Source organism: Malus sylvestris, chromosome 14, assembly GCF_916048215.2.
Source record: "Malus sylvestris chromosome 14, drMalSylv7.2, whole genome shotgun sequence".
Taxonomy (NCBI): Eukaryota; Viridiplantae; Streptophyta; class Magnoliopsida; order Rosales; family Rosaceae; genus Malus; species Malus sylvestris.
In genome coordinates, this window is record NC_062273.1 from 21,003,560 (window position 1) to 21,075,648 (window position 72,089).

At 38.9% G+C, this 72,089-nt stretch overlaps 3 protein-coding genes and 1 pseudogene across 3 annotated transcripts; 3 read left to right on the top strand and 1 right to left on the bottom strand.

The window, feature by feature from the left end:
- Positions 1–33,339: 33,339 nt before the first annotated feature.
- Positions 33,340–40,937, top strand: LOC126599303 (subtilisin-like protease SBT3.4; annotated as a pseudogene).
- A 1,744-nt stretch (positions 40,938–42,681) lies between these two features.
- Positions 42,682–46,267, top strand: LOC126599302 (subtilisin-like protease SBT3.10). Its single transcript, XM_050265654.1, has 10 exons — positions 42,682–43,078; positions 43,171–43,262; positions 43,370–43,467; positions 43,544–43,696; positions 43,771–44,432; positions 44,515–44,606; positions 44,695–44,934; positions 45,020–45,134; positions 45,230–45,422; positions 45,499–46,267. The coding sequence occupies exons 1-10, from the start codon at positions 42,932–42,934 to the stop codon at positions 46,062–46,064; spliced, it is 2,358 nt and encodes a 785-aa protein (XP_050121611.1). The 5' UTR covers positions 42,682–42,931; the 3' UTR covers positions 46,065–46,267.
- Positions 46,268–68,979: 22,712 nt separating this feature from the next.
- LOC126599313 (histone H4-like) lies at positions 68,980–69,511 on the top strand. Its single transcript, XM_050265667.1, has one exon. It carries the CDS (start codon positions 69,066–69,068, stop codon positions 69,375–69,377), a length of 312 nt encoding a protein of 103 aa, XP_050121624.1. The 5' UTR covers positions 68,980–69,065; the 3' UTR covers positions 69,378–69,511.
- Positions 69,512–69,739: 228 nt separating this feature from the next.
- Positions 69,740–71,151, bottom strand: LOC126599310 (brassinosteroid-responsive RING protein 1-like). The gene has a single exon (XM_050265663.1). It carries the CDS (start codon positions 71,050–71,052, stop codon positions 70,471–70,473), a length of 582 nt encoding a protein of 193 aa, XP_050121620.1. The 5' UTR covers positions 71,053–71,151; the 3' UTR covers positions 69,740–70,470.
- Between the last annotated feature and the right edge of the window lie 938 nt (positions 71,152–72,089).

A 72,089-nucleotide genomic window follows, 5' to 3' on the forward strand; every position in this document is an offset into this window, starting at 1 on the left:
GATGCCACTTCTACATATGAGACAAATAAGGTAAGTGAAAATGATACCACACTTCGGTACTTAGAAGTTTCGTGATTACTCAATGGCTTGGATCTTGCAAGTGCCCAACCGAGGAGCTTCCCTCACTCGGGAACTTAGGGGAGCACTGTTTGTACCGTACTTGACCAATCCCGAAACTACTGAGCACCGGTCAACGTTATACCGTCAAAGACCCAGAAGAGCTTCCCTTCAACCAGGAGGCCAATCACAATACGACACGTGTCGACATCAGAAGCTAATCACAGCGCGACACGTGTCAACATCAGAAGCCAATCACAATACGACACGTGTCAATGTTAGAACAAAACTAGAAACTCTCTTCTATAAATAGGGATCATTCTCCTAAAATAATCTCTAATGTCATTTTGTACTAAACTATTCACTAGAACTCACAAAATGAGAGCTTGAACCTATGTATTTGTGTAAACCCTTCACAATTAATGAGAACTCCTCTACTCCGTGGACGTAGCCGATCTGAGTGAACCACGTACATCTTGTGTTTGCTTCCCTGTCCCTATTCATTTACGTACTTATCTTCACTAGTGATCGAAGCAACCAAGCGAATGTCACAAACCTGACACTTTCTGTTGTACCAAAGTCCTCGCTGATTTTGTGCATCAACAATATTATATTATGATATTAAATATCGAACACTTGTTTTTCCAATAGGTAATGCTAGAGAGATCAAAATTTAAACTAAAAATCAAATGAAGTGATTGTTAATGATTGAATTTTTACTTAAGTATTGATTAACATACTAATTTCTTTTGGTGACACATCATTTAATTTACAATTTAGTTTAAAATTTTGGCCTTTCTAGCATTATTTTTTTCAAGTTATCCTGTTCAAATAATAGCTACCTATCTCACATGATGATGATGTTATGCTCGGAACATTTACTTTGTAGCGGAGGTCAATTAGGTCCATGGGCATCCTAGATTGGCATCCTCCCCTCTCCAAGTTATCAGTACTCCTCTTTTGTCCTTTTGTACTTTGACTTTTTTTTCTTTTCGTATACTTACTTTGAATTATTTTAGCACAATTTTAGAACACTACATGCTAGTAGGGCTGGGTTCGGTTTGAAACGGTTCGGTTTTTTGCCAAAACCGAAACCGAACCGAAATTTCGGTTCGGTTCAATTTTTTTTCGGTTTTTTTCGGTTCGGTTTTTTTTCGGTTCGGTTTTTTTCGGTTCGGTTTCGGTCCGGTTCGGTTATTTTTTATTTTTTATTTTTTTTATAAAATGTAAACTTTCATTAAACTTACATACATGTCAAAAGCCCACAACTAAACACAAACAAAAAAATGGGCCAGCACAACAACCCAACCCAAGGGTTAAGCCCGAAAAAGAAAGAAAAAAACTGAAAGCCTAGCTGCCTAGCTGCTTAGTTCCCTTGCTGCCTTCGAAGCAAGCTCCGGCGACCATGAACCAGCAATCCAACAAACACCAGAGGTGAAGACCATGAATCGCGATATCCAATCACGATTTCCTGCCTTTGACGACCCCTGAGCACAAACAAACATAATTTTCCTTCAGCTTATGAATTAACAATCACAAATTTTGCACCTTTATGACAATAAAAACATTATTTCCAGTGTTCAAACAGACTGAAACATATAATAGAACCAACCAACTTCACCCCCACCTACCCTTTTAGAACTTAAACAAAAGGCCAAGGACATTTGTATGTATAACTGTGTCATACAGAAATTCATCCACTGATCAACAAGACGAGGAGTCAAACTTACTGAAGTCCTCTGCTAATTTAGACCACCATTTGCCTCAATGTATATATAACCATTTGACTCAGCCAAACCTACAACGCCGGAACAAAACCAAAGTCATTCAAATCCTTGAACAAGCGAGTTTCGAAAAAATAAATTTAGATTGTATCTTTTTAATACAAAACCATGAAAGCAAATGAAATACCTCAGCCCTAGTGTCGGTATCTGCAAGCCGTTGCTTTATGTCTCTTGCTATCGAAAAGAAAACTTGCTCCACATTAAGATTCGTCTTTGCACTCTGCGTTACACAATATCTTCAGTAAACGGAAACACTTATTATTCAACTAGTTTCCGGTAGAGTTGGGGGCTGCGGTAGACGGAGTTGGGGGCGAGACGACGTGAGATGACGGGAACGACCTCGAAAGAGGCACGTAGCAGAGATCGAATCAGTAATCCAAATAACAATTGAAACAAATATCCAAATACACAAATCCAAAAACCAAATGCAAAAAAGGGATTATAATTGTCAGATCCAAACAAAAATCAATAAATCATCGAAATCAAAAGCTAAAAAATAAAAGGAAAAACAAGGTTCAGTGAAGGGAGAGAAGATGAAATTACCCTGCTTGTGACCGGTGCCTTTCTCGACGAGTCGACGGTATGGCACTGAGCGCACTTGGTCTTGAAGATTTTCTCACAGAGAGTGATTGAAGTTGAAGACTGAGAGAGAGGGTTACTGGGTTAAAGGGTGTTGCGGCGGTTGTGGCTGCCTAGGGTTAAAGAATTTAACACGAGAGAGAGAAGAGAAGAATGAAAAAAAATAAAAGGTGTGGCTGCTGTGGCTGGCTAGGGTTAAAAGGGTTTTGTAGATTTCTCAAAAAAAATTTAAAAAATTCTCTAAAATCCTAAAGGCATGAGGGTTCGAACCCATGCCTTGCAGTTTGAAAAGCTTCACAGAAACCAACTTGGCAACGAGTTATGTTTTGTTATGATTGTATGACTAAAATATTTATAATATTGAAAATAAATAAATAAATATTTATATCGGTTCGGTTCGGTTCGGTTCGGTTTCCGAACCTCAAAAACCGAAACCGAACTGACCAGATTCGGTTCGGTTTGGTTTGACAGTTTCGGTTCGGTTTTTTTTTCGGTTCGGTTTTTTTCGGCCTCGGTCCGGTTTGGTTTTCGGTTTTTTTCGGTTTTCGGTTTTTTGAACCCACCCCTACATGCTAGCTACTGCTCTCTTAAGTTTCTTCTGATATTTGCATTTATTCTTTTTAAGTTGCTTTTAATAAATCATTCTTACAAAATATTAGGCAAATAAGAAATATTTGATAATTCTAATTTATTCCAAAGAAATTGACGAACACTATGTTTTAAGAAACATTGAAATTTCATCACGACAATCAATCCTAAACCCAATTCCCTAAAGCCCTAAACCCAACCCACCTAAAAGTCTAAGTCCAAAACCCTTAACCCGGAACCTCTCCTAGGTTAATTTCGACGTCCTGAATTCGTTTTTTACGTCCGTTTTCTCAAATTCAATTGCTATTATATAGTTTTATTAATTGGACCTTTTATGTGCTTAGGGGTAATTATAGTGGCGTTTCTGTCTTCACTAGTTGCGTGGCTCTTCGGCGGCCAAGTACAGTGAGTGGATCCCTTCTAAAAATACATGTTTTAATAGTACAAATACATACATGAAAAGCATGATTTGTTGATTACGTTGTATGAAACGTTTTGTGAGATAACATGTTTACTAAGTCTAGTTTGAATTATTACTATTTTTCCTATAACCCATGTTCTTATAAAATATCTTATGGATGACGATATGATATTTAGAACATGTTTCAAACACCTCTTTATAGTATAGATGATGGATGACTTTATACTATGAAGTTGCTTTTCAATATATATATGTTCAATGATTTTGTACTTACCTAGTGGTCATTTCCGCTACGAGACGTAGGGATAGATTCCGGTCTGTCTTGGGCGATGGTTTGGTGTTGGCATAGGGCCTAGAGTGTGTTTCCTTTGGCTATTCCTTTGATTGTCTGCTTAGAGACAGGGAGCCGACATGAGACCTGGTTGTTATTGGACAATTCACTAGTGTGATTATTATATATACAAGTTATGATTTGAGACATTGCACGACATGCTAGGTTTCGGAAAACCTATGTTTATCATGATATATATGTGTTTTCATAAAACCTGAGAGTTAGTACGTTGATCACTGTTTTACTATTTATATATCAAATTGGTCAACTCATGTTTGTTTTGCGCTCCCTTCAGGACTTAGAAATTGAGGCATACAATCCCGGCATCCAGACACTTCCGTATCGGCATCTTCGAGTTTTCATGGTGTAGGACCTAGTCTTTTATTCATTAAATTTTGTATTATTTCTTTTAGTATTCTAGTTAGTTGTATGCTCTACATTCAGGCCAATGAAAAGGAGGAAGAGGTTTGATGAAACCAGAGTGAGGGCGTCAAAGCTTTCAAGACTCACTGTAAATTTGGACTAAATCATAATTTTATTCATGCTTTTGATGTTGAGAGAGATTTTGAGGAAATTTTTTTAATAGTGATGAGAACACAAATAGTACACCACGTGTTCTAATTGAAGTGGTGGAAATTTTTATTTTTTAAGTTATTAACTTTTTAGCTCACATATCCCACCATTTGTATAATGACATGTGGTGTACCACTTCGTGTACCGATCACATCGAAAAATCTCTCGATTTTAAGAGAGTGGTTTACTAGCTATGTTCTCTGCTTTACCACAAAATCAATTACTTTCCAACCATATTTACTTTTTAAAGAGAATAAATGCTAATTTTAGAACAAACGTAGACGAGAGTAGTACCTACCATATGGTATTCTGAAATTGTGCTAAAAGAATTGAAAGGATAAAAGACGAGTAGTGGTACCTGGAAGAGGAGAAGTTGCCAATATGGGATGCCCATGGACCCCTTTGACCTCAGCTACAAAGTAAATGCTTCGAGCATAACATCCAATGTGAGATAGCTAGTCTTTTTACTTTCTTTTAATTGACAAAAATAGTTCTTTTAATATGCAGTTTAGATATATTAAGTCTTTTTTTTTCAAATTAGATATATTACGTTTATTGGAAGAAAAAATTGCAAGGTTGCACAATTTTACTAATAAAATCTTTGCATTTTCTAATACAATATAATTAACATCCCAGGCCTACCATTGCATTTTCTAATACAATTTTACTAATCAACTCACTGAAGTAGTACAATATAATTAACATCTCGGCGAAAAGGAAACAAAAATTACTGCAAATAAATCCTATTACAGTTATGGTTCGAGTGGAGACATTCCTAGGCCTAGAGAAGTTATGGTCCAAACAACCTTATAATAGTACACATTAATAGTGGAGATTAGGATAGACATGAAGTTGTAAGGCCAGTCCTGAAATTTTTGGTGCCCAGGCAATGCCAACATTGATGCCCTTGATAACCCTGTATAGAAAATAAAGTTTTTTTTTTTAAGAAACACTAATAAAAATGTCTTCAAAACTGGAATTTCAACCAAAAGTCATCTAATAACTTTATTTAATGATAAGAACAAAAGAAAGAAAAGAAAAGAAAAAACCTCAGACAAAAGCGCGTGCAAGGCGCATGCCAACTTGCGCTCAGTTTCAGATTTAGTGTAGTATTCATGTTCAGAAGAAATAGTCAGTGTTCAGTTTAAGAAATGGTGATATTACCAATGTTAAGTTTATGAAATAGTGATAATACCCGAGTTTAGTTTTCAGAAAAAAGTTAGTGTTCAGTTTAAGTAATAGTGTATTATCGACGTTCAGTTTCAAAAATAATTAGTTTAAGAAATAGTACGTGTTCAGTTTAAAAAATAGTCAAAAATATTTTTTTTAAATTGTTATTTTCTTTTTTATGTATGGCTAAGACTTAAGAATTTAAAAGATTAAGGTTATTTTAGGAAGGGTAATGCTCGAAAGTTCAAATTTTTTTAACTAAATTATGTGTCACTAATAAGAAACAAACACGTTAATCAACAATTCATTAATAATCTAATTATCTACAACTACATTATTTGATTTGCAAATTTAGTTTTCCTAACATTGGGTTTGGAAATAGTATCCCATTTATTTTTAATAATCGGTGGCAAAATAAGTGTGTGGGGAGAAAAAAAATAGGAGTGGGCGTAATAGCACTCTTTTCGTTTAACGTTCTACAATATTTGAAGTTAGATAAGTTTTTTGTCTTTCTATATTTTCATTTTATTCTAATTTTTTTGGCGCCACCCGTGTTATGATCTTTTTGATGAGATCATGAGATGACCTGTGTATATGCAGGGCCGGTCCAAAGATTTTGAGGCCCGGGATGACGTAAAAAAAAGTGCACTAACTTTATATAAGAAAATTATTTATTTTCACAGATAAGACATTGAAAAAATTATACTTAGAAAAACACTTCAAACTCAATCATTTAGAAACACAGAAAGACTAATTTATTTTGTATTGAGAGAGGGAAACAAAAAAACTTCGGGCTTACAAGTAGATAGATGATGAGTTTTGTTTTCCATCTGAACTTTGTATGTGTTTTTGAATAAATCGTGAGATGTTTTTTTTCCTTATTTACTAACCTTGTCAATATGGGACTAAAAAATAATGATGTTTTCGAGTCTTTAATTGTTATATATTATTATTAATGAATGAACACTAAATTAAACATTTTGATGACACGTCATATAATTTGCAAATTTGATCTACGTATTATTCTTTGTTGAAGATTAGACTTAAATTAAAACGAATATTTAAAAATAACAACTCACATAGCTACTACATATTAACTAAAAATAAATTAACAACCAAACAAAAAATTGAAAAAATTGAAAAAAATAAACATGCACATAGCATTTCGAACTTACGACCTCTTGTTAATTTTAAACAACAAAAATCATTGTTTCTAATTAAACTTCTTGATCCTTTAACCAAATTTTATAAATTTATACTCTTATAAAAAGAAATTTGTAAAAAAATGGAAAGTAAATAAGCACACATAGTGTTTTGAACCCAAGACCTCCTCATTATTTTCAAATGACAAATCACCACTTCTAGTTAAATTTCTGTGTTTTTGAACCAAATTTTATAAATTTATACTCTTATAAAAACATATATAAATATATCACCATAATAATTTTGGTGCCCTTAATTGTTTTGGGCCTTGGACGGTTGCCCTGCCTGCACTGGGCCTGGGCCGGCCCTGATATATGTAATTAACGTGAAGCTCTTTTTCTTTACTCTCCCACGATTTATTACTCATGTCTACATGCACACATTTGCCATCCGGACTGCAGTCTCTTCGTTGACCACACATGGAAGATGGCACCCTCGATAAACCTTCAAAATTGTTGAACCTACAAAATGCAACAGGGCAATATATACTATTCCATTGGCCACCACCTTCATGTACCAAAACTAAAAACCAGACTCACTCCATATATTTGAAAGGTTTATACTTCAATTCATCAATCATAAATTATTTATAGAAAAAAAAATATAGACAATTCTAAAACTAACAAGACGCGACTTAGTACTACTGTACTACAGTCTAATGGTATTTATTTTCACTTGTTAGTAAGAGGTTTTAGGTTTGATTTTCACTAAAGGCAAATTTGAACCACATTATTATGACTAGCCCATTGCGAGACATAGCCCATTCGCACTTCCTTAATGTAGATGATATTATTTGTTTATATAAAAAAACACCTAATAAGACATCCAATTGCATTGGAGCTGAATATAGTATATATTGATAACACTAAAATGACCACAATTTCATCCAACGATCATATATATGGCTTCTTACTTGGGTGATTTTCTTTGTAAAGATAAATTTTTAGAGAAGACTCAAAGGATAAACGATTTGAAATGTTAAAATACAAAGCAAAGTGAGCCCTATCACGGATATACATAGAGAGAGAGAGAGAGAGAGAGAGAGAGAGAGAGAGAGAGAGAGAGAGAGAGAGAGAGAGAGAGAGAGAGTAACAACTTGCAGTGACAAAGAGGAGTAGCAACGTTTGTCAATAGTCGTCATTTTAGGTTATGTGACAAATTCTTATAGGAATAAAATTCTTTCTAACTTTACTCAATTCTATGTCCCTATGTATTGATTCCCACAAACACCACACACCAAAACCTAATTAAAATCCTCCCTCATAGGTTTTGACTGATTCATGTAACCTAAAATGACAACGATTAGGATGATTTTTTTGCCTATGATCTTAATTATAATAAAAAGTAATTTGCTGACCAAGTGGAAAAAATAAAGTTGAATAAAAAGTAACAAATTTGCAAATTCTTCTCGCAAAATAATTTATTTTCACTTTATTGAAAAGTTAGCTCGTAATTTTGGTGAATTTCTACTTAGCTACGAGTAGCGAAAACATCTTAATCACCGGTAATACAACTTCCTAATAAACCACAAAAGTATATTAAATAACAATTTTCAAGTTCTCACCCAGCTACCTAATTAAAACACAATTTACATAAGACTTGTTTTATTAACACCCTATATATTATTGAATACAACTCACATACTTAATACATCAAATATTTATTTTGTAAATTAATTTTTTGTTAATACAACCATATACTTTCTCATAATACCCTCACATCCCACATTCTCAATATACACCCCTACTTTATAGATATACTTCACATTCTTTATATCTTAAAATGTTTTCTTGGAATCACCCCTTCTCCATCAAGAATCAGCCACAATTCTTCTTCTTCTTCCATGACAAACCAAATGTTGATTAAAGAAGCAAGCCACATTTTACAATTGTTCTATATAATTCATAAACCCGATATATATGCAAAAACACTTTAACCTAGTGGAAAAACGTTTACGCTGAAAGCATTCCTCCTAGTACAAAAATTCAGGTCGATTCTTTTGGAATCTCTGAGACCCAGTCGTCAGAGACAATTCCGTTCGCTGATGGACGACTGCAGGTCGTCCTGACGATGGGCAATGGCCTTTGGTTTCTCGACATAAAAAAATAAAAAATAAAAAATTGAATCAATAAAATATATGAATTCAATCAAATAAAAGGTTTAACATAATAACAATAATTGAAATGCAATACTCTTTGGATTGAAAACGAACAATCTCTCTTTACTGCAGGGCCATGAGCATGCTGATAACGTTTTATGACCTACTTTATCTAAAGGAAAGAGAGGGTGCATTATAGACAAGGGTTTGAAGAATTATGTATATTATTCTGTAGACCTTTTGCCTTTATTTATAGTAAACTAATGATGATTTCTTTATTGTACAAGTAAAACAATCCCAAAGGAAAATGATCTTCTACTATCTAAATACAATCTACTAATTATTTACACAATCATACATGTGCTAGAAAAGACCTTATGCCTTTATTTTCCACAATTATAATGATTTACACAATTTTACAATCTTAAAAGGAAATGACCTTATGCCTTTATTTTCTATATTGACCTTTCTACTATACATTTTGAAAAAGGCTATATTTAATTACTTAAGAAAACCTCAATATTCTTACGTTCAATGAAAGTTTTAGAAAGTTAGGAACTTTTAAACCTAATTTCAAATCTAGGAGCAGAGAGAGATCCCGGTACACCGAAAGTGGAGGAGGGAGTCTTTTTCTAAACCATAAATAGATACTGCATATTTTCATATCAAAAAAGAGATACTGCATGTTTTATTATAAAATGGTAGACGCTGCACGTGAGGAAAAGAGAGAATTATACATGAGAGATAGAGAGAGGAAGAAAATAGAAGGAAAACAAAGTGAAATTCTTTTGGTTAATTCTTTTACTCAAAGTCTTGAAAGCCTTGTTGCCGGATTTGCTCCTCCCGCACGGCAGCTATGGCTGACTGTATTCAGCCTTCCTCAACCCTCCTCCCTTTCTCTTTCTTGTGGTTGTTGAGGTAGAGAAGATATGAGCAACCCAAGTCCCATGGTTGTTCTAGTCCTCTAGCTTCTCTGCTATCTTAATAGCCAGGGCATGACAGAAAGTAGCAATGTATGTGTACCAACATATCTCAAACACATTTTCTTCTTCTTTCTTTAGAAAATTCTGGATTCGATTTTGGTACCCTCACTTATCACTTTCAACAAGCAGGTACACCATGCGCAACACCAACAAGGGCTTGAACCCGGCAAAGAAAGAAGATGAACAGATTGAGAAATTAATGGAGTTAAACTTTTTTTTCTTTTTCCCACATATGAAATATTTTATTAATAGACTTATCTTGAACAAAACAAAAATAAAGGCATGAAATTTAATAGAAAACAGATTTGCCACATGTCAGATATTTATTGGATGGGTAGTCCAGCTGTCTCATGTACTCAGGTACTCTGAAAAATTTCTCCACATTAGATGTTAGGCTCAGAGCATTTACTTTGTAGCTGAGACCAATTGGTTCCATGGGCATCCCAGACTGGGAACTCCCCTTCTTCAAGTTACCACTACTCCTGTTTGTCCTTTGAATTGTTTTAGCACAATTTCAGAACGCCATATGCTAGCTAGAGCTATCTCTGTCTTCTAAGTTTCTTATGATATTTGCAATTATTCTTTTTAGAAAGTAAAGTTGGCAGGAAAGCAATATATTTTAGTGAGCAATGAATAAAACCCACCTAGCAAACCACTTCTCTCAAAATCTCTCCCATTATCGAACCATATGAGAAATGCCCTTTCTTCCAAGTGATTGCTTACTCAACATCTTATGATGTCAGTTTTTCTACTTTATGAGAATTTTTACCATACACTTTTTCTAATTCTCCCATAAATATTTCTGTCTTTAAAATGTTAGAACAGTTTTAAGAAATATGAATATAAATAATAGAGAAATTTAACAATACTAAATATAAACAATCACAACACTAATTGTATACAAGGTTAATATAAACAACTAGAGAGGAAATAAGAAAAATTCAAAAACTTGAACATTGAGGCTTAACCAAATGCAATGTCCTAATTATAAACACAATCTTGACCCTGCTCTCGTGTTTACTATTTGATAAGCGTCCGTCCTTTAAGATTCAACAATCTATAATCTGAAGTCAAAACAATACAAATTTTGGAAATCGATTCAATTCATGCTTCTTTGTGCAATAGAAAATTCATCGGAGCCCCATTGTTTCTGTTAATTTCTTGCTCGGTTGATAAGGGCAACGACATCAACTGAGCTATAGTGGGTCATTGAGTGTCCTGGACCTCATTAGCTCAATGTAATCCGTCTTGTTAAGTTGTATTAAACCCTAGAGCAAGTTTAATAAAAGGAATGTTTTGTAGGTGACTTTAGCATTTTTTGACCAGCACACTCCACTCCAAGCTCATCTAATCTCAGTAGTTTTCCCCCTTATAGTACAACTCTTTATTCCTATATTTTCTTCTTTTTCTCCTCAATCTCTCTTCTTCTCAAACTTAAATGAAGTCTTAATTAAACACAATACCGAGCTAAATTCTTATGATTTATCTTTAGCTTGAACTCAATCTTTGTTTGAATCTTATAAGAACTAAGAAAAAAAATACAACTTGCTACATTTTTATAATGCTTATATCAAAATCACTCTCCACATTTGACAAAAGATTTCCTCTGTTTTTCTGAAATGTATTAACTTTTAGTTTTTTTATTTTTTCTTTTCATATGTCTCTTTGTGTAATATTATGACATATCTAAAATATGAAACCACATCATCAACAATATAAATAAAAGTATGATCAATTTTTGAGAGTTTATATTCTAGAAGCATAATTGGTCACACGAGATCTTTTTCCTAAAAGCATTTTGTAAGTTCATTAATTAAACTATCAAATATCTCTTGTATTTCATTTTATTCTACTTTTTCTTCGCGCCACACGGCACACCTCTAATATGATCTTTATGATGAGATCATGAGATGACCTGTATTTATGTAATTAACATTCACAAAAACAAGTGCCACTTCTACAGTTGATATTTTTGCAGCCACGAGGACAAAACTCTGTCGCATCTACTGCTTCAACGTGAAGCTCTTTTTCTTTACTCCCACAATCTACAACGCATGTGCATTCACCATGTACACATTTGCCACCCGGACCACAGTCTTCGTTCCCCACACAGAAAATGGGATCCTCCATAAACCTTCAGCAGTGGTGAACCTACAAAATGCAACTGGTTAATATCTCTATATACTATAATCTCTGTTCTGTCGCTTTCGAACTCACCCTCTCTCGCTCTCAGTTCTCTCAAGCTTGGTTTTGCTCCTCGACTCGCTACCCAGAAGACCAAGTTCTTGAGGTTCGGAGTTTCCTCCTCGACCTTTTTTTTTCTTCTTCTTCCTCCTCCGAATCTACCCAGATTCAGTTCTTGAGGTTCGGAGTTTCCTCCTCTTCTTCTTCTTCTTCTTCTTCTTCTTCTTCTTCTCCTCCATAAACCTTCAGCAGTGGTGAACCTACAAAATGCAACTGGTTAATATCTCTATATACTATATGATAGAAATTATGTATTAACAGGATCGGAAACGGATGTCGTTGGACTATCGATCATAATATGGAGTGAAGAATATGAACAGAGTGAATATAGAATTGAATGTATTTCTGACAGAAAGGGATTTACAAATATATAGATATGCAAGTAACCTTTCTGGAGAAGTTGTGTTCTTCAGAAGAAGTTATAACTTCTCAGGTTGGAATATAACTGTTCATATCCTTTAATTAATTAATTAATTATATTATATTATATTATATTATTTTCTTTATTAATTAATTAACTTATTTCACTACAATCATATGTATATTAGTACACCAATGTTATGGTGTACCTTCACATATGATTACACATATTGTGAAAACCATGTTATCATAATCATATTCCAACACTATAATCTCTGTTCTGTCGCTTTCGAACTCACCCTCTCTCGCTCTCAGTTCTCTCAAGCTTGGTTTTGCTCCTCGACTCGCTGCCCAGAAGACCAAGTTCTTGAGGTTCGGAGTTTCCTCCTCGACCTTTTCTTCTTCTTCTTCTTCTTCTTCTTCTTCTTCTTCTTCTTCTTCTTCTTCTTCTTCTTCTTCTTCTTCTTCTTCTTCTTCTTCTTCTTCTTCTTCCTCCTCCTCCGAATCTACCCAGATTCAGTTCTTGAGGTTCGGAGTTTCCTCTTCTTCTTCTTCTTCTTCTTCTTCTTCTTCTTCTTCATCATCTACCCAGATTCAGTTTTTTCTTTTTTTTTTCTTCTTTCTTCTTCTTCTTCCTTCTTCTTCCTCCGAATCTTCTTCTTCTTCTTCTTCTTCTTCTTCCTTCTTCTTCCTCCGAATCTGCCCAGATTCAGTTTTTTTTTTCTTCCTCCTTCTTCTCCTTCTTCCTTCGCCTTCTTCGTTCTTCTTCTTCTTCCTCTGAATCTGGGGGAAGATGAAAGTTTTTTTTTTTTTTTTTTTTGTTTGAGGAAGAAGAAGAAGAAGGAGGAGGAATGAAGGAGGAGGAAGAAGGGGAAGGAAGAAGGAGAAGAAGGAGGAAGAAAAAAAAAAGGTTGCAGTCAGAGGAAGAAGAAGAAGAAGAAGAAGGAGGAAGGAAGAAGGAGGAAGAAGGAGGAAGAAGGGGAAGGAAGAAGGAGAAGAAGGAGGAAGAAAAAAAAAAGGTTGCAGTCAGAGGAAGAAGAAGAAGAAGAAGGAACAAAACAAAAATATAAAACAAACCATTTGAAGATCAAGGCTTGCGTACCGCAATGTCTTTGAAATAGAAATTTCGTCCCTACTTAGTGCTTGTAGTTCTATGAATGTCTGCTTCACCAGGATTCAACGATCTAAGTTAGAATTCCAGCACCGGAAAACTTAACTTCTAGCGAATTTCCTTGTGGTACTCTCAGTAAGAATGCTATGGGTTATAGAAGGAGATTTATGTTTTCTGTGATCTAAATGACATGCAGACGGATGTATATATAGAGCGATTATGCCTGTTAGCAACAAGTATAGGAATGGGATGTGACTGTTGGGAGACATCTCTTCAGATAGGGTGCAATGCTCTCCGCGCTTTTATTAACTTCAGATTTCATCTGAAAAGATGAGTCTGTTCAAATAAAAAACTAATTTAATTAAATTCGAAATTAATTAAAGAATTTAATTTTCAGAGCCCAAGAGGCCTAAGGCCCATCTTTTGATAATTAATTATATATTAATTATATATATATTAATTATCAATTAATTATTACACCCCAAAGCCCAACCCCAAGGGTGAGCCCAATTTTAGTCTCCAATGTCGATCACTTCAATCACTTTCTATAAAGGACAAAGCCTTATAAAGTGAGGTTGTGGTGGTGAGCAATGTGGAACAATGAAATTCTACTCAAAATTTCCAACAAGTTATCCATAGGAATTACAGAGCTTAGGTAGTATTGATGTGGGTATTTTTGCCTTATGTTACAAGAGTGAAGAAACCAGCTGGAATAGTCGAATAGATCCAGAAGCATTTTGGTTGTAGGTGGGTTTGGTTAATTTCTCTAGATTATTAAATGTTTGGATATGTGTACCATGTTGTAGAGCACAAGAGAGTTCAAAGAAAGCTTTCAAGTGTTACTCAGAAGGTAAAGTAGAATATGCCTTCTTTTCCTTTTTTTGCTTCCATGTTGACAGGTATGGAGTTTCTTTACAAATGTTTTAATCTAAAAATTATTCTTTTCGGAGCTCTGCAGATAACTTCACTGAATAATATGTGCAAACAATCACAAGAATACAATGCAAGCTTGCAACAGTAAAGTAGTAAACATCATCACGACTTGTTAACAGTTGACGAAAAATTTAAGCACATGGAGGAGGAAAAAGTTAATATTGTAGAGAACCTGATTGTGGATGCAAATTTCTTCCTCTTTGATATTGGACAATTTTGCACCAACAAAACAATTAACACCTTAAGTTAAGGCCAAGAGCCTTACGCGCCCACGATGAATGGGGGGGCTTTGGCCGAAGAACCTCCGATGCCAAAGTTAGAATTTAGAGAGAAAGAGTGTTTAGAGAATTTGGGGATTTTTGTCAAAGTATTGAAATGGATGTTTGGTGAAAATGAGAGCTTATTTATAGGGCTAGGCCGGTCCACTTAGGAGAGAAAGTGGCCTGCCAATTTGTGAATTTTTTGTTGAATTTGTGGTTTAATTAGCCAATTTATTGGCTAATTAAATATGAAAGAAATAAATGGGGGGTTATCAAATTGAATGACTAACTTTATTTGGGTAATAAAGTGGAGAAAATAAGAAAGGTAAGGAGCAAAGGGAGGTGGCCGGTTTTGACTAGCTTTTGGGATTAATTTGGGTGACTTGTTTGATATAATGGGTGATTAAATTGGTGATTAATGGATTAATTAGGAATTAATCCATTAATTAACCAATTAATCTCTATTTATATGAAATAATATATAGGTTATGAAGTAATTACCTAAGATGAGGATGGATGAGATAACTTTGAATTTGTTTCCTTTTTTGGGCACTTTTGACTTGGTTTAAGGATGATTGCCCGCTGCTCGCGTGTAGGAATCTCATATGCCTTAAAGGTATTTTTGTCTGCTTTTACCCAAGAATCCACGTATCGCCTTGTGATTATTTTTGGCTCCACAAATGTCCCTACACCTGTTGGGCTGCTCGCAAGAAAGGGCAACAGGTGTAGAGATCTTCTTGCTTTATGAAAATAGGACTGCTTCTTTTTTTTGATATAGACTCCCTCTTTAATAGGAAATTAGATCCTTCTAGGAAAAGGAAATAAATTTCTCTCAAAGTCTATTTAAGTCCACCTTAAGTGGGTTATTAAATCAACTTTGGAGAGCGATTTACTCTACCCTCCAAGAGAGAGAGAGCTTAGAGGACATTTCCTCCCCCTCATCTAGCAATCTTCTACATCTTGCCCGTGCAAAGGATCGTCTTTCGTTGATTTCTTCGTTTTCTCCGTGCCACACCGATGTAAGAAAAATTTATCTTCTTATTGGATAGTGCTGTCGCGGGGCAGCCGTCGGGGTAGTGCAGCACGTCGGCTAGCAGGGGCCAAGAGTTGGCTCGGCATGGGCCGAAGAGGTGTTGTGGCAGGGACCACTGCTTGGGCAACTCGACTTGGCTAGAGCCAATGGCAGCTTGTGCGGCTGGGGCCGCAGATTGTGGTGCTAGGGCGCAATGCTAGGCGAGCCATATAGCTCATGTCTTTTGGGCTCTTGGATCTGACTTAGGCCAGGCTAGTGACTAAGAGAAATGAGGAGGTCGTGGGAGCTCATGGGTTGTTGGAATGCTAGGCATGCAAGCCTCCTGCCTGCTAGAATGCTGGGTTGAGCTCCTCTGCTGATTACCATGAATGTCGTTGGTTGTTTAGTCCTCTTTGTCGGGAGAAAGGTAGGGTTTAGGCGGACGCATTAGCTTATCTGATCGTTGTCGTAGAGTTTACTATGAATGAAGGTGGAAAGAAGAGATCTTCCCTGCCTGCTCAAAAGATGCTGGTTAAGAGAAAACTGAAGACTTCTTCCACTGCTCGTGAGGGTCCTCATGCTATCGAGAATAACTAGTACGATTGTTGATAGGAGTGCTTAGCGTAGAGGTCCTGTCATGCCCCTAGTGCCGAAGTCTGTACTAAGACTTCCGTTGAGAGGTAAGTCTGGTTCATCTTTGGAAGGGCTTGCTGTTATGAAGAGCGATAAGGTGGACTCTATTGCTAAAGTGGCACTAAGGCCCACTCTCTCTGCTGCAGAGACTGACTCGCCTGTTGGGAAAGATGAAACTACTCACTTGGGTAGCTGTGAGAAATCCACTAAGCCTGCTTCTGAGGAGGCTGCTGAGATCCATGTGCTTTTAAGACCAGATCTGCTTGAAGACATGGACGCTTGTGCCAAGTTTTTTATGGATTTAGAAATGTTGTTTGCCCAAATTCCTTTGCGAAACATATGACCCAATATAGAATGATTGCTCTGCTTGCTATGATGCAGATGTAGCAAGGCTGCCAAGGAGGTGACGAAGGCTATGGTAGCTGAAGTTTATTCCTTGGCTAAGGAGGTTAAGAGGTTGGATTCTGAGCTCGTTGCTTTGGAGGGGACTAATATTTCTGCCCCCACTTCTTTGTAGCTTGAGACACTTGCCAAGAGATCGTTGACTTGAAGACTAGGCTTGACACGATCCAAGTTAAGTATGAACGTACAGAGAATGAGATTGGATGTTACATACCTCAGATTCAAGATCTTGAGTTTGCAATTTCTGAGCTTCATTTCGCTGCTTATGCAAAGGATGACGAGTTGATTACTGCTTATAATCAAGTGATCTAGTTCAAGAGAATCATCGATAGACTTGAACCCCAAGTGTTGGAACTTCAAAGTGTACTGAAGATCAACGAAAGTTTGAAGAAGGAAGTGGATGAGCTGCAGCACGTCTGCGTTGGTCTACTTAAGGAGAATGAACAGCTGAAGGGTGAGAAGGATGGGCTCGAGGTTTCGATACCTTCTCTATTTCTTCGGAAGACTTGCTTGCTTTTACTTTTGAGGCTTCCATTGGTGAAGTAGTTGGAGAAGTTGGTGCCCAGGCTAGGGTAGATAGGGGTGATGCCGCTGCTAAGAGCTTCGCGGCTGCTGAAGGTGTGGCGACTGAATAATCGTGGGATGTCCAGGCTGCTAAAGTGTAGTCATCTAGGTAGCCTTTAAGATTTTCTTTGTTTTTCCTTGTAGCTCTTGTTTTGCTTGAACTCCTTCGACCTTTGCTAATTGTTTATAAACATGTTTCCTTCGCTTTTCTTCATCTTCACTTCTTTTATTCATGCCCTAACCTTTAAACTTTATAGTCCAGTGGTAGGCGTGCTACTTTTTTATAAGTAGACAAACCTGCGTAGCCTATGCAGTCGTAGATGTTGGTGTAAAGCTTTGCAAAGCTATTAGCCATAGGGTTGGCAGCCGGATGCCTTACTTACAGAAGTAAACAAGTCCGCGTAACCACTAGGCTGTTAACCTTGGCTTTCTTCAATTCCATAGGTTGCGTAGAAAGTATCACAACACTTTAGGACTTGGTGTAAGTTGTTCCGCACTTGGCAGAGGTAAAGTTTATCGACTACGTAGCATGTCGGCATTGGATAAAGCTTCGTATATGCGCGCTAGCTTGTTTAACCTTTCACAAGAATGTGCGGTTGTATAAGTCTAACGCGGCTTTACTGCTCGAAAGGCAAGCCGTAAGCAGTCTTCCAGAAGCCGTAGGCTACCTTAGTGCACTCGGTAGCAGCTTTAGGGTTCCAAGGCAGTCATCCATCGGATGTACTGCGTAATGTGCCCTCTTCATCTCTAGGGCCAGGTTCCCCGCGGATTAGGCCAAGAGACCCAAAATCCTTCAGTTAGCTAAGCCTTGAAAAAGACCATTGTGGCTACTTCTAGGAATCTCGGTGCAAACTATCATGTATCTAGTTATACTAGGGCAGCCAAGCTCATCCACGTCTGGATATTTGGAGTGTAGAGTTTATCCTCCTGTCTTGGAGAGCTAACCCATATGGATGTCGAGGAATTGGTTTACTCTCTTGCACTGGAGAGCTATTAGTTTACCCTCTCACACTGGATAACATGGTTGGTCTTTCGGGGGGCGCAATTCCAGCGATGAATCCTTAAGAATGGCACGATCTTCTTTTAAAGTGCAGGATTGATCAGTTGTTGTAAACATATAACCAAGCCAAGTTGTGATTACTTCTTAATTCCTCATTGAAAAATGAGTGCAACGAACGAGAACTTAGCTATAAGGTATAAACTGCATAACAACTGGATAATCCTCAACTTATGAGGTAGTGCCCGTCGAGCTGCTTGAGTCTTTGGGATTTAATGTAGCGAGAGGTCACACATGGTACTTCCTCATATTGTAAGCATTCCACTGCTTTTCGATCTTTTTGTTGTTTCATGGTGGCGAGGGTGTAATTACTTTCCAGATGGGATCCATCTTTTTTTAGCCTTCTTTGCAGGCAATGATGAAGGCTTTTCTTAGGACTAGATCTCCGGACTGGAATTGCCAGATCTTGGCCCTTTTGTTGTAGCTGGTGAGGAGCTGCTGCTGGTAGGCTGCGAAGCAGATGATGGTCTGCTCGCGCTTCTCCTCTGTCAGATCTAAGTTTGTGGCCATCTCCTTACTGTTCTGCTCAATGCTTGGTAGTAGAACGGTGATACTTAGCTTGATGACATTAGGATGAATGATTGCTTCTTAGCCAAATGTCAAAGAGAAAGAAGTCTCACTGGTTACTCGTCTTTTGGTGGTGCGATATACCCATAGACATCCGGAAGTTCGTCTGGCCATTTTCCCTTCTTGTTGGTGAGGGATTTCTTGAGGCAGTTGAAGATCGTTTTTGTTAGATGCTTCGGCTTGCTCATTGTCTTGAGGATATATTGGCATGGACATGTGCTATTTGATGCCATACTTTTGGAAGAACTTCGCCAAATCTTTGCCCATGAATTGTGGGCCTTTGTGGGTGACGATGGACTGAGGGATGCCAAATCGACAAATGATGTTCCTCCATATGAAGCGCTTTATGTCAGTCTGAATCATGATCATCATGGGCTATGCTTCAACCTATTTGGTGAAATAGTTGGTTGCCACGAGCATCATGCTGCTGCTCCTAGTAACAGGCAGCATAGGTCCTACCAAGTCGATTGCCCACTGCATGAACAGGCAAGGACTCTTTTGTGGGTGTAGCTCGCTGGCAGGCAGTGCTGGTATCAGCTTGTAGCGTTGGTAGCGGTTGCACTTTTGTACTAACTCCTTAGCATCTTGGTGCATGATAGGCCAATAGTAGCATGTGGTAAGAGCTTTTTGTGCTAAGGATTGACCTCTGGAGTTGTTTCCACAAACGCCTTCGTGGATTGAACTTTGAACTTTTAAGTCGTCGGGAAGCGCTAGGTAGTGAAGATGTGGTATAGTGTGGGATCTTTGGTGAGAATGCTATAACACTTAGGCTGCTGGCTCCGTCTCTATGCTTAGCTTGTCAAGATATTCCACCGGAATAGAACGTTTTGAATTGGTGATCAAGGGCAGAGCCTAGGCCAACTAGTACGTCTGCATGGGCATTGTCAAGGCTAAGCGTGAAGGCGTGGCAGGGAGCCGTGGAGCTGAGGCCATGTTATATGTAGCAGGAGATGCTCAACTTCTGGTATTGGGTTACTCTAGAGCTAAATAATGGAGCATGGGTTGGCTAGGGCCCTGTGACACGCAGCAGGAGATAGTGTTCAACTGCCAGTACATGTTGCTCTTATGTAGAATCTTCTAGGGTGACGAGGACAAAACTTGATTATGAGTGTTTCTTCCAGTGTTCGTCTGCCCTTGACGTGTCTTTTAGGCCGAGTTGTTACGTTCGTCAGAAAACTTTGCATCTGCCAAGGTCTACGCCTTTATTGTCGCGCGTTTGGATTCGGTAGAATAGTGCGTCATGATGATGACTGCGTGCGTTTGAAGGTAAAACTTGAGCTTTCAGGTTACAACAACTATTGCCAAAGTTAACTTTTGAATTTCTAATAGCATTGAGGAGAGCTTTTGAACTGTAAAATACAGTGTAGAATACAGGTAGTCGATCCCCTAGCTCTTCTCTCATGATGATAGAGCTTATTGATGCTCTAGATACCGTTAAACATGAGAATAAGTCCTCCGCTGCTTCCGGTTTAGATAGTAAGGAGGCGACGTCAGGTACTTCTTCAAGTCCTTAAATGTGCATTGGCGAGCCTCGTCCCAAAGTGCATGCTTCTCTGCGAGAGCGAAAGAGTTTGCCAGAGTTAAATCTTATTTCATGATCAAGTTTTCCATAGCGGGTGGTCTGCCGAAAGTCCTTTTTGGAAGGCTGCTCTAGCTATCAAGTCTTTGCATTTAACTATCCTTGTCTTCTCTGCTTTGAACCTTCTCACATAGTTGTGAAGCGACTCATTTGGGTTCTTCTTGACGTCGAACAAATGGTTGGACTTCTTTTTTATCGAGCGATGGGATGAATATTCTATGGTGAAAACCAAAAAAAGTTCGTCGAAATTTCGGTTGGATTGTGGCGGCAGGGTGTAGAACCAATCTTGCACCTTGCCTTGTAGAGTGGTGGCGAATATCTTGCATGTGAGATCATCATTATTTCGATAAAGGATCATTGTGCTTTGGTAGTGCTTTAAGTGTCTCTTTGGGTCTTCATCCCATTTGAAAGATGTGAAATGTGGCATGTTGAACTCACGTTGAGGTTCTACCTGCTCGATCTCGTCCATGAAGGGCGACCTGCTTATGTTGGTGATGTTCCGTCGTAGTGCCTTGTCGGTGACCTCATTGCGTTGGAAATTGCGCAATCACTTGGCCAAGAATCTTTCTACTTCTTCCTGAATTTGTCTTTGTTGGGGTAGTGGAGCTCTCGGCTGCCCTCAACCGTGACTTGCTGGTCTAGACTGCTCTTCCATGTGTTTGGCTTATCTATGCCACGGATACGGTGCATGTAACGCGTTTCTAGTAGGCGAGCAAGTTCTTCGCAGGCTGCCGGTTGAACTTGAGTGATATTGAGTGACTACTTCTCTCTGTCCGTCGTGCTGCCTACTCCGATGTGAGGTGGATGATGCTTTTTGCGGGCTTAGCCGTAAATGAACACTTCGCCTGGAAGGCTACTTATGTTGACTATCGAAGTGTGACCCCAACCGTAAATGTATGCTCGTCTGTAGGCCTAGTCGAGAGTGCACGCTCATCTACGCTCTAAGACGGGAGTATATGCTATCTTGGGGGTCGAATCGGGAGTGTACACTGCCTGAACGCTCGGTTCGTGGCTGCTTACTGGGACGCTACTGGATAGGTTCTTTGTCTACCCTTGTCCTATTTCGGGACACCTCATTTGGGGCACATTGCATCTCGGTGTGCTGCAAGAGCTGGTTCACCAAGGTCGTCTGTTGTGCGAGGGCGTTCGTCAACTCTATGACATGTCGAGATAAGTGTTGTTCTCCATTTGGGTTGGAAAAGCTTGGAAGGAATGTTTCTCCTTGAGTAGTGGAAGTGTGGTAGACTCTGGGCGCAAGATTTGAGTTGGGAAATGTCAAATCTGTGAAAAAATATGGTGAGAATGCCCTCGGCTTGATGGTAGGTCCGGATAGTTGAGATAGTCTTGGGCCGACTTGGGCTGCTTGGAAAGCCACGAGAGCAGACTGGGCTGCAGGAGCAGGCTGGGCTATGAAAGCAGGCTGGGCCACGAGAGCAGGCTGGGCAGCAAGAGTGGGCTGTTCGGCGGTAACAGGCTGGACCACGGAAGTGGGCTGCTCGTCGGGAGTAGGCTGGGCCACGAGAGCAGGCTGCTCGGTGGGAGCAGGCTAGGCTGTGAGAGTAGGTTGGGCCACGAGAGCAGGCTGAGCTGCGATAGTGGGTTGCGATAGCGCATGATGCATACGAATGCGAGGCTTGGGCTCGGACCCGTGCAAGCTTGGATGGCACAGCTTGGGCCATGGTGGAACCTCATAGTGGTGGTACCATTCCGCCTATGACCACATTTAGCCTCGTGGATCGCCGAGGTCCCATTTCTTGAGTATTACAATTTTCACTTGTGAAATTTTCTAAATTTCTAGCCATTATATTTTTCTTATACGTTTTATCAAAGAACCTTTGCAAATAAAAAATTCTAATAATACAAACATATGAAAAATATTCAAATGGACTAGAAAATAGAGAAAAACCTTTTTATGTGAGAGTCTTCTACGAGTATCGATCTCAACTCTTAATGAAAGCACCAATTTGTGGATGCAAATTTCTTCCTCCTTGATCTTGGACAATTTTGCACCTATAAAACAATTAACATCTTAGGTTAAGGCCAAGAGCCTTACGCGCCCACGATGAATGGGGGGAGGATTTGGCCGAAGAACCTCCGATGCCAAAGTTAGAATTTAGAGAGAAAGAGTGTTTAGAGAATTTTGAGATTTTGGGATTTTTGCCAAAGTGTTGGAATGGATGTTTGGTGAAAATGGGAGCCTATTTATAGGGCTAGGCCGGTCCACTTAGGAGAGAAAGTGGCCGGCCAACTTGTGGATTTTTTGTTGAATTTGTGGTTTAATTAGCCAATTTATTGGCTAATTAAATATGAAAGAAATAAATGGGGGGTTATCAAATTGAATGACTAACTTTATTTGGGTAATAAAGTGGAGAAAATAAGAAAGTTAAGGAGCGAAGGGAGGTGGCGGGTTTTGACTAGCTTTTGGGATTAATTTGGGTGACTTATTTGATATAATGGGTAATTAAATTGGTGATTAATGGATTAATTAGAAATTAATCCATTAATTAGCCAATTAATCTCTATTTATATGAAATAATTTATAGGTTATGAAGTATTACCTAAGATGAGGATGGATGGGATAACTTTGAATTTGTTACCTTTTTTGGGCACTTTTGACTTGGTTTAGGGATGATTAGCCGCTGCTCGCGTGTAGGAATCCCAGTATGCCTCAAGAGTATTTTTATCCTCTTTTACCCAAGAATCCACGTGTCACCTTGTGATTATTTTTGGCACCACACTGATCATGTTAAGGATTCAACTTTCAGTCTCCAGAGTGAGCTTCTTATTTGGAATTGTTGCTAATTACATAAGGAATATCTCTTATTTATGTGTTTTCCTGAGCAGGGCAAGCTTGCAACAGTACAATAGCCAACTGCACAATGACTTCTTAAAAGTTGAGGAAAAATTTAAGTGCGTGGAGAAGAAAAAAGTTAATATAGTGGAGAACCTGAGTATGTTGAAGGGTCAACTTTCAATGTCCAGAGTGAGCTTCTCATCTGGGATTGTTTTGCACAATGAATTTGTCTTATTATGTATCTATAAATCTCACTTCCATGTTCTCCTGAGTAGACATGTATTGAAAATTCTATACGGGGTGATACTAATAGTATGTTGTATGACTCACATTAAGATCACATATAGTTGAAAAAGTTCATGTTGTGTTATGTAGTCCTGACTTTTGTTTCTTCAGTGCATTTTAAATGGGTAAGGAGTAGGCCAAATAGTATGAAATTTAAAGTTGGTTTCCCCTTGATGTGTTCTCTTTCAGATTTTTGTTTCTGAAAATGAATTGCTTCAAAACTTTTATTGGCAAAGTTCACTAGAATGTCCCAAAAAAAAAAAATAGCATTGCATTGTTCGGGATGATAATTTATATCCAATATGATCATTAGTCACTTAGAGAACCTGATTTGGGAAGTGGGTCTTAAAGTTTTAATAGTTTTGTTGTGTGTAATTTTCTTGCTTTGCCTACCAAGAATCTAATAACCAAAGGCTTAGTTGTTTTCTCCAAATGGTTTTCAATTTGTTGTAGGTAAACAAGAGCTACTAAGCTGTTATGCAGCAGGGGAATGGAAGGAAAGTAAAAATTCAAGCTTTTAATCAAAGAGAGAAATGGAGCGACGCTAAACAAAATATAGGTAAAACTGACTGATACTTTCTTTCCATTTAAATATAAATCAATTGATTAAGTTTGTGTTTAAAATGAAGTTTCAATTGTTTCCGAATTCTAACAATGTCCTACGCATTAAGATAATCTATTTAGAGTTTTGATCCACTTTTGATTATGCATAATTTCAATTCTTTTCCACGTAGAGTTTCGATTTTTCTTATCAGTGAGAGAAGAAGCTTTAATTTGGGTTCACAATTTTTGCCTTTGTAGATTTTTGACGTAGGACTGAGCTTTCAAAAGGCACTTCAGGCTCTGGAAATTTTTTTGTTATCATGTTCTAAATTGTGCAAACCATTTCTTTAATTAGAGAAAATTAAGCACAATCTTACTTGTATACATATTGTTAATTTAAGAAACAATTTTGTTAGTCTTTTCTAAGAAAAATGATATAAGAAACTGCAATTTACTTTTGGATTTCATTCTTCACTGATTTCTGAGTTTATGCCTAAGTCATAATCTATTCCAAATACAGGTTGAGTCCAAATACAGGCTGAGCAAAAGGAGGAAAGATTTAAGGAGGTATGTGTATTATGTGTTTTCACCAATACTTTCTCAAAATGCGCCTTCATTGTTGGTTTTTGTTTAGCTCTAGAAAAACTGTACAAAAAGGAGTAGAAATATTTTTAGGGATCTTTTAACAGCCATTTTGTTTCCCATATATAATTGTGCAGTACCGAAAACCCACAAACGTGAAATGGGTTTTAGGTTTTTTATTGAAATGTGTATTCTGTACTATTTTTCTCTACCTAAAAAATTGAAATAAATATGATCTTTTCACTATTGCTTCTTCTTCCAAGTTTTTTCCACATAATATAAAATAGAAATAAATATTTTGTTTCCCTTTTTCTAATTTGTTCTTTTGCAGCAAAAAAATTATATATATGATTTTTTTGGTACTGTTTATTTAGTGAAGCAACGGTTCATATTGTGAACCGTCTTTGTGTGTTTATCACTTTATTCTTTATGGCTTTTAGTTTCCTAAATGAAGTTTGACACGTATGGAATTTGACAATTTATAACCATAAGCTTCATTCCACCCATTAACACCTATTTTGTTTCTTATTATTGGTAGAGTTGTAAATAAATTTGTACATGTATGTAAACAGTATTGTCTACCATATAGACATATATATAATGTTTTTAGAACTTCTATATGTGTTATACAATTTTCAATCCCGCAGCAATGCGCGGACACCCTTGCTAGCATATACTATTCCAATGGCCTGCACCTCCATGTACCAAAACTAAAAACCAGGCTGTACATATATTTGAACGGTTTATGCTTCAAATCATCAATCACAAATTATTTATAAAAAAAAATTTAGACAAACCTAAAACTAATAAGACATCCAATTATACTGGAAAAAAAACGAACATAGTGTTTCTTGAAAATACTAAAATAGTTGAATATCAGAGTGCGGGACGAACAAGACTAACAAAATAATAAGAAATATTATTAAACAAACGAAAATGCCGGAACGGCTACAAAAAAACCTAAGAGACTACATTGTGAATGAATTGTTCTAAACTGAATAACAAGCATGCTATTTATAATAAACTAACCCTAACCTAAAATGTAAGAAACTGAAACCCTAATGCTAACGGGCTAAGCCCAGAAAACCAAATATTCAAATAAACTAAAATCCTAATATTTTCCAACACCCTTAATCAAACTCATGGCGGTATACGACATGGGTTTGCAAACAAGCAGATGCGAACTGGTTCCGTTAGGCGGACTGGCAAACATGCAAACTTGATTGGACTTGACTTGATTTGACTGGCAAACTTGACTTGATTCTTGACTTGACTGGTTCTTGATTCTTGATTCTTGCCGGCAAACTGATTCTGGTTCAAATTGACTAGTGTTGAGAGTATGGAAAGAACCCGTCACTAAACGGATGAGATTTTCATATCTCAATTATAGCAACCCGTCACTTAAAACCACAAACATTATCACTCGAGTGGTCACAATTCCAAGTACTCGAATGATTGTCAAACAAACTCGCAATGCTTATCCGTATGGGCCTTAAAAAACTTCAAACCAAAGACCTCACAATAGGATAAGCAAATATTTGTTCTTGTTGCCCGTGTGGGCCTCAAACTAATAGCAAACGATTTTTTTTTTCTTTTTTTTTTTTTTTTTTTGCCTTTTTTTTTCTATGCTTTCCTTCCTTCCATTTTTTCTTTGTTTTTTCTTTCTGGACTGATAGCATAAAAAAAAAAAAACAATTTAATCAACACTCCATTTTTTCTTTGTTTTTTCTTTCTGGACTGATAGCATAAAAAAAAAAACAATTCAATCAACACTAAAACAAAAACTAAAGCACACCACTCAAACTGGTGCGGTGGCGGGATGGATCTGGGCTGCAGTTCGCAGCATGACGGCTTCAAGACATTGTGATGCAGGTTCATGGCAGATTCAGATGGGGTAGGTGCAGCGGAGAGTGCAGGAACAAGGTCCAGATGCAAACGGGTCGGACTGTAGGAACGTGGGGCAACAACGGCTACAAATCTGGGTGCGGATGCAAGCGAGTTCGATTCGGGCCTGGTTCATGGTTCAGGCGGAGATGTGAGGCGGTTGTGACGACGACAAGGGTAGTTCTGATTCTGCGATGGCGATGGCAATGGTCTGCGGATCAGAGCGGCGGCGGATCAACTGACTGGGGTTGTTGCTGCTTTACAGGTCGCTAAGTCGGTCGATTGGGGTTGATCAGGTTACAGGCGGTTCGTGCAACAAAGCTTCAGTTTTTTTTTTTTTTTTTCAACTGCGAAACCCTAGCCTAGGCCACAACGAAAAAACAAATCACAGACAAACAAACTAGCTACCAAGAACATATTTAACCCCGGAGGATCAAACCTGCTCTGATACCAAGTTGAATATCAGAGTGCGGAACGAACAAGACTAACAAAATAATAAGAAATATTATTAAACAAACGAAAATGCCGGAACGGCTACAAAAAAACCTAAGAGACTACATTGTGAATGAATTGTTCTAAACTGAATAACAAGCATGCTATTTATAATAAACTAACCCTAACCTAAAATGTAAGAAACTGAAACCCTAGTGCTAATGGGCTAAGCCCAGAAAACCAAATATTCAAATAAACTAAAATCCTAATATTTTCCAACAAAAATAACTATAATTTCATCCAATGATAATATATATTGCTTCTCACTTGAGTGATTTTCTTTGTACATATAATCTTTTAGAGAAGACTTAAAAGAGAAATGATTTGAAATTTTGAAATACTAGGTATGTGATCAATCAAAAGCTACGAGAGAGGATTTAGCTTGTTGTATGTAAGTTTGAATTTGTGAGAATCAAACTATAGGGACATAGAATTGAGCTATAGAACGGAAGTTGATAAAACGGGATTTTGTAGATTTGTTTGAAAGGTTTTTCCTATTTAGAAGATACTTTCTTTCTATGATAAGATTTTTTTATTTTCTACATTGACTTTTTTGCTATATATTTTGAGAGGGGTCTATACCGAATTACTTAGGAAGATCTCAATATTCTTAAATTCAATGAAAGTTTTAGAAAGTTAGGACACCACAAAAAACTTTTGAACCTAATTTCAATTATGAGAGCTCTATCGATATAGACACCCTATTTATTGGAAAGGAAAATAGGTTCATTTCAACAAATATATAAAAAAATATTAATGTAATAAATAAAAATCTCGATTTAATCACTGAACTATCCCCTTTGTGAAAATTCATTCCCTAAATTATTTTTCTGGTATAATATTTCTCTAAATTTATTAAAAATTGCTAATTTCATCCCTACTTTTATATCCAAATTTAATTTATCCTTTTTTTTTGTCAACTTAAGTCACTTGACACACTTTAAAGTGTAAATGTTATTTTCTCGCCTATTAGCCCTTAACATTTCATATAGGTTGCAAATCTAACGTCTAATTTACCCTCCAATGTTAACTTACACTATTTCTTATGTAAAACTACCAATTTACCCTCCAATATTAACTTCATACACTATTTCTTTATAAAAAACTACTAATCTAGGCCTTAACATTTCATATAGCTTTTACAAATGCAAACTACTAGGAGTTGGGATTACCTATGTTAGTGTGTAAATTGTGATCTGATGTGGCAGTTGGTTTTCTAGCTCATATTGATAGGATTGTGTGTATGCTGTCTTATTAAGTCTCATAGGTCTTAAACAAGTGATTGTATATGTGTCTTCATCTCATAGGATGTAAGATGGATGGCTAGGATTGGTTGGATGTAATTTTGACTACTGCCAAGTTTAAATTGTAATTGCAATTAAGAGGAGTGTGACTTTTCTCACTTACTCTCGGTGGAATGAAACAGTGAAATCATTTTGCAGAGTCATATTCTCTGCATTCTTCATCTCTTTCTCTCACTGCATCATCTTCTTCATTGGTGTAAACAGTTTTGATTCCATATTACCTGTGAGTCACAGCTCACAGGGAAGGTTAAAATTCGTTTTAACACTAACATGGCCTCCGAGCCTTGTTAGGTCTGATTTTATGGGCGTAGATTTTGTGAGGGTTTGTTCTAGGAACATTTCGTTGCAGAGAAAGTCAGTGAGAGTGAGAAGTGAGATCTTAGTCTAACATGGCTGGATCTGGTGGAGGAGAGCTTCGCGCTCTGATATTCAACGGAGATAATTTCGATTTTTGGCAAATTCGAATGAAAACAATTTTCCAATCTCACGAGCTGTGGAGCATTGTTGAGATGGGTTTTCTATCTCCAGCGAAGGCGGAGGGTGAGATAGCAGAGGCGGAGATGAAATTGCATCGTGAAAATTTGGTCAAGGATGCAAGGGCTCTTGGAATCATTCAAGGAGCAGTGTCGGATCAAATTTTTCCCCGGATTGCAACTCTAGAAACTGCGAAGGCAGCTTGGGATGTTCTGAAGCAAGAGTTCGTAGGAGATAAACAGGTACGATCTGTGAAATTACAAGGCCTTCGTCGTGATTTTGAATATACTCGTATGGGTGAAAGTGAATCTCTAGCTGCATATTTAGCTAGGTTGTTTGATTTGATAAATCAGATGAAAAGTTATGGTGAGATCTTAGTAATCAAAGAATTGTGCAAAAGTTGTTGATCAGTTTACCTAAATCATATGATAGTATTGCTTCTGTTATTGAAAATACTAGAGATATTGATGTAATTGATGCACAAGATATAGTTGCTATCCTGAAAGGGTATGAACTGAGATTAACTAGGCATGAAGAGAATAGCACTGAACGTGCATTTTCTAGCTTAGATATTTCATCTAAGAACAGTAAAGTTGGTAATCAGTTTACCAAGACTGGTGGATCGAAATCTCAGAAGAATTTCAAGTTCAAAGGGAAGCAGTGGACTAACAGGTTCATTCCGGGTGTCAGGAATGAAGCAAATAACTCTGGTAACTCTGGAGGTGCTTGTAAATATTGTGATAAACTTCACTATAGAGAATGTTGGTTAAAAGGGAAGATTAAATGTCATAAGTGTGGGAAACTTGGTCATATTGCCAAAGTTTGTAATCTCAACAAGAATGTCAAGCAAGGAAACTTTGCAAACAAAGTGGTAGAACAAAAGAACTTTGCAAATAAGATGGGATAACCTGTAAATCTGTTTATGGTTAAGCAATCAACTGAAGTGAAGGCTGTGAGTGATGCCTGGTATATAGACAGTGCGTGCAGTAACCATATGACTTCCAGAGAGGAGTTACTTGTGGAAATTGATAGAAGTATTAAGGCAAAAGTGCAAGTTGGCACATGGGTTCTTGTTGATGTGAAAGGAAAAGGAACCTTAGTCATTGACACTGATAAAGGGAAAAGGTACATAAGAGAAGTTATGTTGGTACCTGGAATTGCAGAGAATCTACTCAGTGTTAGGCAGATGACTGAACATGGGTATTTTCTGGTGTTTGGTGATTATAAGGTGGATATTTTTTATGAAAAAACTCTGACAAATTTGGTGGTTAGTGTGAAGCAAAAGGGAAATAGATGCTTTCCACTTGTGTTCAAATCAAACGATCACTTGGTACTGAAAACCAATGTGCATCAGAGTAATACAATGTGGCATAAACGGTTTGGTCACCTGAATTATAGGAGTCTGCAACAATTGCAGGAGCATGATATGGTTCTTGGGTTACCTGAAATGCATGACAGTGAAGGTGTACGTCAAGGATGTGCATTTGATAAGAATCATAGAGTGTCCTTTCCAAAGGAGTCAGTTTGGAGAGCAAGAATGCCATCGGAACTCATACACTCAGATATGTGTGGTCCTATGCAAACACCAACCATGAGTGGAAACAAATACTTTGTTACATTCATTGATGATTATTCGCGGATGTGCTGGATATATCTCTTGAGACACAAGTCAGATGTCTTTCATGTATTCAAGAAATTCAAAGCGATGGTGGAACTTTAAAGTGGCTTTTCTGTGAAGAAATTGAGAATGGATAGAGGAGGAGAATTCATCTCAAATGAGTTTGAACAGTTTTGTGAAGCTTTGGGTTTGGAGAGGCAGCTTACTGTTGCATACTCTCCACAACAGAATGGAGTTGTAGAGAGGAAAAACAGAACTATAATGGAGATGGCAAAGTGTATGCTTCATGAGAAAGGTCTTCCTTATAGTCTTTGGGGTGAAGCCTGTGGTTACATCTGTCTATTTGCTCAACAGATGTCCTACAAAAGCATTGGAAAATGTGATACCTTTTGAGAAATTCAGTGGAAGAAAACCTGGAATTAAACATTTGAGAGTGTTTGGCTCATTAGGTTATTCTCTTATTCCAGGAAATCTGAGACATAAGTTGGATGAAACAAGTGTCATTGGTATTTTTATTGGATATGGCACTTATGAAAAGGGGTACAGATTACTTAATCCTGAAACTTAAAAAGTAATTCTTTCAAGAGATGTTATTTTTGATGAGAATGGTAAATAGGATTGGGATAAACAGAAAATCAAAGAAGTGTACATTCCATTTGCTACAAGTGAATCTCCAGAGATGAAAGAAGCTGATGAGAATTCTGATTTCATGGAACAAGTTGTTACTGAAGGTTCTCAAACTCAAATTACAGATTCTCCATTCATTGAGTCTGGAAGTGCTAGTGACTCAATTTCTACACCTCAGGTTGATCATACTCCTCTGAGATATAGAAATTTGAGTGAAATCTATGAAAGATGTCATGTGTATATTGTTGAACCAGAATCCTATTATGAAGCTGCACAAGATGAAGCATGGAAGAAAGCCATGGAAGATGAAATGAGCATGATTGAGAAAAATAAGACTTGGGAATTAGTGAAAATACCATCTGATAAACTTGTGATTGGTGTGAAATGGGTGTACAAAACTAAATTGAATGTGGATGGATCAGTTCAAAAGAACAAGGCTAGGCTTGTTGCAAAAGGCTATGCACAAAAGCCCATAATTGATTATAATGAAACTTTTGCACCTGTTGCAAGGTTGGATACAATCAGAACATTAATTACACTGACAGCAAAGAACAAATGGAAGTTGTTTCAATTGGATGTAAAATCGGCATTCTTGAATGGTGTGCTAGAAGAGGAAGTGTATGTCGATCAGCCAGATGGGTTTATTGTACAGGGAGAGGAAGATAAGGTCTACAGGTTACATAAAGCACTGTATGGTCTGAAGCAGGCACCAAGGGCCTGGTATGGTGAAATAGACTCATATCTTACACTCTGTGGGTTTAAGAAAAGCACCAGCGAAGCAACTTTGTATACCAAATGGAGGAAAGATTCAGAAATGATTATAGTATCCATTTATGTTGATGATATAATATACATTGGAAGTTGTCAGGAATTGATGGATGCTTTTAAATCTAATATGATGCTTAAATATAAGATGACTGATCTTGGACTCTTACATCACTTTCTTGGTATGGGAGTCATGCAAACTGAGGAGTATATTTTCATTCATCAGAGAAAGTATGCTTCCTCCCTACGGAAGAAATTTGGACTTCAAGATTGTAAGTTAGTGAGTACTCAATTGGTTTTAGGTGATAAATTGAGAAAAGAAGATGGAAGTGGGACTGCAGATGAAGCTCAATATAGACAAATTGTAGGTAGTTTGCTGTATCTCACAGCAACCAGACCTGATATAATGTATGATGCATGTCTGCTATCACGGTTTATGCACTGTCCAACCAACAAGCACTTTGGGACAGCAAAGAGAGTACTAAGATATGTTCGAGGAACTCTTGATTTTGGCTTGGAATACAAGAAAGGTGAAGGGGCAATCTTAGTGGGATTTTGTGACAATGACTGGAGCGGTTCTGAAGATGATATGAAAAGTACATCTGGGTATGCCTTTACATTTGGCAGTGGAATTTTCTCTTGGTCTTCAGTCAAGCAACAATGTGTTGCTTTATCCACAGCTGAAGCAGAGTACATTAGTGCATTTGAAGCAACTGCACAGGCTACTTGGTTGAGATTTGTTTTGGAGGACTTTGGTGAAATGCAAACAGTTGCAACACTAATGAATTGTGACAATACTTCAGCCATAGCTATCATTAAAAACCCTATCTTTCATCAGAAAACCAAGCATATCAACAGGAGATACAATTTTATAAAGGAAGCACTGCAGCAAGGAGTAATTGAATTGTTGCACTGTCCTACGAAAGAGCAAATTGCTGATATTTTTACAAAGGCATTGGCAAGGGAACAATTAAGTTATCTGAGGGAACTTCTTGGAGTTAAATCAGTCCACAATTTAAAGGGGTCGGTTAGTGTGTAAATTGTGATCTAATGTGGCAGTTGGTTTTCTAGCTCATATTGCTAGGATTGTGTGTATGCTGTCTTATTAAGTCTCATAGGTCTTAAACAAGTGAGTGTGTATGTGTCTTCATCTTATAGGATGTAAGATGGATGGCTAGGATTGGTTGGATGTAATTTTGAATACTACCAAGTTTAAATTGTAATTGCAATTAAGAGAAGTGTGACTTTTCTCACTCACTCTCGGTGGAATGAAACAGTGAAATCATTTTGCAGAGTCATATTCTCTGCATTCTTCATCTCTTTCTCTCACCACATCATCTTCTTCATTGGTGTAAACAGTTTTGATTCCATATTACCTGTGAGTCACAGCTCACAGGGAAGGTTAAAATTCGTTTTAACGCTAACAACCTAGGCCTTTCTTTTCATTCCCCCAACCAATTTTATGCATGAGACCAACATGGAAGAAGGGATTGTCATTGGCATAATTGACACTAGAATATGGCGAGAGTCGAAAATGCTAAATGATGACGGGGTCGGGCCAGTCCCTACCCGTTGGAAGGGCCGATGTGAATCAGGAGAGCACTTCAACGCCACAACAAACTGCAACAGAAAACTTATAGGAGCAAAGTGGTTCATAGATGCATTCTTTGCTGACAATGAGCAACCATTCAACACCACAGAATTTCCGGAGTTCTTGTCTCCAAAAGATGCAGAAGGACATAGAACACACACTGCCACAACCGCTGCGGGTTCCTTTGTGGCCAATGCAAGTTACAAAGGGCTTACCCTAGGATTAGTCTGAGGTGGTGCACCACGGGCTCATTTGGTCGTGTACAAGGCATGTTGGAATGTGCCAAATTCCATATGCGCTGCTGCTGATATGCTTAGAGCTATTGATGAAGTAATAAATGATGGTGTAGATGTATTGTCGCTCTCTATTAGCCCAAGCGATCCTAATCCTATGTTTGCAGAGGTTGATAAGCACGACGTAAAAGCCATTGGCTCATTCCATGCCGTGGCCAAAGGTATTATTGTTGTTTTTGCCGCAGGCAATGTTGGACCTGATCCTCAGACAGTGGCGAATGTAGCACCCTGGATCATAAGTGCTGCAGCTACCACCATCGACAGATCCTTCCCCATGCCCGTCACACTCGGAAATAACAACACTCTACCGGCAACTCATACAAAATATGTTGCAAATTAATTCTCCAAATTGATCAGTAATATGATTAAACCTTTTCTGATTAAGCATAATGTTTTCCTTTTTCTTCATTGATTTGTTTGATAAACATTTTAGGGGCAAGCCATGTTTGTAGGAAAAGAGGTTGGTTTTACTGGTTTGGTGTATCCAGAAGGTCAAGAACTCTTCCTTACAGCGTACGGGTAATGTATTTATTTGCACTTTTTTTAGAGTTTGTTTGTTCTCTTGTTTGCTGGTGATGTCGAAGAGAAAAACCTACCTGAAACAACTATGGCAGATCTCATGGTAATCATACACTACAGTACTGGAAAGTTAAAATGCATGGCAGTGTGTGATTGGCTTGGATACCACCATAGTGGCATCCCCGTTGTAAGTAAATTTCTCCCAATTTTGGGAACCAAAACCATACCACAAAATACTCACTTGCAGTGTCTGCGGGTCCCTGAGACTTAATAACACACCAGTGGTTGGAAATGTAGTCATTTGCTTCACAACAGAACCCGGGCAAGAACAAATTGCCAGTGCCGTATTTGCTGTTAGAAGTGCAGGCGGAGTTGGGGTGATTATTGCAAGGAATCCTAGTAATCTCTTGGGTGCTTGCAGCAATGACTTCCCCTGCATTGTTGTTGACAACGAACTTGGCACTGAGATAATGTTCTACATTCGTTCCACAACATATCTTCATTTTTTCACCACTATAATCATTTTAGAATCATTATTCTCCCAAGAGACATTCTTTGGAGGATTTTAGAGAATAAAGGAGTACGAGTAGCATATATCTAAGCTATAAAGGATATGTATGAAGGAACAAAGACTGCCGTAAGAACTCATGAAGGACAAACCGAAAGCTTTCCCATAACTGTAGGATTACATCAAGGCTCATCCTTAAGTCCTTATCTTTTTGCGTTGGTAATGGATGAGTTAACAGGACATATTCAAGATGATATTCCTTTGTGTATGCTTTTCGCAGACGATATAGTGTTGATAGATGAAACTCAGGAAGGGGTAAATGCAAAGCTTAACCTTTGGAGAGAAGTGTTGGAATCTAAAGGTTTTCGCCTAAGCCGATCAAAGACAGAATATATGGAGTGCAAGTTCAATGCAAATGGAGGCCAAAACGAGTTAGGGGTGAGGATCGGAGATCAAGAAATACCAAAGAGCGATCGTTTTCGTTACCTAGGATCTATCTTGCAAAAGAACGGAGAATTAGATGAAGATCTCAACCATAGAATACAAGCTGGATGGATGAAGTGGAAGAGTGCATCCAGCGTGTTGTGTGACCGTCGTATGCCACTGAAGCTCAAGGGAAAATTTTATAGGACGGCAATAAGGCCGGCGATGCTGTATGGCACAGAATGTTAGGCGGTGAAGCATCAACACGTACACAAAATGGGTGTAGCGGAGATGAGGATGCTTCGTTGGATGTGTGGGCACACGAGAAAGGATAAGATTAGGAATGAGGATATCCGGGGTAAAGTAGGAGTAGCCGAAATTGAAGGAAAGATGAGAGAAAATCGGTTACGGTGGTTTGGACATGTGCAAAGAAGGCCTACTGACGCTCCGATTAGAAGATCCGACTATGGGACAGAGGTTCAGGGCCGAAGGGGTAGAGGAAGACCTAGGAAAACTTTGGAAGAGACTCTAAGAAAAGACTTAGAGTACTTGGATCTAACGGAGGACATGACACAGGACCGAGAACAATGGCGTTCTAAGATTCATATAGCCGACCCCACTGAGTGACTTGGATTTTCCAAGTCTCCAACCGAGAAGTTTTCCTCACTCGGGAAATTAAGGGAACACTACCTCAACCTACATGCTCCACTCACAAAGCTTTAACAAAAGAAAAATTCAAAGAACTTAGCGAAGAAGGCTTTGGTGTATTTAACACAATACGTTGAAATGAAGCAAAGCTTATTTATTGATATCCCCGATAAGTTACAAATATGTACATATACATGAGTCAAAATAAACAAACAAGAGGGAGCCTTCACAAAGGTTGCTTAGGAGAAGTTTCATCAGTCGGTAGAGCCCCAGAAAGAGAAGGCTCCGGAGGGGGATCATTCGGAGCCTCAGTACTGGACAGAACCCTAGAAGGAGGAGGCATCAGAGGTTGATCATTTGGAGCTTCATTACACGGTACAACCCCAGAAGACGAAGGCAATAAATGCCTTTGGAACAAACCCACAAACCTCTGATGATCAAGTAAAACCTGACCATCAGATTCCTTCATCTGGTAAAGCTTTCTCTTCATGTTTATAGCATAGTCATGTGCGAGGCGGTGCAACTGTTTATTCTCATGCTTGAGCCCTCTAATTTCCTGTTTGAGACTCATCACTTCAGCCACCAATGATTCAACTTGGCGGGTTCGAGCAAATAGGCGTTGGGCCATATTAGACACAGAACCTGCACACTGAACACTGAGAGCCAGAGAATCCTTAACAGCCAACTCATCAGACCGTTTGGAAAGTAGTCTGTTATCTTTGGGAGTGAGAAGGTTCCTGGCCACCACCGCAGCGGTTATATCATTCTTCATCACGGAATCCCTAACGGTAAGAGGACCAGTAGGGGAGACGAAGGATGGGCGCCATATGTTGTCTGGAGAAGGCGTGGCTGCCTCTTCAGCAAGGTTCAAGTCAAAACGACGGTCGAATGGGCCAGACATTTTCAAAGGTGTTAAAGAGAGAAGAGGTCGGACAAATCAAGATCTTAGAAGTGCAAGAATGGAGCTTTTACTGGTGGAGATTCAAGTGTGCTTTGGAACTTAATGCCAACCTCTATAAAAATCTGCACTCGACGGAGCTTCAGAAATCGAAGAGGCGCCTGCTCAGAAATCGAAGAGGCGTTTGCTTTCTCAAAAGCTGGGCTGCTCAGAGACCACGAGGGTCGATCCCAGAAATCGAAGAGGCGTTTGCTTTCTCAAAAGTTGGGTTGCTCAAAGACCACGAAGGCCGATTTCAGAAATCGAAGAAGCGCTTGCTTTCTCAAAAGCTGGGCAGCTCAGAGACCACAAGGGCCGATCTCAGAAATCGAAGAGGCACCTACTTTTTCAGCCTTGTCAGCACCTGTCACACGCACACTCAGCTTTGCGGAAATTACGGGCATTCTGTCAAAGATTTCTGGTGAAGTAGAAAGCACATGAATCTTACTGTTCAATCACCCACTTTCCACATGCAACATTAGCTCATGGGTACCACAGATAACTTTGCCAAAATTCTCTGACAAAGTTGAGACACGTGAAGCTTGCAGCTCCCACTACATCGCTCTGACCAAGAAGGGTAAAAAAATAGCAAAGAAACAACACTAACAAAGTTTAGACACATAAATTTTGAAGGTCTAGCTACCATATTATTACCCACAAGGGTAAAGGAACAGTACCACTGCTGGATAATTGGAAAGTCCATGTGTGTCAACCTCTATGCTCCGTGGCAAGGTAGACTAGCAAACATGCCCAACCTTTACTCACATTCGAGAAAACACTCCCAACAAGATTGCTTGCTCCAAAATTCGAAGAGGCACCGCCCTCCGAATCTCGAGAGCCAGACTCCCAATATGATTACTTTCTCAAAAATCTAAGAGACACCGCTCTCCGAATCTCGAGAGCCAGACCCCCAGTAGGATTGCTTTCTCAAAAATCGAAGAGGCATCATTCTTCAAATCTCGAGAGCCATATCCCCGACAGGATTGCTTGTTTGTAATCTTCACACACAACAACAGCTTTCCAGATACCACATACCACTTTTTCAAAGTGCTCTGACAGAGTTAAAACATGTGAAGCTGTCAGCTCTCACTACCGTGTTATGACCAAGCAGGGTAAAGGAATAGCATTACTACTTGTTACTAGGGAGACTCCTATATATGTCGACCTTCATCCCCAACGGACAGGCAGACCTGCAAAAATGCTCAACCCTTTCTCATATCTGAGAGGGCACTCCAAACGAAGCATTTCGAAATATTCAGCTTTCTTTCCCCCCGATAATACCTCTGCAAACAAGCTATACCAGAGCAAGAATATCTCATATCATCAGGGTTAAAAGCAAGAGTATCCCATATCATGTTTTTTCCCTGTCTTTTCCTTTGGCCTTGTTCTTACCTGCAAGACAGGGAGAAAGAGAGCAATCAGAAAGCACTTGGAATCAAGCTTCCAGTCAGGAACTGACTGCCTGGAACCCTTTACCTGATTACTTACCTGGCATTGCTCTCGAGTACTCATTTTCAACATCTTATGCTTCCAGGGAAGATACCGCATCTGTCTGAGGAACAGATAGGGCAAGTGAGAAGGATACAAAGAAGCATGTGGAGATAAGCGTAACAGCACACGTGCCGATACATCCACTACTTTGTCAAAACCAAAAGTATCCCATATCAGCAGGGTTGAACGTACTCTAGATTTGATGGACTTGTTTTGACCCTCAAATTCTTTAGTCGGCCTTACACTCTGGAGGAAACCAGAAAACCCTCCAGCCCAGTTCAAGAATAAGCCTGTTGAAAAGTTACTTCTTCAAAAGCAAAAGTATCTCATATCATCTCTTCTCATTTTTCTTTTCTTTATCCTTCATGCTGCCTGCAAGATAGGGAGAATGAGAACAATCAGCCGGAACTCGAAATCAAACTTCTGATCTAGGACTGGTTGCTTGGAGCTCTGATTGCTTACCTTATCTGTCACCTCTTTCAGCAGATCCCCTAGCTCGGCGACTTGGGGGACTCCTACTACATGGTTTGTATCGCGCTTGACCAAGCCTGAAACTACAAGTAAGCTTCAAGTGAAATTGATACATTACCTTGTGCATCTCCACCAGTTAAAGATACCACCCTTGGATGGAGGAAGAGTACTTCCAGAGAAGATGCCACATCTACCTATGAGACAGATAAGGCAAGTGAAGACGATACCACACTTCGGTACTTAGAAGTTTCGTGATTACGAGATCATTCTCCCACAATATTTCCTAATGTCAATTGTACTAAATCATTCACTTGTACTCACGAAATGAGAGCTTGAACCTATGTACTTGTGTAAACCTTTCACAATTAATGAGAACTCCTATATTCCGTGGACGTAGCCAATCTGGGTGAACCACGTACATCTTGTGTTTACTTTTATGTCTCTATCCATTTATATACTTAAGCGACCGTTTTCGCTACCTAGGATCTATCTTGCAAAAGAACGGAGAATTAGATAGAGATCTCAACCATAGAATACAAGTTGGATGGATGAAGTGGAAGAGTCCATCCAGCGTGGTGTGTGACCGTCGTAGGCCACTGAAGCTCAAGGGAAAATTTTATAGGACGGCAATAAGGCCAGCGATGCGGTATGGCACAGAATGTTGGGCGGTGAAGCATCAACATGTACAAAAAATGGGTGTAGCGGAGATGAGGATGCTTCGTGGGATGTGTGGGCACACGAGAAAGGATAAGATTGGGAATGAGGTTATCCGAGGTAAAGTAAGAGTAGCCGAAATTAAAGGAAAGATGAGATAAAATCGGTACGGTGGTTTGGACATGTACAAAGAAGGCCTACTGACGCTCCGGTTCGAAGATGTGACTACGGGACAGAGGTTCAGGGCCGAAGGGGTAGAGGAAGACCTAGGAAAACTTTGGAAGAAACCCTAAGAAAAGACTTAGAGTACATGGATCTAACGGAGGACATGACACAAAACTGAGCGCAATGACGTTTTAGGATTCATATAGCCGACCCCACTTAGTGGGAAAAGACTTTGTTGTTGTTGTTGTTGTTGTTGTTCTTTGTGGTACACAAATCTCCTATTGTAGAACTGAGCACGTCTAAGACACTGAAGGGAAAGCCTGTATCGAGTAAAGTTGCTAAATTCTCTGCTAGAGGACCTAATTCCATCGCTCCTGCAATTTTGAAGGTAGAATTTGGTACCACATTAGTCCTGTTAAGCAATGCACCTTTAGATTAAGCTGAATATAGCTTTTTGTTGGTCGCAGCCAAGTATAGCAGCGCCTGGTGTGAGTATATTAGCGGCCAATTCTTATGATCCCGCAATGGATGGAGTATTTGCCTTGCTATCAGGGACATCAATGGCAACTCCCCACATTGCAGGCATTGTGGCACTTCTAAAATCGTTGCGCCCTGATTGGTCCCCTGCTGCAATAAAATCAGCACTAGTCACAACAGGTTGATCTACAACCATAATAGTTAGTGTCCACTAGTAAGTGTTGATAATGTAGCGAAATTGGATGGTTTCGATATTAGATCAGCACATTAATAATAGCAAAACTTTTTTTTTTTTTTTTTTTGCAGCATGGAAGACTGATCCATTTGGAGAGCCAATCTTTGCTGATGGGGCAGCGCAAAAGCTTGCGGATCCATTTGATTATGGAGGAGGATTATTGAACCTGAACAAGGCAGCGAACCCTGGCCTCATACGATATGGACACCAATGACTACATAAGCTACCTTTGTGCGTTTGGCTACAATACCTCAGCTATTTCTCTACTTGTTAAACAAGCCATATCATGTCCTGTTCCAACTTCCAAAGGCTTCAATTCTTGATGTGAACATGCCTTCAATTACCATTCCAAATCTAAGAAATCCTATAACACCCACTCGAAGTGTAACGAACGTTGGTCCTAGCAACTCAACATTCAAAGCCTAAATTGACCCTCCACCAGGCATCAATGTAGTCGTCAGGCTAGAGACATTGGTCTTCAACTCTACAGTTAAGACAATTTCCTTTTCAGTTGCGGTTTCCACAACCTACCGAGTGAACACAGCATACTTTTTCAGAAGCCTGACATGGACTGATGGGGTGCATGCTGTGACAAGTCCCATATCTGTTAGAACACAAATCATACGATCCTATACTGATGACAATTGAGCAGATTATATACTCATCCAGTAAATTGTATTAATACAGACACATGATCGAATAAGTGAGTACGTATAATAACGGGAATATTTCCAAAGATTAGGTCTGCTTCCCCTCTCTTTTGTGAGCATAGTTTGTAGATTATACAATGCACAGTTGAAAATAATATGAGGGAGTGTATGAATGCTTGATGAACAACTATAGACTCCATTGTCTTTCAAAGTGGAATTGAAATTCTCATGAAAGTGGAGAGAAAAGGAATTTGATTCTCTTTTTTTGTGTGGGTGCAATGGGGAACAGAGAACCAGGTTCCTTAGTGGGGAGATTAAGTGGCTAAAACCTGCTTTAGGAATCTCACCAAATTTTCTTAGCATTAACTTTTAATGATGAACATGCTCAATTTGTCCGAAAAATGTCAGTTGTAACCGCAACTTTTCTAACGTCATCTTACTCGAGAAATTCTTGAATGTCACTGAAGTTGTATAGTATTAATGTTTATCTCTCTCGTCACGTAACATATGATGAGAAAAATAGATATATATTTATATACAACTAATGCAAAAATCTAATTACGTAATACAGAATTAACATATAATTATATACAACTGGTGATATAATCAACTTTCTCCATCACACTCACCTTATGTTGTCATCATGCTTCCTTTTTCAAACATTATGGGGCTTCTACAGAAATGCCTTTCGTCCCAAAACAATCCTGCTTTATCTTGAAAAAGAATACCGAGTCCCACTAATGTAAGGCAAAAGCAGCGCTCTTAACTTTGTGGGCTGGGGAATCTCACGTCAGCCCTCTCATAAAAAGGCAGTCCAATTTCGACCCCAAAAATAAAAGGCAGTCCAATAAAGGTGTATAAGGGGCCCTACTTCAATACACTACAGCACCACAATGATTTACCTAAACTCTACATCCTTCAAGTACACTGCACATAAACAAAAATGCCAAGACAACAAAGTGTATAATATGATACACATTGACCTACTTTTTTCTCTCTAGAAATGACGTACGTTCTTTGTGTATAATATAACACACATTGACATACTTTTTTCTCTAGGCAGAACGTCTGTTCTTTGTGTATAATACGATACATATTCTCATACTTTTTCTCTTGATGCATGTCAACATCAACCCCTAATTTAGTATTGAGGTGATTCTGAAAAAAAGTGGCTATCAAAAAAAACTGGGAGTTTTTTTATGTTTGGTAAACATTCAGCTTTTGTTTTTTTTTTCACAGTTTTAGATGAAAAAAAAAAGCCAAAAACACAAAGCTGCAAAACCCAGCTTTGAAAAACCAGCTTTTTTTCACATTTGTTTTACATAAAAATTTATCAAACACTATAATACTGTTTTTTCTTTATTTCAAAAGCACTTTTAAAAAAAAGTTTACCAAACACTCTGCTGCTTTATTTCACAGCTGCTTATTCTCACAACACAGCAGAACTAGTTTTTTTTCAAAGCATAGCAACACCAAACCAGCCCAAAACTTATCAATATTTTCTCAATGCATTATCAACCCAATATCCGTCCTTTAATGAAGAACAAATATCTTGTCCAAAGAATCTCTTCATTTGTACGAGCTGGAAAAGATTATGCTTGGCAATGGTGGTCTTGGTTGACGGCATACATCACCGAAAGTGTGTGCCCTACCGTTCAAGTTGACACAACAAAGGGCTGGGGAAGTAGATAAAAGCAAATTATTCAAAGTTTTGAGCAAAAAATTTCTACCCGAAATGATACCCTCACATGGTAAAGCATGATTTTCGTATGTGGAGCTTTACACTGGAAAGTCTTTGGCCCTGCATCTTTTTCAATGGATTGAGCAAATATTAAAGGGCAGAAGTAGAACAGTAAAAAGGATTTTCCACTTTTCACATGTCCATTAGGACTATTGCATTATAGTTTGGAGATGCAGGGAATGGCTGGATTATAAAAGTCTGCAGATTTTACCATCAAGCAATACCTGCAGTAGGAAATCACAAGAGTTTTCATGTCTTTGATCCATACGTTGATGGATTCGGATACAAGAAGAAACCGGATGTGCAGACAAAACAACTACTCTCTTGTGGTTCTTGCTCTTTGTTTACTTCAACACTATCTCCATGTCTCTGTAACATTTGTTAATGCCACAAGCGAAGTGAGTGTATTGCGTATTTTCAAGTTTTAGCTCCATTTCCTTTTTTCTTTTCGTTCTTTGGACACGGGTTTTTGACAAAGGAATGTTTTCAGGTGCACATTGTATATCTGGGGGAGAAGAAATATGATGATCCTGCGTTGACAAAAAAGTTCCATCATAAAATGCTAACCACCTTGTTTGGAAGGTATGGCTTTATCCTACATTATTCGTTTCTTTAGTTCTAATGTCGATATAACTTGCATTCGGTGATATGGAAGACAAAGATAAAAATCTCCCTTGGGTTATTTGAAGCAAACAAGATGCATATAGATCGATCATATACAGCTACAAGTATGGATTTTCCGGCTTTGCTGCAAGATTAACGGAATCTCAGGCAGAAGAAATAGCAGGTATTGTATTTAGCAAGAGATTACATTATGAGCATACCATTTTATCAGCAATCATGACTAACACAGCAAGCTGCAGAGTTTCCTGAAGTTGTCCAAGTGATCCCGAATCGCGTTCACAAGCTCCACACAACCCGAAGTTGGGATTTCATTGGGATTCATAAGTATTCGTCGGGCAATCTTTTAACAAAGAGCATGGGCAAAGGAACTATCATTGGTGTAATAGATTCAGGTACAAACATACCTTCAGATAAATACTAGTACAGTTAAAATTGTAGTCGAATACCAATGCGACTATCTGTGCAGGTGTTTGGCCTGAATCCGAAAGCTTTAATGATGACGCCATGGGTCCTATCCCATCACATTGGAAAGGCATTTGCCAGCAGGGGGAATACTTCAACTCCACAAATTGCAACAAAAAAATTATTGGTGCACGCTGGTTTAGAAAAGGTGCGATGAATCAGTTCCAAAATCTCAACAAAACCGACAATGTGGACTTTCTGTCACCGCGGGATGGAATTGGACATGGCACTCATACAGCTTCTACAGCAGCTGGGTATTTTGTGAAGAATGCCAACTACAGAGGACTTGCTTCCGGGCTAGCCAGAGGAGGAGCCCCTCTTGCTCACTTGGCAATTTACAAGGCCTGCTGGGCCTTCGAAGGATGCACCGATGCTGATCTTCTAAAGGCATTTGACAAGGCCATTCATGATGGAGTAGACATCATCTCTCTTTCTGTGGGCAATGAGATTCCTTTGTTCTCATACGTTGATCAGCGTGATTCAATCGCAATTGGTTCGTTTCATGCAATGACGAAGGGAATTACAGTAGTTTGCTCAGCAGGAAATGATGGCCCTATCTCACAAACCATTGTAAACACTGCCCCATGGCTCATCACTGTTGCAGCCACCACAATCGACAGGGCCTTTCCGACAGCCATTACACTCGGAAACAATCAAACTCTTTGGGTAAACTAGATCATCCTTGGGATTAAACGTCTAGAATATAAAGCAGTTGGTTAAGATTTCTTGCAATGGTTGTGTTTTGCAGGGCCAATCTATTGATGCTGGAAAATACAACCGTGAATTCGCTAGCATCACATACTCTGAACGCATAGCTATAGACCCAACAGATGATTCAGCGTGAGACATATTCTTTTGTTTCAATTATTATCTTGGTTTATCTTTGTGTTTATGTACCTTGTGTCACAATCTTCCATGTTACTTCAAGCAAGGATTGTCAGCCTGGAAGTCTCAATGCAACATTAGCCTCAGGGAAAATAGTACTTTGTTTCTCAAAATCAGATCAACAGGACATCGAGTCTGCTGCAACCACCGTCAAGGATGCGGGAGGGGTTGGACTTATATTCGCACAGTTTCGTGATGACGGGCTCAGTTCATGCGACATTCCATGCATCAGTGTAGATTATGAAGTAGGGACACAAATACTTTCCTACATCAGAAGAGCAAGGTAAGGCATATGAAGATCGATACAACGTTAGAAGTTAAATGTTCACATATATGACACAAACTAATTTTTCCACTACGCTATGAAGGCATTCGATTGCAAAGCTCAGTGATCCAAAAACTACCATTGGGAAATGGATCTCTCCACGAGTTGCGTCTTTCTCCGCTAGAGGACCTAGTTCCATGACACCAGAAGTGCTTAAGGTACTGCAAGGCTCGCGAAATAAATAAATAAATAAAAGTGCTAATATGTTTTTTATCTTCATATTTTCATCATGTCATTTGATCTATGAACATAGCCGGACATAGCTGCACCGGGAGTAGACATCATAGCTGCATTTCGCCCACTTGACACTGAACATCGCAGCGGTTATGCTCTGCTATCGGGAACTTCAATGGCATGCCCTCATGTCGCAGGAATAGCAGCTCTCATTAAATCTGCACATCCAAATTGGTCTCCTGCTGCAATAAAATCAGCTCTAGTCACTACTGGCAAGTCATAAAACCAAAATAATCAACACCATATGTAATTTCAACACTAACCATTCAACTTTTATGAAAATTGCAGCTTCCCAAACTGGAACAGATGGGACAAGTATTTCGGCTGAAGGCTTGATGCGCAAGGTAGCTGACCCTTTCGACATGGGAGGAGGACATGTTGATCCCAACAAGGCTATCGATCCGGGGCTCATCTTCGATAGTAGTACAAAGGATTACATTCAGTTCCTCTGCTCCCTCGGTGACACTAGCGCATCGATTACTAGATTAACCAAGAACACAATAAATTGCTCAACGAAAAGTCATGGAATGAACCTCAACCTCCCTTCTATCACAATTCCAAACCTCGAAAGGGCGACAACTGTGACAAGAACCGTGACAAATGTGGGACAAATTAACTCGAAGTATACGGTATTGGTGCAGGCTCCTTCTGGCGTAAAAATGACAGTTGAGCCTCAAAGTTTAAGTTTCAATATAACCAGCCAAATTCTTTCCTTCAAAGTTACCTTCTTCTCTGCCCAGAGAGTGAATGGAGGTTACAAGTTTGGGAGCCTAACTTGGACAGATGGTGAGCATATTGTCAGAAGTCCAGTAGCGATTCGCGTGATCGGATTCGAATCGTATGTTTATGTATGAGAAATCTGGGAAACAATGTGACTGAATAATAAAATTTGAGATATAGGATTGCTCCAATTTCTGAGAAGGCTTTAGCCTTCAAGCATATATACCTGACGCAATTAATGCAATTGATATTGGCTTGGACTAAATTTCAAGCCTATGTCCAATTGGATTGAGTTTCAAAATCTATGAATAAAATATCACTAGATTGGATAGTCAAATTATGAAATTTGAACAAAATGCATTGTCACTTTTTATTTATATATTTATTTATGCAAATTATCTAATGTATGTTTAAGACCCTATGATATTGGATGGTGTCAAATGAGAGATTCTCTTATGCAACTAAGTTTTAGTTTTAGTAGCATTATTGTCTAATAAACGTTTTGTTAAAAATTTAAAAGTGCACATGTTACGATCCCACATCGGCTACACAAGCAATTGTGTAGTGATACTTAAGTCCTTGGGGTTCTCCCACCTATCAGGCTAGTCTCTTGGGTTGGACTCTTCCCTTGGGCTTGAGTGCTAACATTGGTATCAAAGCTAGATTAACCAACATTGTGAAAGGGACGACCTGGAAATGGCTACCTTAACAGGACGACCAAAGGGCGCCGCCGAGTGAAAGCCACCAGTGTAAGGGCCGATGTGGGCGTCAGCTTCCGAAGGGGTGGGCAATGTTACGATCCCACATCAGCTACACAAGCAATTGTGTAGTGATACTTAAGTCATTGGGGTTCTCCCACCTATCAGGCTAGTCTTTTAGGTTGGGCTCTTCTCTTGGGCTTGAGTGCTAACAACACATCCTGTTCAATAAACGATTGACACATGGTAAGGTTTGTAGACTCTAGGATTTGTAGTCGAGTGCTTAACAGTAATTTTTATAATATGTCTGCTAACCACCGTGGCCCTTTTGATGTATGTATCTTCTCTTCCTTGCATTTGGCAGTCATCAACCCGAAGGATGTGAGTATTCTGGTTGGTGAATTATTAAAATCTTCGAATTATTATTTGTTTTTAAAGTTGTGTCCCTTCACAATTCCAGATTAGGGATTTCATTTTCTTTAATTTTTTTTTTTAAACGTTACTCCCAACGGTCGTAGAAAAGATTTTCATAACTGTGTGTGAATGAATGAGCAAACTGATGAATGCAACAGTGAATTTGAATGACTGGGAAAGGTTTAGGTTCTGGTGATTATTGGATTGCTTGGAGTATTGCAATTTTATTTTACAATGGTAGGTAGAAAAGGTTGGGTTTCCTGGTGAGTCTCCGATCGATTTCAAGTGGCTAATTTTGTGAATTTATCGAATCAGTTCATTTGTTATTTAGCTTTCTTGCGTTTGGGTTTGGTTTTAGGAGAGGGTGGTGCCTGATCTGTAGGTTGAATCAGCCTCAATGTTTCCGCTAGAATCGCAGTGAAAGGTCGGTATTTCTAACATTTTTTTTGTTTTTGCTGCATGTTTGCTCTCTGCGATTTTGTTTATAATTTTATTTTTCCTTTGGGTGCATGTTGATGCAGTGCAGGCTTATTCTTGGCAAGTTGTGTTTTATTATTCAATCTTTGGGGTTATTTTTAGTAAAATGAAATGTTGACATTGATATAACATGACATACTGCATAATTAGTTAATATCCACCGTGTATCTCACACAACTAAGAATGCAGGGCCAAACCCACCGCATACTTAAATAGGTGATATTTCCTATTTTCATTTTTTTTTTGAATTTATTTAGTGAACATAAAAAATTATATTTACATTGAAATATGTAAATTACAAACTGTAAATTTAATTATCTAAACCACATTTGCAAATGACAATCAATGTCAAGCTTTAGGTAATAACGGGTGAATGTATTTTGGTGGAGGTTTTGGATTCATTTTTTGGTTTTGTCGAATAAATTTTGTTGTGTTGTGTGGTGTAGTGTCAAATCGTCCTAGAATGTTAATGTTTCAAATGACTGATAAAAGGATAAGGTGTTATTTGATAGTTTTAGGCACAACAAGCATCCAGTTCTTCTTCTAATAATTTGTTTGGTGGCATAATTGTTTGATTTCAAGCCTTGGATTTTGTAAAGTTTCTTTTTTTTTTTTTTTGGAAACAGAGAATTTTCATTCCAGGGCAAAGATGTCAGAACTTACAAAGAAAGCCTACAAACGAGGCAAAGAAAGCAAACAGAGAAAGAATAGCGTAGAGGGGTACAAGACGGGGGACACTGCAACCATGCAAAGGCGTCGCCCCTTACACTACCAAAGAAAACTTAATGAGGACAAGGTAAGTTGTCATTGTTCAGAACATGCACCAACGAAGATAGGGGTCTATCAGCCCAAATGACATCACACATCTCCGGATTGTTTGCCGACGCAAGAGAATCTGCTGCTACATTGGCTAATCTTGGAACCCAAGACCAGCGATAGTCTTGAAAAGACTCACCCAACTCCTTGATTTTCACCAAGATCGGGAAAGCCTCCCAACAACCATCATCCATCGAAACATTAAGGCACGAAATAGATTCCAATGAATCAGACTCGAAAACAATCGAACTCAAACCTAAAAAGGAAACCATGTCACACCCATGAAGCAGCATAAAGGCCTCCGCCGCTGCGACGCTTGAAGCCGCAATGGAGTATCTTGCCGCTGCAAAAAAATTACCATCCGCAGTTCTCACCACAACCCCAACAAAACCAGTATTATTTAGCCGCGATCAACTTGCATCAACATTAGCCTTATAAAAAGGAGCCGTTGGAGAAGACCATCTGAGGTGCTGCCCCACCCTGACCGAAGCCGAGATCCCCGTGTCATTTAAACTACCTCATGCAACAACGAATTCCCCCATTGAGATGGAAATTGTTGCAATAACCTTGGAGGAATTGATGAGCACCTGGTTGAACACAAACTCACATCGGGATTTCCATATGTGCCAGCAAGAGAAGCCCACATATGCCCGCACCCAGCTATTGTTTGCATTGGACCCTAGGTTGGAGGAGACGATAGCCTGCAACCACTACACCCCAGTTAAGCTACTATCTCTGATCACTTGATACATTAGCACCCCACCAAGCCAAATGAGAGCTACCCAAGGACAAAAAAGAAGAAGATGTTCAATTGTTTCCTCTTGGCACCTATAGATTGGGCAAATAGGAATGGAAGCGGATCGCCTTCTGTATAAAGCTGCCATAGTAGTCGTCGTGTTATAGAGGGTGTTCCAAAGGAAATGACGGATCTTCGAATGCACCTCAAATTTCCAAATACAATTCCAAACCCCAACAACTACAGCTCGGGAAGAGGAAAGTCTATGGTCCCTAGAAGTGAAAGATCGAGATTGCAACCATAGATATTCGGACTTAACAGAATAATTACCATTTTTTCTTGTAGCCCAAATAAGTCGATCCTTCCTTCAAGAAACACCAATGGGAGTGTCCTGGATTGTCGAAATATCTCCCGAATAGAGAGAACGGGAGGAGGAAGTTGATATCCCATTCTCTAAAGTCCGAGCAGATAAGGGAGCTAACCCAAGTGTTCCCAATCACTACAACCGTGCAAGAAGGGGTGGGGCGTCCCAACGGTAAGGAAGGGAGCCACCTATCGACCCAAACTCAAACATCCATCCCACTCATAATCTGCCAATGAGCACCATCAAGAAACAGTTAACGTCCTGCTAGGAGACTGGTCCAAGCCCAAGAGGCCCAACCTCTTTTTTTAGCCTCCAAGAAAGAACAGTTCGGGAAATATCGGGCCTTAAGAGTTCTAGCCCAAAGCGAATCTAGTTCGTGTATAAAATGCCAACACTATTTGGCAAGAAGAGCATTATTGAATTCCTAAAAACTTCTAAAACCTAAACCACCCATACTCTTTGGGAGGCCCAATGTCTCCATTGAAACCCAATGAATTTTTCTAGCCCCACCTGAGTCCCCCTACCATAATCCAGCAATCATGGCATCCATTTCAGCACACACCCCGGCAGGGAACTTGAAAATGTTCATGGGATAAGCGGGGATAGCTTGGGCAACGACTTTTATCATAACTTCCTTCCCCGCTTTTGAAAAAAAGCTTTGTTTCCATCCTTGTAATTTCCCTAAAAGTCTACCCTTCACATAAGCCAGTCCCATTTTATTTGAGCGCCCCCAGATGGCCAGAACCCCCAAGTAAGTACCTAGGTTATTCATCATTGGCATGCCAAAGATATCGCCAAGCTCAGTAGAAACACAAGTCGAGATGCTGGCCTCGAAGAACACACTCGAATTTTGCAAATTGATTCCCTATCCCAAGGCCAGGCAATAAGTCTCCAATAGGTTGACCAAATTCCTACAATTCTTCTTATCTGCTTTTAGGAAAATTAACATATCGTTTGCAAAAAGAATATGGGAGATGACCGGCCCTCCTGAGTTCATTTTAACTTCATCCAGTAACCTCATTTCCACAGCCCCATGTAACATTCTGGACAAAACCTCACCCACAAAAAGAAATAAATATGGAGAAAGGGGATCGCCTTGCCAAAGACCACACGAATGGGTGAACTTTTTTCCTGGTTGCCCGTTAAGGATGACAGCAAAATTCACCGAGGATACACAGCCCGTAAATAGCTTTCTCCAGACATCATTAAATCCCAATTTCTCCATGATCACATCTAGGAAATCCCATTCCACTCTATCATAAGCTTTTTACATGTCAAGTTTAATACCAACTTCAAACTTGCATTTTGTTTTCCTCTTTTTGAGGAAATGACACAACTCATGGGCAATACCGATGTTATCCTGAATTTGCCTGCCCGCAACAAAAGCATTTTGAGTTGGTGAAATAAGGTCCAGCGGTATAGGCTTTAGCCTATTTTCAAAAACTTTTGATAGGACTTTGTAAGAGTACTTGTAAAGGCTTATAGGCCAAAATTGAGTTACGGACTCAGGATTTTGCACCTTTGGGATCAACACGATGTGAGTAGAATTAATCATTCTTGGGTCATCCTCTCTATTAATCATGGTTCTAATCAACGCATTCACATCTCCCACAATGCTTTCCCAAAATGATTGATAAAAAAACTCCCTAAAATCCATCTGGTCTTGGGGCTTTGAGACCACCTATGTGAACTATAGCAGCCTTGACCTCCTTTTTCAGAATCGGAGCATTCAACATCTCATTCATCTAGTTCGAAACCTTCAGAGTCAGGCAATCAAGCAGAGATCCCCAACTTCTACTTCCCCTGGTCATGAAAGTGTTAATAAGGTGATCATCCACCAACTGATGGACCCGGCTGGGGTCATCCACCCAAACACCATTTCCGTCTTTAATCTTTAACACCTTGTTTCTCCTACGTAACTGCAGCGTAGATTGGTGAAAAAACATCGTGTTTGCATCACTTTCTCTCAACCACTTCACCTGAGATCGTTGCTGTTAGTAGCTCTCCTCTTGGCTTTTTCCCGAATCTCATCCATGTTTATCCCCCAATTATTTTGTAGATCACAAAGTTAACCGAGAAGTACCTCAATCTGTCCTCCCCGCTTCTTGAATTTGTCACGACTCCACCTAATTAAATGGGATCGATGATTGTTAATCTTTTTCACCCACCGCACCGGGGCACTCCCATCCTCGAGCTTTTCCTAGCAATTTTTCACTACCTCTTTACACTCCTCCTCAGTTTGGATAAATAGTGGGCAGTGATCAGAACCTAAGACCATGTCGTGGGTAACCGTGGTGTTAGACCAAAGGTCCTGCCAACCTTTATTGACCAGCCCCCTATTCAAGCGTTCTTCCACCAACATACCATTTTCGTGCCTCTCCATGTGAAAGCAGGGCCATTAAAATCCAGATATATCAACTCCATGGCATTCATAAACTCCTCAGGGTAACGGGGCCGATTGTATAACACTGTAGACCCCCTGGCTTTTTCAAAGTCCCATATAAATTCATTAAAATCATCGCCACAAATCCAAGGCATCTCGGTGGGAGTGAAATGGGAAGTCATCCACCCCCAAAATTCCTCATTTTTCCGTCTATATAAGGTACCATATATACCGTTAACTCAAACCCACAACTGAGCATCATTCTCCCGCACATGAGCATCGATCACATGTTTTAAAGAGAATAAAATTTCTACCTCTACCAAGTCATCCCACCACAAACTAAGACCCCCAGCTCTCCTAATTGGAGGCAAATTAAAACCCCTACCAAAACCCATTTACCTCCTTACTCCATCAATTCTATGATCTTTCATTTTCGTTTCCAATAGAAAGATCATAGAGGGTCTCTACTTTCTTATATGCCTATGAAGGGCTCGAACTGCCTTGTCTAACCTAAGACCTGGCAGTTCCAGAAGAGGTGTATCATGGCGAACGTGCGGCTGTTGAGGGCCAGCCGCCACCACCTCGAGCTGTCTTGCATATTTTCCTAGCTATAAGAGCAATCCTCTTGGCCTCCAAGACCTCTTCCATAAATTCCCACTTATCTTGGTACTCAATTGGGACTTCCTAAAGTTCATCTTCAGCATAGATAGCTCGCTCCACCATCAAGCATATCTCCTGAGCACTCATTTCTCTCAACTTTTTTGCCATAGTCTTCTTTCTCACCTCAGTGCTTTCGAGAGCCATGTTTTTCTTATGTGGAGACTGCATCAACTCAATACCCTATACTTCTGCTCTTCTCTTCATAGGACTACCAACTGGTGTTAGCTCCCTTCTTAGTATCTCCACCCCACTCGAGCCCGCAACTTCAGTACCCAAGAGAATGTGATTTTCTTCACTTATTTCCTTGATCGACATTGTGTGTCTGTTCTCCAATTGCCTAGGTAAAACAATACTAGGAGCTTAGGAACACCCTTCCTGTCTAACATTCCAAGAGGTCAGGCCTCCCAGCTCATTGATGGGGTAGATCCGCCGTCCCAACCTCCATTCTTGGTTTCCTGTGCCATATCTTCCTCCCCCGCTATGGTGGCGATGACAAATCTCCATGCTCAGGGGTCAAGACATTGTTGCTACCCATCACCTGTGTCTCCGACCTTGACGTACGTTCTACCTTCTGAGAAGGTGGTAATAAACTATTTCTCACAGCTCCAACATGCCTCATGTCACCCATCCCAACAGTCATGGGCCTTATAGCCTCCACTATCCCCCTGATTGGCGCTGCCTTGGACCATTCTCCAAAGCCAGCAGCCCCCATGTATTTGGCTCAAACATACACTCCGTATTTGCATGACCAATACACCCACATTGGTAGCAAAAATCTTGTATGCGTTTATAACTAAACTCCACCCAAGTGTCTCTGTTCTACTTTCTTCTTAGCCAACATCCATTAACTAAAGGGGTCGAGGTGTTGATATTGAGCTTCACCCTTAGAAAACCCAGAGCTTTGATGGGGTCCTCCATCTCTATGAACTCCCCAGCCTCCTGCATTAGACGACGAACATTTGGTTTCGTAGTGAGGGCCAGGGGGACCCCCTGATCTGGATCCAAAATAGGACAATCTCCATCCTGACTTCCTCTAAAGCAAGTTCCAATGGCCACATCTTCACAGAAAAGTTTTTCTTCATCATTGCCCACAGAACCTGCTCAAGAATCTTTATTGCCATACTTGAATCTTTGACCGTAATGACAAAAGTATTCTCCTTGACCCATTTAACATCTATTTCTCCGAAGTCCTTCCAAGTGGATCTAAGAATGTTCCTGACTCCCCACTTGTTGAGGGTCCTTTTCACCAGAGTCGTACCGACCAATTTCACGCCATGCTCCATAGCCAACAGGTCTATAGAATTTTCAAGGTGGACCACAAGCTTTTCCACTTCTTGGTGTGCCATTTGTCTCCTCGTATAACTTGCGGATTGATTGGTGCTTTCAGAGGTGTACTGGAGGTAAATTGTAACGGCCCTCTCTGAGATTGCAGATGGGTAGTGTTTCTTCTTTTTTTCCTTAAACTTGATCCGTATTGTTTGAAGTAAGGAAATTAGAATTGCAATATAGGTTGTTGGGAGGAAGTACCTGAATCTGGTGAAAATTGAATTCCAGATGCATTTATGTGATGCGACGCAAGTGGTTGCTTCCCTTATTACCATATTAATTATCAGGAGAGATCTGTACCTCTTAACTCCCCTACCTTTGTTGGCTCGCCTAGATTTGAATCTAACCATTAATTTTCTACCAACCGTCTAGGCCTCAACCAGCTGAAAGACCCCACAAAAACCCATTAAATCAAATTCTAGAATGAAATCCAATGAGTTAATGTAATTGTGAATGTTCTGAAGCATGTGCTATGGTTTCATGTTTTATTTCAATTTCTCTGATTACAGATTAGTAAATGAATTATTAATTTCTTTGATTTCAGATTGTAGAAATCATATCTCGATTTGAATGGTTCGTGACCTATTATAGAGTTTATGACCTCTAAAATTTTTTGTTAGCAGTTTCTTTAATCATGTTAGTTTTGATAGTGTTTCATTGCTCAGAAAATTTAAGAATTTAAAATATCCTGGGTTAGGGGTTTTAAGAAATACCCAAGTTATGTAATTGAGCACCTTTTTTTCTTTTTAGGATTCTCCAACTTTCATTTGGATCAAATTTTGGGTCTGCATGTTGTACTTGAGGTTAAAATTCAAAACTTTTATAAATCTTCGATTGATTGATCAAGTTTTATGGTATGGATGATGCAAGAATCAATCGCTAAGGGTTCGAGAGAAGGGTGGTTTCACAGAGGTTGAAGCTCTGGCTCTCAGTTCTAAGTTCCATAAATCCTTGATTGTGCAAATATACAATGATTTCTATTTTATGTCAATGATCAAAATGTGTCACTTAGTATTACGATCTAGTGATATTCCTTTTCACTTGTAAGTAAGAGTATCAGGTTTGATTCTCGCCAAAGGCGAATTTGAACTATATTATTGCTAGCCCAGTATGAAGCTAAACCCACATCCTCCTCTTAATGTAGATATTATCGATTGTTAAAAAAATGATCAAAATGTGATCATAATTTATATATATAAAAACTGAAAATTTTAGTTCCAGATATTGAACAAGTATGTGGTTTTTGAAATTTGTTCTGTCATGTTTTTTTTCAAGGAGAAGAAAGAAATTACAATTAAAAAGGTCATGTGTAACAAGTGGCAATGTGTCACCACTATTAAAGGGCTAGAGCTTTTTGGTGAGCTATCTGTTGTGTTACATCCTTTGTCTTTCTATTTGAAGATTCTTATTTTGTTCCTACCATAATAGGTATAAGCTACGTAAGATATTCTACAGGTTTAAGACATATTTTTCCTTATTGATCATGAGGATGTAAATACATTTTCATATATTCCACGGGTTTAACACATATTTAAAACCTGCAGTATTGAGTGGGCTGAATTGCTTATTATCTTTTTTTTTAAGTAGAAGAGGAATTGGCTGTAGCTTAGCTACAGTCAATGAATTGTCATCCAATTTCACCTTATTTGCAACAATGCCTTCTGTGGGCTTTCGCATCAATTAGTTTAAGCCCAGTCCTTTGGGAGTCAAAATGACGAGAGTGACCATCTGGGCTTCAGATCACACGGTGAGGATGACAAGTTAGAGGGGTATGGTAGGGTAATCATTTTGTCCTTAGGGTTTCGGAGCGATTGGGGTTAGGTTGTTTCATCATTTGTTTCTTTCTTGGGTAAACTGCAGTTTAACTCCCTGAACTATTTTTTTGGTAAATAAACCTCTTGACCTATTTAAATGTCCAATTAACCCCTTGCAGTTATATCTGTCCACCATTTCGTCAAATTTAAGGGCAAATTAGTCATTTTATCATCAATTCTTACTTGTCAACAATGACCACAAATAAAATTATGACACATGGACACAAAATAATGTGTAAAACATATAGCATAATAACAAAACATAAAAAACCAAATGTTACATAACGGACCATTTCACATTATTTTGTGTCCATATGTCATAATTTTATTGATGGTTATAACTAACAAATAAAAATTAACAATGGAAAGACTAATTTGTCCTTGAATTTGATGAAATAGTGGATGGAATCTATCAACAAGAGATTAATAGGCTAATTTCAAATAATTCTAGGGGTTAATTTACCAAAAAAATAGTTCAGAGGTTAATTTCAACTAGGGTAATAGTTCAAACAGTCAAATGACAGTTTACCCTTCTTTCTTTGCTGCAAGCATGGTGGGTGAGACCCATGCTGTCATAGAGAGAGAGAGAGAGAGGTAGACGGGTTGTAGAGAAGCAGGAGGGACAGAGAGCTCGATTTTGGTTCAATCTATTGCGAATAGTCTTTTCAACTTACCCATTGTGTAGTTGCCTCTTGAGACTGTTGAAACAATATCGTAGATATGTGATAACATTTAACAAATAACATATGAGAGTCATTTGATAGCCATTTCATTTTGCTTTTAGTTTTTTTTTGTTGTGCTAGAGATGAACGCGAAGTGTATGTGTATGAGAGAAATAAGGATGATATTTTTTTTTTTTAAAAGATTTCCTCTTTCTGTTTAAGTTGCTTTAGCACCATCAGTCTTATATATGTACATTCATTCCATCATAGTTTGTCACCATAGTAATAAATTGGAAGATTAATGTTTCCTCTTTCTGTTTTAGTTACTTCTAGCATCGTCAGTCTTATATTTGCACATTCATTCCATCATAGTTAGTCATCGTTCCCACTATACTTTGCGACTAGAGTTTCTTATAGGTTGGCGCTCATACTGTAATATAATATATAAATATATCATGTATATTAATATATTGATGGATTATAGTATAATGCATGTTTATGTTGGTAATAGTAATATTGGAGTGATATTTCATGTCTCCTCTTCATATATGTGAGAAAAGGCTTTCCTTAAAGATTTCATTATCATGTAGAGAGACCATCTTGAGCTGCTTGAGTGTGGAATATTTTATATATATATATATATATATATATATATATATAACAACACTCAAGTTTGTGACTTTAACACCCTTTCTTGGCTCGTGTTCTCGAGGAAAAATACTACCCGGACAGATCATTTATGGAGGCAAAACAAGGGAGGCGATCTTCGTGGGGTTGGAAAGGTATACTTCAGGGACGTCGTATTTTGGAGCGGGGGCTAAGATGGAGAGTTGGAGATGGGCAGAGTATCAAGATTGTACATGATCCTTGGATTCCAAAGTTATGTACGTTCCGTATACGGTCTAGGCATGCGGAGATGCCGGTGATGGTAGGGGAGTTGTTTGAGCATTCTACGGGATCGTGGAAAAAGGAGTTGGTACTTAACTATTTTGAAGAGGAGGAAGCAAAACTTATACTGGGGTTGCCTATTAGTTTAGATGGTTGTCATGATAAACTAATTTGGCATTATTCTAGGAATGGAGAGTATACGGTCAGAAGTGGCTATGGAGTGGCTATGGATCTTCAAGCGAATGGGGAATTGGATAGGAAGGGTACGGGAATGGGAAGTAGGAGTATGGTGTCTGACCGTGTTTGGCAGGATGTATGGAGGCTAAGAGTGCCAAATAAACTGAAGTTTTTTATATGGAGGTGTTGCAACAATATACTTTGGTGGTGCGGAGGAATCTAGCCCGAAGGAGGATGCGAGTGGAGACGACATGCGTTTTGTGTGGTTCGTTTGAGGAAACGGAGGAGCATCTGTTCTTTGGGTGTGAATTTAGCCGGGTCTTTTGGTATTGCTGCCCTTTACAGATTGATGTGGATGCCGTCAAAGGGGTGGATTTTCTGGAAAGTTGGAAGAAGATTGTAGCACGGTTTAAGGATGAAGCTGTTAAACTGTCCCACATCGGTGGGGTGAAGAAAACCAAAGGGGTTTAAATAGTATTACCCCACTCTAACTAATACCGAGGTTTTTTGTGGTAAAACCCCACATCTGAGGATTGTGCAGGTGGTTAAGTGGGGACAATATCGGTGTCGTTAGAGTGGGGCCGGCCTAGCAATCCAAAAATTTCAACAGAAGCGGTAAAAGACGAGCTGCTACAGGGAAGTTGTTTTTGGCCTTTCGAGAATATGGAAATGTCGGAATGCATTGGTTTTTGAAGGTACATATAGAACTCCAAAGGATGCGATCGTTTTATCACGAAGCCATATTCAAGAGTTTAGAAATGCCCAGCCAGAAAAGACAAGGGAGAAGGAGCGCTGCTGGAAACCTTCAACGTCGGTTTTTGCTGGACAACAAGTTCGATGGAAACGTCCTAGTTTTGGGACTTTGAAAATTAACTGTGATGGGGCATGGCGTGGGAAATCAATGTTAGGTGGCTATGGGTGGGTGCTGCGAGATTTTGCGAGACTTTTGCACATGGCTGGTAGGGTGAGAGGTGAGTTTTTCAATGATGCAGCTATGGTGGAAGCGGCTGCAATTCGTGCAGCTTTGGTGGTATGTAGGGACATGCATTATGAAATGGTAGAGATAGAGTCTGACGCTCTCTCTCTTATCAACATGATAAATGGGGAATGCTCAATTGATGCAAATTTGGAATGCTTCATTTTTTATATTCAGAATTTGGTGTCTCAGATTAGAGAGGTGAAGTTTATGCATGTTCAGCGGAGTGGCAACCTCGCTGCCCATGCAATGACTTCTTATGCTACCTGGCATGGTGGTTCGTTCATGTGGAATGCTTATGATTCTGAATTTCTTTTTAATATTCTTGCAGAAGATGTAAACGTTTCTATTATAATTTAATAAAATTTATCCTTTGACAAAAAAAAAAAAAAACCCTTTCTTTTGTTATCTTTTTTACGTGTTTTTAATATGCTAAGTTAAGGTGCATGTCCATACATATATGGTAAAGAACAAAAACTAAAAGAAGAAAACTAAAATTTAGAAAATTCTATGCTTTGGCTACTGAAACTAATAAATAAATTGCAAAACAACCGTTAAAATCACACAAAGAAACAATTTTTTGCTCGACGTTTGACAGCTTGTATTTTGCTAACATGTGAATATTTATATCATGCATTCATATATGATAGTACTTCACGAATAGTTATAGTTATAATCTCTCGATATAACGTAACATGTTAGACTACAGGTATTAATCAATATGTCTAAACCTCAATCATAATCTTAATATATATAGCTGGGTGTATACCATATTGCCCTTCCCCTTTCTTCAAGGGGTGTGCTATCCACACATCCTAAATTACCTCTCACACACCTTTGTTAATTTTTGTTCGTTGATCTTCTTCCATTCATCAAATCCGACGGCCGAAAATTAGAAAGATGTGTGAGAAGTAAAATGGGATATGTGGATATCACATCCCTTCTTCAAACGACAAAAGAGTGGAAAAGTTGGGGGTGTCCGTGGTCTTTTCATTTAGTTGGTCTGATGCTTAAGTTTGCGGCTTCCTAGGGCATCGCACATATATATGCAGGTGAAACATAATGCCAAGGATAATCGTACCACAGATGGGACACAAAGGTTCGGTGCTGACTTCTGTGAAAATTTGGGTTATTACAGTGGATGTTTTTCCATCCCCTTTATATCGTAATTTAAAAACTAATGTTTCCCTGGTCAACTTATTCAAACAAAATTTGATTTATGCTCTACTACGGTTTTGATATGCCACTACGGTTTTGATATGCATTAGGACCAATGTTCTAAAATTTCCTGCTTAGCACTGCCTAGGTGCTAGGTGATTGGTCATCGTCCCTATTAATGTATAGGAATTTAAAAATTAAGAAAAGTCGTCTAGACCTGCTGAGGTGTCTATCTAGACCGCCTAGACACTCGCCTAATCCGTCTAGACCCGTCTAGGCACCAGCCTAGGTCGTGATTCATTGAGACAGAAAATAGATAACTTTCATTTTGCATTTTATATTTTACAATAAATTATAAGAGACTTGTTGCATACTTACATAAAAACACATTATATCCTTGTTTCTCATGTTTTCATTATGTTCCAATACTTTATAATATAATGCCATTTTATTTTGTAATTTTTAATGAAATTATATATATTTTAAGTATAAACAGACACTTATTTACACAAAATATATCAGGTTTACTTATATCCACTTAGTCGGCGTAGACGTCGGCCTAGTTGCCTAAGTGCTAAGCCCCAACTCGCTGCTCGACTAGCGGTTAATGTCTTTTAGAATCTTGATTATGTCGAAGAACATTGGATGAGATTTTATAGAAAACACAGAGGCCTTATACAGACCTTTTTTCACGTTGTGCCAGAAATGTTAATACAAATTGCAGCAGTTTGTCATTTTTATTAGTTTTTCATACTCTTATATATACCTATAGCAGTTTGTCATTTGAACATTGTAGTAGTCACAACAGTTTGATAAAAAAACCATGAGGGTGTGTTTGTTTCCCTTCACAAGGTTTCATTGGACTAGACTATATTAGAAATTAGGACAGTCCTATGTTTGTTACACAACCGGACTAGCTTTAGTGGGATTACCCTTCACTCGCCTCGACTAAAGGGCTCGCTAGATCGTCTTAACGAAACCCCCTAAATTCTAGCGGACTACTAAGACCGTCATCTCTCTTGTCGTCTCGATTTGCTCCATAGCCTTGTCGGACCATTCCTCGACCAATGCCGCATCCTCATAAGTCTCTCAGAGCTTCCTCTTCCACTTCATCTTCTTCATTTTCTTCGATTTTGTTTTGAAGATTCGTGAAATTATTAGTGGGTTTTGAACGATTTCTGGTTTTGATCGATTTCTGGGTTTAATCGATTATGGGTTTTGATTTACTGGGATTTATGCATTATGATTTATTTCTGGGATTTATGGGTTTTGATTGATTTCTGGATTTTAATTTGATCCACAAATCAGTCATATTGTTTTAGGAGAATGTTTGATCCTACAGAGAACAATCGTCTTCCTATGAGAAAATCGTTTACGTGCATGTCCTTCAAGAGGCCCTGTTGTTATTCCCAACATCGACCTCGTCGATTATGCCTATCAATTCGAGTAATTTTGCTTCTTAATCTTTATGTTTTTTCTGTCATGTTTATTTTATGGAAATTATATGTACATATACATGAGTCAAAATAAACAAACAAGAGGGAGCCTTCACAAAGGTTGCTTAGGAGAAGTCTTAGCAGTCGGTAGAGCCCCAGAAAGAGAAGGCACCGGAGGGGGATCATTCGGAGCCTCAGTACTGAACAGCACCCTAGAAGGAGGAGGCATCGGAGGTTGATCATTTGGAGCTTCATTACGCGGTACAGCCCTAGAAGACGAAGGCAATAAATGCCTTTGGAACAAACCCACAAACTTCTGATGATCATGTAAAATCTGACCATCAGATTCATTCATCTGGTCAAGCTTCCTCTTCATGTTTGTAGCATAGTCATGTGTGAGCCGGTGCAATTGTTTATTCTCATGCTTGAGCCTTCTAATCTCCTGTTTGAGACTCATCACTTCAGCCACCAATGATTCAACTTGGCGGGTTCGAGCAAATAAGCGTTGGGCCATATTAGACACAGAACCTGCACACTGAACATTGAGAGCCAGAGAATCCTTAACAGCTAACTCATCAGACCGTTTGGAAAGTAGTCTGTTATCTTTGGGAGTGAGAAGGTTCCTGGCCACCACTGCAGGGTCATATCATTCTTCATCACGGAATCCCCAACGGTAAGAGGACCAGTAGGGGATAAGAAGGATGGGCGCCATATGTTGTCTGGAGAAGGCGTGGCTGCCTCTTCAACAAGGTTCAAGTCAAAACGACGGTCGGAAGGGCCAAACATTTTCAAAGGTGTTGAAGAGAGAAGAGGTCGGACAAATCAATATCTTAGAAATGCAAGAATGGAGCTTCTACTGGTGGAGATTCAAGTGTGCTTTGGAACTTAATACCAACCTCTATAAAAATCTGCACTCGATGGAGCTTCAGAAGTCAAAGAGGCGCCTGCTCAGAAATCGAAAAGGCGTTTGCTTTCTCAAAAGCTGGGCTGCTCAGAGACCACGAGGGTCGATCTCAGGAATCGAAGAGGCGTTTGCTTTCTCAAAAACTAGGCTGCTCAAAGACCACGAAGGTCGATTGCAGAAATCGAAGAGGCGCTTGCTTTCTCAAAAGCTGGGCTGCTCAGAGACCACGAGGGCCGATCTTAGAAATCGAAGAGGCACCTGCTTTTTCAGCCTTGTCAGCACCTGTCACATGCACACTCAACTTTGCAGAAATTACGGGCATTCTGTCGAAGATATCTGGTGAAGTAGAAAGCACGTGAATGTTACTATTTAATCATCCACTTTCCACACGCAACATCAGCTCACGGGTACCACAGATAACTTTGCCAAAATCTCTGACAAAGTTTAGACACGTGAAGCTTGCAACTCCCATTACATTGCTATGACCAAGAAGGGTAAAAGAATAGTAAAGAAACAGCACTAACAAAGTTTAGACACATAAATTTTGAAGGTCTAGCTACCATATTATTACCCACAAGGGTAAAGGAACAGGACCACTGCTGGATAATTGGAAAGTTACTGTGTGTCAACCTCTGTGCTCCGTGGCAAGGTAGACTAGCAAACAGGCCTAACCTTTACTCACATTCGAGAAAACACTCCCAACAAGATTGCTTGCTTCAAAATCGAAGGGGCACCGTCCTCCGAATCTCGAGAGCCAGACTTCCAACATGATTACTTTCTCAAAAAGCGACGAGACACCGCTCTCCGAATCTCGAGAGCCAAACTCCTAACAAGATTGCTTTCTAAAAAATCGAAGAGGCACCGTTATCCGAATCTCGAGATACATATCCCCGACATGATTGCTTGTTCGAAAACTGAAGAGGCACCGCTTTCTCAACTTCGAGAGCCCCTTAGATAAAGCTGGTCTGTAATCCTCACACCGTTTTCTCAACTTCGAGAGCCAGATCTCCTTGGATAAAGCTTGTCTGTGATCTTCACACGTAACATCAGCTTTCCAGATACCACAGACCACTTTTTCAAAGTGCTCTGACAGAGTTAAAACACGTGAAGCTGGCAGCTCCCATTACCGTGTTATGACCAAACAGGGTAAAGGAATAGCATTACTCCTTGTTGTTAGAAAGACTCCTATATATGTCGACCTTCATCCTCAACGGACAGGTAGACCTGCAAAAATGCTCAACCCTTCCTCATATCTGAGAGGGCACTCCCAACGAAGCCTCTCGAAATACTCAGCTTTCTTTCCCCCCGAAAATACCTCTGCAAACAAGCTACACCAGAGCAAGAATATCTCATATCATTAGGGTTAAAAGCAAGAGTATCCCATATCATGCTTTTTCCCTGTCTTTTCCTTTGGCCTTGTTCTTACCTGCAAGACAAGGAGAAAGAGAGCAATCAGTCAGCACTTGGAATCAAGCTTCCAGTTCGGAACTGACTGCCTGGAACCCCTTACCTGATTACTTACCTGACATTGCTCTCGAGTACTCATCTTCAACATCTTATGCTTCCCGAGAAAATACCACATCTGCCTGAGGAACAAATAGGGCAAGTGAGAAGGATACAAGGAAGCATGTGGAGACAAGCGCAACAGCACACGTGCCGATACATCCACTACTTTGTCAACAACAAAAGTATCCCATATCAGCAGGGTCGAACGTACTCTAGATTTGATGGACTTGTTTTGACCCTCAAATTCTTCAGTCGGCCTTATACTTTGGCGGAAACCAGAAAACCCTCCAGCCCAGTTCAAGAATAAGCTTGTGGAAAGTTACTTCTTCAAAAGCAAAAGTATCTCATATCACATTTTCTCATTTTCTTCTCTTTATCCTTCATGCTGCCTGCAAGATAAAGAGAAGGATAACAATTAGCCGGAACTCGAAATCAAACTTCTGATCTGGGACTGATTGCTTGGAGCCCTGATTGCTTACCTTGTCTGTCACCTCTTTCAGCAGATCCCCTAGCTCGGCGACTTGGGGGACTCCTATTACATGGTTTGTATCGCGCTTGACCAATCCTGAAACTACAAGTAAGCGTCAAGTGAAATTGATACATTACCTTGTGCATCTCCACCAATTAAAGATATCACCCCTGGAAGGAGGAAGAGTACTTCCAAAGAAGATGCCATATCTACCTATGAGACAGATAAGGCAAGTGAAGACGATACCACACTTCGGTACTTAAAAGTTTCGTGATTACGAGATCATTCTCCCACAATATTTTCTAATGTCATTTGTACTAAATCATTCACTTGTACTCACTAAATGAGAGCTTGAACCTATGTACTGTGTAAACCCTTCACAATTAATGAGAACTCCTTTACTCCGTGGATGTAGCCAATCTGGGTGAACCACGTACATCTTGTGTTTGCTTCCTGTCTCTATCCATTTACATACTTATCCACACTAATGACCGGAGCAATCTAGCGAAGATCACAAACTTAATATTTAAGATGATATTCTTTGGTGTATGCTTTTCGCAAACGATATAGTGTTGATAGATGAAACGCAGGAAGGGGTAAACGCGAAGCTTAACCTTTGGAGAAAAGTGTTGGAATCTAAAGGTCTTCGCCTAAGCCGATCAAAGACAGAATATATGGAGTGCAAGTTCAGTGCAAACGGAGGCCAAAATGAGTAGGGGTGAGGATCGGAGATCAGGAAATACCAAAGAGCGACCATTTTCGCTACCTAGGATCTATCTTGCAAAAGAACGGAGAATTTGATGGAGATCTCACCCATAGAATACAAGCTGGATGGATGAAGTGGAAGAGTGCATCCGGCGTGTTGTGTGACCGTCGTAGGCCACTGAAGCTCAAGGGAAAATTTTATAGGACGGCAATAAGGTCGGCGAGGCTGTATGGCACAGAATGTTGGGCGGTGAAGCATCAACACGTAGGTGTAGTGGAGATGAGGATGCTTCGTTGGATGTGTGGGCACACGAGAAAGGATAAGATTAGGAATGAGGATATCCGAGGTAAAGTAAGAGTAGCCGAAATTGAAGGAAAGAGGAGAGAAACTCGGTTACGGTGGTTTGGACATGTGCAAAGAAGGCCTACTGACGCTCCGGTTCGAAGATGTGACTACGTGATAGAGATTCAGGGCCGAAGGGGTAGAGGAAGACCTAGGAAAACTTTGGAAAAGACCCTAAGAAAAGACTTAGAGTACTTGGATCTAACGGATGACATGACACAAAACCGAGCGCAATGGCGTTCTAGGATTCATATACTTAGTGGGAAAAGGCTTTGTTGTTGTTGTTGTTGTTTATTTTATGGAAATTAAATGATGGAATGAACTAATAATGTTGATAAATTTTTTGTAGAAATAGAAAATCTGTGCTCTTGCAGATTTGCAACATTTTGGTTATCATTTTCACTTCCAGATGCTACCCTCACCAGTGTAAAGTAATCTCATTCTATGATAGGTGGTCTATACCATTCATCAAGCTTTGGCGACTTGAAACTTTTCACTCGAGCTTTGGCGACTGGAAGCTTTGGTCTATACCATTCACTTCCTTTGTCCGATTAGATGTTCATTAATTTTATTTTTTTTGGCTGTTTTAGGTACCATCTATATCAAGATGAGGATATACTGGGAACACTGCACGATTGATGTATTGTTTGAGCTATGATCGTGTTAATTTTGTTCATGATTTATCCTAGTGGATTTAAGTTCCGTAGCATGGAGTCGATTTTTGTCTATGGCCTACTGTTTAAATTTGTTATGTGCTTATATATTAGATGAAGGAGAACGTGTAAAACTGTTCTGCTATTGGGTAAATAATTTGAATGCAACTAAGACGTCTTTAATATGTATCAAGTTTATCTGAACCCCTACCGAATGTCTACTCCAGTTATACAATGTTTATTCTTCGCTTATTTTTGAATTCGCTATGTCATCGAGGACCAGAGATGCTTGCAGACCGGTGGTCGCGGCTGCTTGCTTTCTAAGGTAAGGGTTTGTCAATTCGCTCGGTCACCGAGTGCTTCTGGCTGTGGCTCTCTTCGGGTTTTGGCAATGGAGCTTCAAGAGCTGCTACTGTTATGGTAGCGTTAGATAAAATCACAGTAGTGGTGCTTTGAACCAGATTTTGTTACGTTTTTAGTCCCAATTTTCTGCCGATTGCTCACCAGATTATGTTATGTTTTTAGTCCCAATCTTCTGGTGACAATAGTGTTTTCATTATCCTGCTTCTTAGTCTGACACTGCACCAAATGCTTCACTAAGTTAGTCCAGCTTAGTTTAGTCTAAGTCAGTCCAGTTTAGTCCCTGAAGCTAGTTCAGTCCGAGATAATCTGGTGCAACAAACGCACCCTAATAGTTAGAGTACAAGTGATTAGCAAGTGTCTGTAATGTAGCGAAATTGATTGGTTTCGTGATTATGTCAGCACACAAATAATAACAAAACTTTTTTTCTCCTTTTGCAGCATGGAAGACTGATCCCTTTGGAGAGCCAATATTTGCTGAAGGGGCAGGGCTAAAGCTTACGGATCCATTTGACTATGGAGGAGGATTAGTGAACCCGAACAAGGCAGCTTACCCTGGTCTCATATACGATATGGACAAGAATGACTACATAAGCAACCTTTGTGCGTTTGGCTACAACAGCTCAACTGTTTCTCTACTTGTTGAAAATGCCACATCATGTCCTGTTCCAAATTCTTGATGTGAACCTGCCTTCCATCACCATTCCAAACCTAAGAAATCCTATCACACTCACTCGAACCGTAAAGAATGTTGGTCTTGTCAGCTCAACGTATAAAGCCCAAATCGAGCCTCCACCAGGCATCAATGTAGTCGTCAGGCCAGAGTAATTGATATCTGACGGAATTAATGCAAATTGACATTGGCTTGGATTAAAAGTTCAAGCGTATGTCCGATTGGATTGAGTTTCCAAATTTATGAATAAATATCACTAGATTGGATAGTCAAACTATGAAATTTGAACAAAATGCATTGTCACTTTTTATTTATTTATGCAAACTATGTAATGTATGTTTAGTGGTGTTAATATCTAATAAACGCTTGTTATGGTTTTAAAAGTGCCCTTCATGTTCAATAAACGATTATTGAATAAACGGAGAGTAGAAAATTAAATAATTTGCAAATCAGTTTTTATGCTTTCAATTAGTAACTAGCAATATCATTGTAATGTTACTAATTAACTCTTGTTGACTATGTTTTAAGAAACTAACCAAATTGCAATGTCCTTGCAAATTGATTATGTATATAGTTGGTGTGTGTTGTAATTTGAAATGAATAAAGAATTAGTTAACCATTGATCCTTAACCGTGATCCTCAACGACAAAAAAAATTTGAAAGACAAAATTGTGGACCACTCATTTCAAAATGTTGAGAAAAAAAAAAAAAAAAAAAACCAGTTGTAAATTAGGATCCACGCCTCCAACTACTGACGCGGCTGTTTGGTGAGTCCAATAGCACCCGTTCATGGCAAGTAGAATTTTTGGGAAATGGATCCTCTCCCAATCCATTATGTGAGAAATTCTTACATTTTAGCGGTTTATTGTGTATCGTGCGGTCATAAATTATTTGATTTTTACTATTTAAAATTAAACATAAATAGTACTTTACGAAAACTGATCGCACAATATACAATGAACGACTGAGATGTAGAAATCCCTAAAATCCTCACATAAGGATCTGGAGAGGATCCATTTCCGAATTTTTGTTGCACAACAGCACTTAACTTTTTTGGGCCAGTTTTTTTCACTCAAATTGCCCAAGGGGCTCTATCATATGTCTCTATATATAGGTATATACACCAAGTGTCGATGAGTCTCTATATGTTAAGGATTTATTTTCTGATACATTGAAAACTTTTTTTATTCCTATATTTGTTTCGTATTGATATTATATGGTGGCTCTTCCTATTTAGGTATAGCAATGGACATGTTTTAAAAGCACTTATTGAACGGTGGAGTCCAAACAAATCCAAGCTGGTCTCATTTAACTTAATTCTTTGCCGCACCAAGCATGGGATTGTAGCCCATTTAGGGTGTAACAAACGGGCCTTAAGGGATAAAGGAAGATTCAATTCATCTATTTCTTATAAAAAAAAAAAATTAGAAGCAAAAATCCCATAGGTAAACTGGCGTCCTATTAAAATGAAAAGATAAAGGGTAAATTACATTTTGCATCCTCAAGTTTGGGGTCAATTGCAACCTCATACAATATCTTTAAAACATTTCAATCTAAAACATTTACTTATATTTTTTTTTCAATTTCATGCATCGATTAAAAAATCTATTAAGTTAACCGTTAAGTGATGAGGCGGCAAATGTAGGGTGCTGATGTGGCTGCCACTTTGCACCAAGTAAATAAAAAATAATTAAAAAAAGGATTAATTAATAAAAAAAACTCAAAATTTTTAATAATTAAAGACTTTAAAAAATAAAAAAGAGGATTTGGAGTGAAGGATTTTGGCTTTCTTCGTCCCCAGTAACCCAGTACTGCTTAGTTCACCCTCCTAGACCTCATATACGTCTGCTAACTATGCTTTCAATTACCACCACCGCAACCAAAGATCTCACAACTTGCATCACAATTGGGTTTTTATTTTTTTATTAACTAATCCTTGTTTTATTATTTTTTATTTTCTTAGTACAAAGTTTGGCAGCCATATCAGCACAAATGTAGATTTTATATTTGTCACGTTATCACTTAACGGTTAATTTAACAAATTTTTTAACGGATGTGTAAAATTAAAAAAAAATAAAAGTAAATCCATGATATTGAAATATTTTAAAAATATTGTATGAGATTACGATTCATCTCAAACTTCAAGATGCAAAATGTAATTTATCCAAAATAAAGGTAAAAACTGCGGCAGCGGCAAAACCGTATTTGCACGATCCAACTTCTCTTTCTCTTTCAAAACTTTTCTCAGCCGTCCGATGACACATAATCAACGGTTACATCAAAGCAAATTTCATTCACGCGGATCGACCAGGTCAGCCGTCGATAAGTTTCAATCCAACGGTGCGAATTGAAACTAAACGAAAAAAATCCGCGCACAAATATCAGCTGAGGCGGCAACGCAAAAATTCAAAAGACCGCTCGATTCCGCTCTCCAGTATAAAATCCCCCTTCCCTCTCAATTTTTCACTTACCACATTCACTTCAATTTACACAACAAATTTGTTTGGGAGGTCAGAAGATTTAAAATTTTCGGGAAAATGACAGGGAGAGGAAAGGGAGGAAAGGGGCTCGGAAAGGGCGGAGCCAAGAGGCACAGGAAGGTATTGAGGGACAACATCCAGGGGATCACCAAGCCTGCCATCCGAAGGCTCGCTCGCAGAGGAGGAGTCAAGCGCATAAGCGGCCTCATCTATGAAGAAACCAGAGGGGTTCTCAAGATCTTCTTGGAGAACGTGATTCGTGATGCTGTGACTTACACCGAGCATGCCAGGAGGAAGACGGTGACTGCCATGGATGTGGTTTATGCTCTCAAGAGGCAGGGTCGAACCCTCTACGGTTTTGGAGGTTAAATCAAGATTTGTAGAATCAAATCCCTCGTTCAAAATTTGGGGCTTTTTGATTTTTGAGTTCCCATTGAATATGTAATTCCAATTAGACTTGTTCTGCTTCCAATTCCATCAATGAAGATATATTATTCAAAGAATTATTGTGCACAATTTGTTGTTCTACTTTATGAGCGAAGCGAACCCATTTTATATTGCAGGCAAGGTGTTTGTTGTTATGTCTGAGAGGTTTTGGAAATAAAGTATTTGCCAATTCATTCAGATTTGAGGCTTATAAGAATGTAATTGAATCTCTTCAAGAATTTAATCAAATTGGTAATTACCACTTAGCAAAAAAAAAAAAAACTAGTAATTTTGTAAGAAATGGTCAAGGGAAAAAAAAATTGCTAATAAAATGTGCACATTTTGTTGTTTAATTCCAGTTTCTCAAGTGTTTCATGAGAAATATGTATACATCAAGTAATTGAATTGGTAATTTTTTATCATTTTTCAAAACATTTTTTGAGAATTTTTTTTGAAAACAATTATTTTTAAGATTCAAAAACTTGTTTGATATGCGATTTAAAAATTTTAAATCTTACAATTTAAACTGGACAAAGAAATTCACAAAGAGGGGGTCGGGAGAAAGAGGAGAGAGAAGTAAAGAAAGTAAGACGTAATTGGAGGAAAGAGAAAGAAGAGAGATAATCGGAGGAGATATAGAGGAAAATGAGTGACAGAAAGAATCGAGAGAATGAAGAGTTCTGATTAGAGGAGAGACAAAGAAAATAAAAAATAAAAACACAAAAAGAGAAGGCAGAGAGCGAAGGAAAAAAAGAGAGAGAGATTTGGAATAAGAGGGGAGGAGGGAGAGAAAAGAAATGAATTTAAGTTAAAAAACTTTAAAAACTTACTTTTTGTGTTTTTCGAAAATAAACTATAATTTTGAGTTAGTCTTTAAGTTCAATTTTTGAAAATAGTCATATCAAACAACTTTTTAAAGTCCAAAACTTAAAAATTATTTTTAAGTTTAAAAAGTTGGATTCAAATAGAATACCAAACAGACCCTTACATATGTGGCTTATCAGTAAATTTGTAAAAGTGTTCAAAGAAAAATTACTCATCTCACAATGAATTCTAACCTACCGAAGTAGGCGTCATCCCCTTCCGGCCACCCTAAATTTCCTCGGCCGCAGCTTACTGTTTCGCTCTTGCTTGGAAACAGCATTGCTCGGCACAAAGGGCAGGTCACCTGCCCCTGATTGACCCAACCATCCAGACACTTCCTGTGAAACACATGGTCACAGTTGCACTGCTCCCTCACCTCATGGCTCCTCTCTATGCACTCCAAGCATATACTACAAGCTGTTTCTTGATCTCCAAGCTTTGTGTATTTTTCGAAAACTTGACCAAACTCTACCACCGGAAGCCGCCTCTTGATGTATTCCGTTAGAACGTGGATCGGGACCGAGACTATCGACGGGCACTCAGGATCGAGCGCCAGTATCGAATTGTTCGGATTCGGATGCTGGTGGTGCTCCATGGAGTCGGCAGTTGGCTCATTCATCTCTACTGCAGGTTTAAGCAGTCCCAGATGGCTAAGTGCTACTATCAGTACGATCTTTAAGCAGCGTGTAAAGATTAGCAGTTTTTCAAGGCTTTTGCGCAATTTGGACATGCTAATAACGCAGGGAAATTCCATGGGGGATTAGAGGGGGAGGGATTGGAGGTGTTTGTGTTGCAGAGAGAAGGCAGATGGATACACATATAAGTATTGGGGGTTCCTTTCCTTCCGGATATGATTGGATTGGATTAGAGTGGCTAGAATTCGGCGACCAGGAGGGAAAAGTATAAGCAGCACTGGATGTCGGTCGGACTCATCGGGCGTTGGGATAAGAACAATATCTGCAACCCCAATCCGACGTGTGTCAATTTAGCCGACCTGTCACTGTTAGTTAACTTTTTGTATTGGACGGTTGGCCTCTGAGTATTGCCCTGCCCGGAGGGAAAAGAAGTAGTTGTATTTTAAAAGTATGGGGTGTGCTATCCACACACTTTTTTTTACTTCTCTCATACTCATTGTTAATTTCTATTGTTTGATCTTCTTTAATTCATCCGATCAGACGACCGAAAATTAAAAAGGTGTGAAAGAAGTAAAAAAGAGTGTATAGATATCACATCCTTAAAAGTATTTGTACTTGGCTTTCAAATTCACAATGTGCAAGTTGCAACAACATAATTGGAAAATAATAATTATACATTTTTTTCAGTCTCTTATTACTCATGTTTAATTTTGGTCGTTGTTTTAATTTAATTGTTTCATCACAATAAAATAAAGCGATGTTATGTGCCGATGGGCATTTGTCCAGACAATAGCAACAATGTATTGTTTACTAAATATTATTTTTGATTACTTACTGTAAATAGTGTTGAAAGCAACATCCCTTGTTGGAAAAAGATTTGGATGCTCCGGATTACCGGTAGTCGGGTATTTTAACCCAATTGTATTGTGTAGACTAAAAATTACGTACTGCATTGTGTGTGTTTGATTTTTATCTCACCATTAGACAACACCTTAGAGTTTCAAGAGGTGAAAATACGTATTATCGGGGTGAAACGAGTGTATTATGGGTGAAATACGATTGTATGTACCCAACTAGGTGATCTTGAAGAACTAGAACGTCTATGGAAGCTACCACAAGGATCGATAAACATCTGCTTTTCTGGAGGCCATCAAAT

Bases quoted from the DNA above. Each gene is read 5' to 3' on its own strand.
- LOC126599302 (XM_050265654.1), top strand. From the start codon at position 42,932: ATGTCTTTGATCCATACGTTGATGGATTCGGATACAAGAAGAAACCGG. The intron at 44,935-45,019 runs GTAAGGCATATG...TACGCTATGAAG, and splicing joins TCCTACATCAGAAGAGCAAG to GCATTCGATTGCAAAGCTCA. The intron at 45,423-45,498 runs GCAAGTCATAAA...TGAAAATTGCAG, and splicing joins ATCAGCTCTAGTCACTACTG to CTTCCCAAACTGGAACAGAT.
- LOC126599310 (XM_050265663.1), bottom strand. From the start codon at position 71,052: ATGGAATTTCCCTGCGTTATTAGCATGTCCAAATTGCGCAAAAGCCTT.
- LOC126599313 (XM_050265667.1), top strand. From the start codon at position 69,066: ATGACAGGGAGAGGAAAGGGAGGAAAGGGGCTCGGAAAGGGCGGAGCC.